Below are 64,120 nucleotides of genomic sequence, written 5' to 3'. Positions count from 1 at the left end.
ATCTCGATAATAAGCTAAGCATTGTGGGAGATGAACAGACCATACTTCTATTCGTGCTTTGGATGAAATAACATAATATCATACTGGGCATCTGTATAGGCATTATATACTGTAATAATTACATAGTGATGTTCAAATATCCCACCAAAAATCGACAAGGCTTAAGGTAGCTGATTATTATTTCCCGTTAAGTTCTGTTGAGGAAGAATCAAACTGCACTGATATGACACTAGCCTATAATGGTATAAATGCATTATACTATATTCATATTTTTTCTTCTTTTTTTTTACAAACTTTAAAGTGTGTTTATATGGTGAATGCAATACCGTTTGGTCTTGGCACCTCTTGATACTGGTAAAGCATACACAGTATTAGAATGTAGAAGAAAAAACTGTATGCAAAAAAAACCACAACTGAAGTGATTCTGTAACTTAATACTCGATGACTGCTGATGTACAATCCCCAAAAATCATCTTTATTTCTTGTTTGGTTCTGAGAAAATGGAAATATTGTTAGTGGTGACCTGTGACAATAAGAGAATGTTCATGCACTGTTATCTGCAGAGGGTTTAAGCTGCACCGTGTCAGAACTTAAGGCCTCTTTCATTGGAGTGCTCCTTTATTAAGTGCTTTCCAATCCCAAAACCATTGACGATCACATTACTTTATGTAGATGTTCATATATCTACCAAAGGTAGCTGGTTGATTGTGACAATGAAAACAAAGCATTCTCCCGAAGGTCTTTCTTAGCCACTCTCGCCGGGGAAAAATTGGTTGTGACAAAAAACATCCCTCAATTTCTGTCATCCAGATGTCAAAATGAACATGCATATTATTGCAGAGTTATAGATATAAAAACCACACAAATGGTATACCTGTGAATATAGGGGGACTCTCCCCAGGTGGGTGCAGGTTTCAAAGGCCTTGGTGTTAATAGCAGACATGAATGTATATGGTACCATTACTAAGGGTTTTTGGGAAGATACTGTTTTCTTTTTCTTTTAAGATGGAAAGAATGAAGACAGAAATGACAAAAAGCAGCTAATAGTTCTCCCTACCACTGAGAAAACCACTACATTGTATGTTTTAGAGTGACTGTGTACATAACTATATATATTATTATTACCACCATTGTTTTGATTTACAGTTAATATCCTTCATTTCTGTGGATTTCATAAATGTTACAATAATGGACTTTGGCATTTTCTGAGAAGATGGCTGTCTTTGGAATGTTCCACTATTCAACAGGGGTGAGGGGTGAGGGAGGAACATCGGGGGGGGTCTACAGAACTCCACAAAATGGACTCTCCCTCTCTCTCTTAACTCCTCTGTCGAACTTATCAATTTGCTGCGGCTAACAGGACGACTAACTCTCCACTGTGGCCACAGATGCCAAGAACGCAGATGCACTTGTAGCACAATAGTCATTTTCTTTCTTTTAGTATGGATTTTTTTTCTCCTCCTAGCCAATATTTACTACTTTTCCTCATATACTGTATGTGTCATAAGCGTAATATACAAGACAACATCATATACCTGTACTGCTACAACCCGTGGCTATTTTTTGAAGGTTGGAAATTGCCAAAGGTGAAAGTTTTGCTGCATTTTTTCCTCAAACTGCTTTGTTTTGTTCAAGACGTTTCAACAAATCCTGTATTTATCAGTATAGTTTGGGAAATCCCGCCCACGTGCCATCTAATCAAGCAATAAAAACAAACGAAGAAACAATGAGATAATGAGACACAACCTTATAAAAGGATTTTATTACCATAAAATGCTGCATTGATGTTATATCCCATACTGTATACTGGTGACGGCCAGTTGCTGTGACGCTATCACTGTTGGCATAGCAACACATCACCACTGAGTAAGAGGTGAGACCGTACTTGTTTGTTTTTGTATTTTCCTTTGGAAGCAATTTAAAAAAAGTTTATTTTTCATTCTGCTGGTGTTCTACTCTCGCATAGTTTTAACAGATGTTTTTGGGGGGTGAAAAACACAGTCCCTTCCAGCTGAGGAGAAAGATGGCAGTGTTTATGAAAGTGGTCTCTCTATTTCCAGTATAAGCTTAATTTATCAGTCCCTCTAACGGGTATTGTTTTGGATTCTGTAATGTCAGGAGTAGCATCGTAACTCAAATTACCGCACAGCAACTACAGTGATTCATCACTACTGGAAAAAACAACTAGCCTGTGTTACGGTTTAAACCCGCATGCTGCAAAAAGTTTTGGTTTATCGTTAACTATTTAATGAAGTTGTAGAGTGTATTTTACTGTACATAGCATCTGTAGGGAGTATTTTATGATTCTTTTGTAACATATATACAAAGTTTACAAAATCTCATGCACTTAAAAGTCAATGGCCAGGCCTGAGATTAAATAGTTAAGACTTTAAAAAGCAGTCTCTCACCACAGCCATGAAGCCAGAGACTGCTGGTTTATTTTCAACCGCTTTTAGAGACCACTGACATCTTTCCCAGGACGGTTGGGGCTGTGTGTTTCAAAGTCAGTATTCACAGCGAGGAAAGCCTACTGTTGTCCTGTTCTAGAGAGGGTGTTGCCTGTCAGGGGTTGGAGAGAACCCAACACTGCAGCACAGCAAGTCCAGAATGGCACACTATTCCCCACGTAAGGGCACTTCTTTGACAAGTGCTCACGCGTCTGCGGTGAAAAGTTGGGCACTGAATAGGGAATGTGGTGCCATTTCAGACTCGGCCAGGGATTACCAGCTAGTGCTAGCAGTGTGCAGCAGCAACAGATTCTCTCTCTGCTTTTGGATCTCTAGCAGTCATGGTCGTCTGTTGCTAGGAAACCGACCCACACAAAGCGCAGCAGGGGAATGATGTGCAGCCATACTGAGGGAGTGAAGAGGCAGGGAGGTCAGCTGGCCGGGGCCACCGCAGATCAGGGAGAGGGGGGTCGGGAGAGAATGGCAAGGCTAAGGCAATGGTTAAGAGGGGCAGGGGGACTTTGAATGAAAAAAGGAGGGGGTCTTGACTATTGAGTGAATGGGGAAGAGAGCGTTTTTATTTTTTTTTGCAGAGAGGTCAGTGTACGAGCGCAGGCAGTTTAGCGTCTAGACTGAAAAGCAACTGAGAATGGGGCAAGGTGAGGCTCAAGGCCTTAGCAAAAGGTCAACCAAGCAGAAGAGGAGAAATGGGATGCCCGCAGTGTTCCAATTCCAGACGAATTTGGTGGCGGTTAAAAAAAAGGCGGTTCAGTGATGGCTGGCTTGACCAGACTGTGTCGGACCTTACTTGAATATGATGTGGCTGCAGTGGCGACCTGGTTCCACCTTTCTGGACCCGTATTCGCAAAGCGTTTCCAAGTAGGAGTGCTGACCTAGGACCAGTTTGACCTTTTATATCGTGATAAATACGATTATATGGACAGAGTGGAACTTACAGGTCAGATCTCCTACTTTAAGATGCTAGGAATCCTCGTTCTGTTGTCCCTTGTTTTGACTGCTGTATTAGTATTACTGTTTCATCCTTTGTTTGTTCGTACCGATCAATGAGAACACTGTAAAGCTGTAAAGATAAAGATGTCCTGCATAGTGAAAGAAACATGGATGTACATATTGTATGAATTAAAAGGATGCATAAAGCTTTATATGTTCCTTGGATCAATTGATTTGAACTTTGATTTAATTTACTATGCAGTGTCATGTCGCTGGCCATATCAAGTTGACACTATTAGATTAACCTAAATCTATGAACAATATAGGCTGAAATCCAGACCTGTTTTACTCCTGTTTGTTTCATGACAATGAGTACAAAGACAGGAATGTTAACACAAACTGACTGGTACCCAGGCTAAAGGCAACAGAGAAGGTCTAGAGGTTTTAAACCAGTATATTATTCACCTTAAACTGCAATCAGTGTGGTTCCAACCTTAGGTCTCTCAACCAACACAAATCTATCCTGTCGCCATGGGGATGCTGGTGGGCTATCGGGAGATAACTCTGTTGCCCTTGACAACTGCAGGCTTTTAAGGTCCTCGTTGGATTTTGTTAGGCTGTTAACATAACATTCTAATAATTTTTATAATCATAAACTCCACGTACACAAAAATAAGTCAGTCAAACACAGGTTCACGTATCAACCATAAATGACATCCAGAACTGCCTGTCAAACAAAATAGGTTGCCAATGAAATTGGCCCTTATGAACCAGTGCAGACTCACACAATGACCGACTGCCCTCCATCCTTCCTATCATTGTTCCCTTCAGATCAGGAAGTGATTTACACCAGGGACCCCAGGTGGATGGAATTAATGATCAGGTAGAACAGAAAACATGCCTGCCCTTCGGGTCAGAGTTTAATACCTCTGCTCTAGCACTTCAAATTAGCACCCATTGATGTTGTGACATAAAAAAAAATTGATTATGAGTTTCAGGCATTATCATGTAAAATGTCCCAGGTTCCACCAGTCTCTATTCCAGACTTCTTTCATAAGAAATCTTATTTTAGGGAGAGTGCGTGTACAAGCATAACTCATTTACAGTATCTCATAAAAGTGAGTACACCCCTCACATTTTTGTAAATATTTGATTACACCTTTTCATGTGACAACACTGAAGAAATGACACTTTGCTACAATGTAAAGTAGTGAGTGTACAGCTTGTTTAACAGCATAACTTTGCTGTCCACTCAAAATAACACAACACACAGCCATTAATGTCTAAACCGCTGGCAACAAAAGTGAGTACACCCCTAAGTGAAAATGTCCAAATTGGGCCCAAAGTGTCAATATTTTGTGTGGCCACCATTATATTCCAGCACTGCCTTAACCCTCTTGGGCATGGAGTTCACCAGAGCTTCACAGGTTGCCACTGGAGTCCTCTTCCACTCCTCCATGATGACATCACAGGGCTGTTGGATGTTAGAGACCTTGCGCTCCTCCACCTTCTGTTTGAGGATGCACCACAGATGCTCAATAGGGTTTAGATCTGGAGACATGCTTGGCCAGTCCATCACCTTTACCCTCAGCTTTTTTAGCAAGGCAGTGGTCATCTTGGAGGTGTGTATGGGGTCATTATCATATTGGAATACTGCCCTGTGTCTCCGAAGGGAGGGGATCATGCTCTCTTTCAGTATGTCACAGTGCATGTTGGCATTCATGGTTCCCTCAATGAACAGTAGCTCCCCAGTGCCGGCAGCACTCATGCAGCCCCAGACCATGAAACTCCCACCACCATGCTTGACTGTAGGCAAGACACACTTGTCTTTGTACTCTTCACCTGGTTGCCGCCACACACTCATGACACCATCTGAACCAAATAAGTTTATCTTGGTCTCAACTGTTCGCAGGCTTTCTTGTGCATCATCTTCAGAAAGGTCTTCCTTCAGGGATGACAGCCATGCAGACCAATTTGATGCAGTGTGCGGCGTATGATCTGAGCACTGACAGGCTGACCCCCACGGCTTCAACCTCTGCAGCAATGCTGGCAGCACTCATACGTCTATTTCCCAAAGACAACCTCTGGATATGACGCTGAGCACAAGCACTCAACTTCTTTGGTCCACCATGGCAAGGCCTGTTCTGAGTGGAACCTGTCCTGTTAAACCACTGTATGGTCTTGGCCACTGTGCTGCAGCTCAGTTTCAGGGTCTTGTTAATCTTCTTATAGCCTAGGCCATCTTTATGTAGAGCAACAATTCTTTTTTTCAGATCCTCAGAGAGTTCTTTGCCATGAGGTGTCATGTTGAACATCCAGTGACCAGTATGAGGGAGTGTGAGAGCGATAACACCAAATTTAACACACCTGGCTCCCCATTCACACCTGAGACCTTATAACACTAATGAGTCACATTACACCGGGGAGGGAAAATGGCTAATTGGGACAATTTGGACATTTTCACTTAGGGGTGTACTCACTTTGCAGTTTAGACATTAAAGGCTGTGTGTTGAGTTATTTTGAGGGGACAGCAAATTCATACTGTTATACAAGCTGTACACTCACTACTTTATATTGTAGCCAAGTGTCATTTCTTCAGCGTTGTCACATGAAAAGATACAATCAAATATTTGTAAAAATGTGAGGGGTGTACTCACTTTTGTGAGATACTGTATTTCTGCACCCACAGTAAAGCAAGGAATGTTGGACATTGTGGAGACCTTTTGCTGCTCCTAAAGAGGTAATAGGCTATTTTAAAATGATCTCAGGCTAAACATGTACAATTGGGGTTAGGATTAGAAGGAGAGTTAGGTGTAAAGGTTAGGGTATAACATTTCACCATACAAACACAGAAAAATTGGGTATTGGGAAAAGATGTAAAATGAAATGGTCAGCGTACTCAACCTAAGTACCTTTGGCAACTTCCCGATGGTTTTTTATTGTTTATTTGGGCCCGTCGTTGTGTAGCAATGACAGTTTCAAAGTGAGTTGGGAATATAAGGGGTTACCTGAAAAGCAAGCTGCTGCCCAGGTAAGCATCCATCTATTAAGGTGCAAGCAAGCTACCTAGCGAATAAGCTATACATATATCATATCTTTGTCCGGTGAAAGTAGCCAAGGACATAATAATAATATTTTTGCTTAATTATTGTTGTACAGGCAGAATAGACAATAGAATAGTCAATAAAATTCGAAATTTCAAAACACACATTTAATGTTAGCTACAATGTAAAACTAGCTAACTAGCTGTTATCTAGTTTACTCCTAAGGCTGTAACAAAGTTCTGTCCAACCTCCACCAATAGACCAGGACACATACAAAAAGTGTTTGTTAGCTCATTTCCAGTTTAACCGCAGGATAGGCTATACAAATGTGACCTCCAAACTAAATGTTGTAGCGAGCCATTTGTTATCTAATTTTCTGCTAAGGCTATCTAGAGTTGTAAGACATTTTTGCTATACTCCTTGAAAACACTAGAGGGTGGAACTTAAGCATTTCTTCTTTAAGGTTAGGAAGTAGTCGAAAAATATTGATGGGGAATATTAGGTTAGCGGTTAGCTTTAGTTTAGGGTTAGGTTTTTGGGGTGACAATAAGGGTTTGGTTAAGTGGTATGTTTAATAGGTGGGGAAATTGTGTTTTCTTAAAGGCAATCATGTCTTACAATCCTCACAAGGAAAGCAAAACCTGATTTGTGTGTGACGGCAGGAAACGCAGCAGTCGGAGTCGGGACAGTTACGAAAGGTTCCTGATGGTATCTGTCCATCGGCTGTTAAGGAACGCAATTAACCCTAACTGCTTCAGAGTCGACGTCAACGATGGTAGATCGATGGCTGTGACCCCACACACGAGTTGGGATGTGTACAAATGTAAACATTTCCATTTTACAACAGACAAACATAATAAAGTGTGTGTGCGCGTGCATAGGGGACAGTGAGAGACCTCACCTTCTTTGCCAGCCACCATGAAACTGGGTCAGTGGGCCTGGCAGTGTGTGTGTTACAGAGGCAGAGAGACAAAAGAGCAATGCTCACCACCAGCCAAATTAGCTGATAAAGGACTAGTTCAGAATGAACAGTGAAGGGCTGACTGATCTGGACGAGAGGAATTAGATCATCCGTTTGGAATCAGCTAATCACTGCAATGTGATAAATTAGAGGTTAGGACTTTTATTGAAGAGAGACTCACTTTATTTTAGAAATACACTGACTAATCTCAATTCCATTAACAAATCTTAAACAATAACAGGAAATTCCAACAGGATATCAATAAACATTTAGAACCGTTATAAAAACATCTGTTACCCACATTATCAGAACTTTCAACTAGCTAATGAGGTACTTTTAACTGAATTCTAGAAAATTGCTTTTAAATGGCAAGAATGCCAACCAAATTTCTCAACCTGTAGTTTTGCCTTGGCAACGGAACACAGAAACCAAAAGTCAAAACCAGAAGAATATGAAGAGGACTACACTTCCACAAAATGGAGGGAGGATGAAAAAAAAGATGCGTTCCAGCTGGAAGCTCCGGCCGTTCCCCTGGATACAGACTCAGAAGGAGGGAGAGAGACCGAGAGAGAGAGAGAGAGAGAGAGAGAGAGAGAGAGGGAGGGAGGAGATAGAGGCAGCATTGTGAGCTTGGAAGAGCTGCACTTGTCTGGTTTCCATAGCAATATGGATGTAACACAATAAAAGGAGAGAAGAGTTGGAGAAAGGCGGAGGGTACGAATCGGAGAGAGGGATTCAGGAAGATAAGGAGAAAGACGTTTGGGGGAGGTGTAGTTCAGACATGGAGCCCCAGGATTTGCCACTTGACACCGCCACCTTCAGGGGGACCTGTGCAAAACACCCCGGGAGGGGAAGGGGATGGGGTCAAACTGAAGAGCATGTAAGTAGTGGCCACAGAGATAGAAAGAGGTCTCCCTGTTTCTCTGAGACATCATAACCTTGGTTCAACAGGGTCATCAGGAGGGATAAGCCAATTAAGTTGGAAGTGCTACCCAGTTGACTACATTGAAATGGCTGTTGCCTTCAATTGCAATGTCCATGCTAGAATACATTTTCTACAAGTAAAGTCCTATAACCTTTTCTATGGTAGCAACCTATGTTCTTCATCACTCACTTGGCGTTTTTTCCCAGAACCATCTGTTAACAGGGTTTTTCAAAAACGACCAAGTTGTCTCATTTAATCTTCACATTTCTTGTGATGTAACAACATGAAAGTTCCTCAGACAATCCCTTATAAAATAACCAGCTGTAGAAAAGAAAAACTGAGCAGCGAAACAGGTATTTTTTTACTGATTATCAGTTGGAGTCTATACTCTGTAGTAGTGTCAACAAATTGCATATCTGTTTTCAACATATGATTGTCAAAAATAAACACCACAACCCAGAAGTGCGAATTATACCTGCAACAGCAATGAAGGAGAAGATGGCAACATTTAGCCATTTTATCCAACCTGTCTATATACACTCACCTAAAGGATTATTAGGAACACCTGTTCAATTTCTCATTAATGCAATTATCTAATCAACCAATCACATGGCAGTTGCTTCAATGCATTTAGGGGTGTGGTCCTGGTCAAGACAATCTCCTGAACTCCAAACTGAATGTCAGAATGGGAAAGAAAGGTGATTTAAGCAATTTTGAGCGTGGCATGGTTGTTGGTGCCGGACGGGCCGGTCTGAGTATTTCACAATCTACTCAGTTACTGGGATTTTCACGCACAACCATTTCTAGGGTTTACAAAGAATGGTGTGAAAAGGGAAAAACATCCAGTATTTGGCAGTCCTGTTGGCGAAAATGCCTTGTTGATGCTAGAGGTCAGAGGAGAATGGGCCGACTGATTCAAGCTGAAAGAAGAGCAACTTTGACTGAAATATCCACTCGTTACAACCGAGGTATGCAGTAAAGCATTTGTGAAGCCACAACACGCACAACCTTGAGGCGGATGGGCTACAACAGTAGAAGACCCCACCGGGTACAACTCATCTCCACTACAAATAGGAAAAAGAAGCTACAATTTGCACAAGCTCACCAAAATTGGACAGTTGAAGACTGGAAGAATGTTGCCTGGTCTGATGAGTCTCGATTTCTGTTGAGACATTCAGATGGTAGAGTCAGAATTTGGCGTAAACAGAATGAGAACATGGATCCATCATGCCTTGTTACCACTTTGCAGGCTGCTGGTGATGGTGTAATGGTGTGGGGGATGTTTTCTTGGCACACTTTAGGCCCCTTAGTGCCAATTGGGCATCGTTTAAATGCCACAGCCTACCTGAGCATTGTTTCTGACCATGTCCATCCCTTTATGACCACCATGTACCCATCCTCTGATGGCTACTTCCAGCAGGATAATGCACCATGTCACAAAGCTCGAATCATTTCAAATTGCTTTCTTGAACATGACAATGAGTTCACTGTACTGAAATGGCCCCCACAGTCACCAGATCTCAACCCAATAGAGCATCTTTGGGATGTGGTGGGATGGGAGCTTCGTGCCCTGGATGTGCATCCCACAAATCTCCATCAACTGCAAGATGCTATCCTATCAATATGGGCCAACATTTCTAAAGAATGCTTTCAGCACCTTGTTGAATCAATGCCACATAGAATTAAGGCAGTTTTGAAGACGAAAGGGGGTCAAACACAATATTAGTATGGTGTTCCTAATAATCCTTTAGGTGAGTGTATAACTACTACTATCTCATGAAGGAAATACAGTGAGGCTATCCTTTGCTGGCTAGCTACTGGAACTACTACTCAAATAGCAATCCTACACTTGAGCTGATTTCAGTAGTCTCCATGATAGCTGCTTAAGATAATAAAACCCATACAGTGTAACTATTAGATTTCACTTTAGTTCCCCTCCTGTAATTACACACAACATTGCCTTGAGGCAGTCTCTGTGTGGGAATGGCTAACAAAATCAATGGGAGCCCTCAGGATGTTTGGGCCCCAAAGCGCATGCCCTGAACGCTCTGCCGGTAATTTGCAAACAATTAAGCCTAATACAAGGTTAGGATAACTGGCTAGACTGTTCCAATTCACTCACTTTGAGATGAACTCCCAGACAATCGACATGCTGGAGGGACTCCATAGTGTTCCTGACCAACACTAGGTCACACAGGGATACAGACACACACCAGTACAACAATAATTAATTATACAGTACCCAACGATCAGCAGGTGCTTTGATCCCTTGTGACTCAGTCGTGTGTGCATATGTTTGTACGGGCGGATCCAGCAGGAAATACACAGGAGACGCGGAAAGAGAGCGGGGTTGTGGGATGTCTCACCTGCAAACTCCTCCACCTGAGAGTCCTCCACCTCGTAGAGCAGCTCGTCGTGGAGCTGAGCTACGAGCCTGCGGAGGATGGAGAGAGACAAGACCAAGACCAAAAAGTAAGAGATAAAAAAAAAGCGGGGCTGTGTGAGCTGGAAAGACGAAGACTGAAAGAAGGCAACAATGCGGGGGGGAGTAAGGAAGACAGAGAGAAGCCGGTGTGTTGAGTCAGAGAGCACTCAGGGTGAAGAGAGATGGGGGTTCAGGTTGTAATCTACAGCAGGACAATGAAGAGGGAAGGAAATGAGATGGGTGATACAATGAGGGACTGGATGACTCAATGATAAGTAGTGATGGACAGTGGGAGAGAGGGAAAGGGAGTGCATGGACAGAGGGAGAGAGGGAAGACAAGGATGTAAAGAAAGGAGAGATAAAAGGCGAGAAAGATAATCTAGGCTATGGGGTAGAGAAATTACATTTAATTTTGAACAACAACACATTGAAAGTCAATTGCCAAAATGAAAACTGGCAACCATTGTTATAACAATAGAAGAGGGCAGGGCTGAGTGAGGAGGAAGAGGAGAGGGCTGAGTGAGGAGGAAGAGGAGAGGGGTGGGGCTGTCTAACCGAGTATGCGGACACGGTCCAAAGTAGTGGACCAACGGGGTAAAACGGTACTGTGGGCATGTGTCTGTGGCCTAACCTGGCGGACAGAGACCTAGAGGAGGACACCGTGGAGAAGATCCGGATCATGGCCATCTTACACAGGTCAGCAGCTGAACCTGCACCCAGGAGACAGACAGGCAGACAGGACAGAGGCAGTTAAAGGGACATGTTTACACATGTATTTTTAGGAAGGCAGACATAATTTTCCACTTACTTTTAGTGTTGAAGCATCATCCACACAGTTGATTTGGTCAAAGTTCCATTTTGGAAATTCATCCAGCTGCCTGGATGCGTGCCTAAGCCAAATACTGCTCTAAGCCATAAAATTAAACAAAATATCTCCAAATAAAATTCTAAAGATGCCTCTTAAAAAGTGGAATATAGTTTTTTCCATGCAAACACCACTAGTCGCGCATTTGAAAAAAAACTGATTAGCTACTTAAGCCTCAGTGCGTAGCCAGTGTTGCCCCTCTTACTGACTCAGCTGCTTGTCTACGGGCAGCCGGGCTCCACATTCTGGAATACTGATTCAACGGTGTGGCTCTAGAAAGTGGAGTCAACACTGTGTCGGCCTTGAGAACCAGTCTCCTCAGAGTGGCTACGTGAGACTAGCAGGGCGTGGATTTGGAAATGAGTTCTGAGACAAGGGCAAAGCAGGTAGTCAACTCAGTTTGAATGATGCACACTGATGATGGTAATGGTGGAAATAGTTGTAGTATTTATGCATTGACATCTTTATACACCTCCAAGAAATGGGATGGGTGTGTAGTTTATGTTGGGTATGTTTTGAAGTATATATTTTGCTGTGACAGGCAACTACGAAATGGTTTGTGAAGGTAACTAGACAAACAAATAAACTGTCTGGATTATGCTTCAACACTAATAGTGGAACATGTGTTGTATTTTGTGAAAAAAAATCCTCTACATTTCACTAACATATAATCGCAATCCAAAATCTTATTTACCCTTACACATTCTCCCACCAACAATCAAAATTAAGCTTGCAGGCCTTAAGATCTACCAGAAGGAGTCGCTGGAGTGCATCCAGAAAAAGCAGCCCTGGCGTCTACCGATAGACTGGGTGCAGCAGACAAGGATTGTAATGACACAGTCTTACTATTACTATAACTCTTAATTCCAACCTTAACATTTTTTTCAACCTGACCTCGGTTTTGAAAATTATGCAGTCAGCTAGGTCAGTTGTGTTACCATGCCTGCCGGGAAATGTGGTCACACAAACAGGCACAGACACCCTCCTCTCCTCTACAACCTACCTTGGACCACAAAGTTGACGGCCTGTCTCTCAGCCTGCATGCGGACGGCCCAGTCCACAGAGTGGACATGGGGAAAAGCCCGCCGCCGGCCCATAATCGACAGCACGTAACCTGGGAAACGACAGCACATGGTTACAGCACGGCACGTTGTTCACGCCATGTAACCTTGGCCCGGACAGATGGCACGACTGGATTTACTGAACTCCAGTGAGCACGGCCCGGCCATGACAACAAACACTAGTCAGATAGTGGGGTTACAAACACACAACTCCCACCCACACAAACACATAACCCACACGAACACACTCCCCACACAAACGCACACGTGCCCCACTCAGGCATCTCTGTCCCAATGCATTCCAGTGTTGGACAATGGACCTGGGCTTTACAGGCAAATCCCACAGTGAGGTAATCCCAGAGCCATACACACAGAACAACCCACTTCCTGGAACCGCCCCTGGAACCCGTGTACGCCCGTAGTATTTGTTTGCAGTGTGTGTTGTATTATTTAGCACCGTACGGCGGGTGGGAATGGGGGGGGGGGGCTTATACACGTGTGTGACCTGGCTGGCAGGAATGTGACCTGTTGGCCTAGGGCACAATGATACGCATGTAAAAGGACTAACCGGTTGTCAGACTTCATTCATAGAGTCACGGATGGACACACACAAACACACACAGACACATAGAAGGTTAACCGGTTGTCAGCATCCATTCAAAGAGTCACACATGGCTATTGCTGTGGTCCTACAGAGGAATGTGCACGGGTGTGAATGTTCATGGTTGACTGTTGGTGGTGGTTGGAAATATGTACGAGGAATGTCAGTGTGTAAGATGTCACATATCATCAGTGTCACTTAGGGCAACATAACAGGAGGTTGTTTTTATGAATTTCTGTGAAAAGAATGTTTTTATATATACTCCTTTGAGTTTGAAGTCGGTTGGCCTACAGGTATTTATCTAATTAACTCCACAAGACTGTGTGTGTGTGTGTGCTAACAGTAGAGCGCATTTGAATGTGGGTAAGAACTGATGATGCTGCTGAAAACCCCTTTTCACTGTGTCCTCTCAGTGACTTGTCCCATATTGTCTCTCCCAATCGCCTCCACTTCTCCCCCTCCCTCTCTTCAGGACCTGTCCTTTTCCCCTCCCTCCCTCCCTCCCTTCCTCCATCTCTTGAGGACCTCAGCTTCTCTCTTTCACTCCCTCTCTTGATTTCTTCCACTTCTCCCTCCCTCTTCAGGAACTCATTTTTCTTTCACCCTCTCTTCAGGACCACTAAATCTCCCTCCCTCACTCGCTTTCTTTCTTCTTCTCATTTTGTCTTTATAATTTCTACCTGAGTGTCCTGGGTATATAAAGCTTCCTGTCCTCCTCCATCCTTATCATGTCTTTAGTAGTGTCGGTATGGCAGACACCCCTTGGGGACGCCCCTGATAGCCTATGTGGCTGTGATGCTGTGGAAACTACATGAAATATAAAGGAGCCTCACAGCTGGAAATGGGGCCACTTATTTGAATATCAGTGTATGAATCCCCCATTGTGTTTTCATGAGAGAGATGCATGCACAGGCAGACAGACAGACAGCCCTATATCCTGTCAGAGAGATGCATGCACAGGCAGACAGACAGACAGACAGCCCTATATCCTGTCAGAGAGATGCATGAACAGACAGACAGACTGACAGCCCTATATCCTGTCAGAGAGATGCATGAACAGACAGACAGACTGACCAATATCCTGTCAGAGATGCATGCACAGACAGACAGACAGACAGACAGACCAATATCCTGTCAGAGAGATGCATGCACAGACAGACAGACAGCCCAATATCCTGTCAGAGAGATGCATACCCAGACATACAGCCCTATATCCAGTCTGAGAAACGCATGCACAGACAGACAGACAGACAGCCCTATATCCAGTCTGAGAGATGGATGCACAGACAGACAGACAGACAGCTCTATATCCTAAATTTACATACACAATTACATAGGTGCAAACAGACTGCAGTCTCTGGGCGCTAGCTGGATCAGATTGAAAGTTAAGTTACCTATTGATCAACGTTAATCGCTGCAGCGCTGTTAGAGGAATAGAGATTAAGACAGAGAGAGATGGAGGAAGAGAGAGAGAGAACAGAACTCCGGCTTGACAGGTGAGGATGATAAATCCCAGGAGGGTCGCGACAACAGTGACTGAAATTAAACCGGTCTGTTCCGGGCAACATCTCTCTGGTCTCTAGAGAGCATGCTCAGACCTGGCTAGCATCTCACCAGCAGGCCATTGTGCACGACTCGTTTAGAGGAGCACACGTAGGGCGTCATAACAGTGGGCGTCATAACAGTGGGCGTCATAACAGGGGGCGTCATTACAGTGGGCGTCATAACAGTGGGCGTCATAACAGTGGGCGTCATAACAGTGGGCGTCATAACAGTGGGCGTCATAACAGTGGGCGTCATAACAGTTGCCGCAGGTGACGGAATGCTTGCCGATGCGTCTTGGGTTAATGGTTATTCCATGGTGCCAGAGACCTCTCTGTTATATCCTTTCTAGAAGTTAAAATGGAAATCTTTTAGATTAGCCTGCTTTATTCTCAGTGATTTTTTTTGGTTTTCTATTATCGAGTGCAAGTGAGCTGAAGAGGAGACAGCGTGGTACTGAATCCTGGTCTCCGGCTGCCTCTTTTACACGGCTTGTTGCTATACTGTAACAGAATTTTCTAAGAAAATAATATCACAATGTTTTATCATAATATTCTCATGTTTTACAGTACAACAAAATCAATATATAAGACAGAGGTACAGTGCATGTGGATCAAGCTAACATAGAGCTTGTAATCAAGAGGCAGGTCAGTCTCATTGAGGCAAAGAAAAACAAAAGTGTTCTTTAATCATTCTTGAGAAACCTTAGCCAGGCCAACGAACAATATCTTTGACCTCTACATCAGCGTTTTAAGAGCTTAAACGGTGCATTTGGTGTTCAAAGACATTGATTGGCTTATTGACTGGATTCAATGTATGCAGTGAGAGTGCAGAGGCCAGAGTGTGTGTTTGTGTGTGATGACTCTAAGCCGCATTGCTACAGTCTTAGGTGTGCTGTGTTGGCGTATCATCCGGGAGATATCGAGTGTCCTGGTTGAACCATCATCCCTGTCGTCCAAATAAGACCGTGGGCATTTCATCTCAGTCCTGCCAATGCAAGCACATCCTTGTCTTCAAACACACACACCCACACCTGGTACCTTGTTTATGACACTGCTGGATGGTGGTGTGAATGAAGTTGTGAACCTCTCTGTAGTTGTGAAGGAAGCTATCCTGGAATTGGCTGGCCCTCTCAGCACTCACACCCAGGATGCCTGACAGCCGCTCCCGACCTGCGACATACATAAATACATAAAAACAGAGACCAAGTCGTGCAGTTTATTATGTTAAACTAGGACCACTGTGGGCCATAACCATGATGTTATGGGTTCACTGTCGGCCATGTCCATGATGTTTGGGGTTCACAGTCGGGCCATGTCCATGATGTTATGGGTTTACTGTCAGGCCATGTCCATGATGTTAGGGGTTCACTGTCGGCCATGTCCATGATGTTATGGGTTCACTGTCAGCCATGTCCATGATGTTATGGGTTCACTGTCGGGCCATGTCCAGGATGTTATGGGTTCACTATCGGGCCATGTCCATGAAGTTAGGGGTTCACTGTCAGCCATGTCCATGATGTTATGGATTCACAGTCGGCCATGTCCATGATGTTATGGGTTCACTGTCGGGGCATGTCCATGATGTTATGGGTTCACTGTCGGGCAACGTCCATGATGTTAGGGGTTCACAGTCGGGCCACGTCCATGATGTTATGGGTTCACTGTCAGCCATGTCCATGATGTTATGGGTTCACTGTCGGGCCATGTCCAGGATGTTATGGGTTCACTGTCAGCCATGTCCATGATGTTATGGGTTCACTGTCGGGCCATGTCCAGGATGTTATGGGTTCACTGTTGGGCCATGTCCAGGATGTTAAGGATTCACTATCCGGCCATGTCCATGAAGTTATGGGTTCACTGTCAGCCATGTCCATGATGTTATGGATTCACAGTCGGCCATGTCCATGATGTTATGGGTTCACTGTCGGGCCATGTCCATGATGTTATGGGTTCACTGTCGGGGCATGTCCATGATGTTATGGGTTCACTGTCGGGCCATGTCCATGATGTTATGGGTTCACTGTCGGGGCATGTCCATGATGTTGTGGGTTCACTGTCAGGCCATGTCCATGATGTTATGGGTTCACTGTCGGGGCATGTCCATGTTGTTATGGGTCCACTGTTTGCCATGTCCAGGATGCTAGGGGTTCACAGTCGGCTTTTCCACGCCAGCTCAAGTCCAAATGGGCCCGTAGCTCTGTGTGTGTGTGCGTCAGTGTGAGGGTTCACAGTGTGTGTGAATTCGCAGCGTGTGTTCCTTCGCGCAGTCTGTGGGGGTGGTGTTAACGCACCGCTGGTGATCTGTAATGTTTTGCCAGACAGAGGGAGCGCCAGGGGGGACAGTGTGCCCAGTGGAGACAGGAACTAAGCCCCGAATCTGTGCCAGTCTGGGGCTCCTGCCTGGGTGGATGTGCCCCCCGTGCTCTACACACACACTTGCATTAGTAGTGAGGGCCTTCTGGGGCATAACCATTCATGGACTTCACAAAACCCTTATCCTTAACCTAACAGCAACTCTGAAGTCCCAAACCCCAAATGTAACCCTAACCCCAATGTTAACGCTAAACCAAAACCTCAACAAATTAAGACTAAAGGCCTTCACCTATTTGTCTTGGTTTATTCTACTTGCAAAGACTTTAGAGTAATTCTAGTAATCTACTACAAGTGCAGACACAAAGACCACCCCCCCATGGTCTATCCCTCCATCTCCCTCTTCTCTCTCTCTTTCTCTTGCTCCATTTCTCTCCCTCAACTCCCTTTTTCTCTCTATCCCTCCATTTGCCTCTTGTCTCTCCCCTCCATCTCCCCTTTCTCTTTCTCTCTCCCTCTGGACTTTCTCACCTCCATCTCCTTACATAATTAGGTGGATAAGATGATGAGGGCCATCTTAGAAACGTACCCATGATAGTGGGGTGAACACCACTGTTCTTACCATAAACATTTTGATGTGGCTAGGATCTTTAGTCACTGCAGAGAGTCATGAAAACCATTTGAAGTCCCATGATGCTCCCTTTATTGGTACTTCGGCATCTGGTCTCCCACCCAGAACCTACCCTGTTCATACCTCACTCTCCTAGTTTTTCCTCGAAATCAGTTGGTTTTCCTTCCTCCTCTATCTGTGCCTCACCCAGTCAAGACTTAGCCTCCACCTCTCCTTCTGACCCAGTTGAGTGTGTGTCCGTGGCCAATTACCCCACTGCCCCCCCCCCCATATTCCTCTCTCTCTCTGCCTGATTGTCTCTGGGAGAAAACTTCCTTTTAGTATTCTGTAACCATGGAGACGAGGCTCTAGGAATGCCTAGCCTGTCTCCGCTGATCGTGAATACTCTCTATTTCTTTCACCCCCATCATCTTTCTTCTCGCCTGCTCTGCACCCCTCGCCCCTCTTAATGATTGATGTCAAAGACGACAGATGTACCGCGGATCATATCATGATAACATACGAATCATATCGTATTAAGAACATACCAATCTTCTCTGAAAAATCGTTCCCAAATATGCACAGGCACACACAGAGCGATATACTGAAGTAGGATAGTATGTGATACTCTAAGATAATGATACTGAAGTAGGATAGTGTATGATATTCTAAGATATTGATACTGCATCTAAAGTTTAAGTGGAGTGGCTTGTTGACCTGCACACACAGTTTACTATATGTTGAAGACATTTTACTCATGGTAAAATAACTTCACTTTCTGAATTTGACTTGGTCTGCTATTCTTTTTTGTACTTCTGGTCCTAATAAGTATAGGAAAATAAATTATACACACACCCAATGCCAGCTTTCTCAATATCTCTCCTCTTCTACTGGCTGACAGCACAGCCTGGAGGTCCCGCTGCTCTTGACTGTGCATTGTTGACTTAACAAAAATGTTCCCAAACTGTGCTTGAATTAGAAAAAGTTGACTAATGGGGATAAAGTTGACTAATGGGGATAAAGTTGACTAATGGGGATAAAGTTGACTAATGGGGATAAAGTTGACTAATGGGGATAAAGTTGACTAATGGGGATAAAGTTGACTAATGGGGATAAAGTTGACTAATGGGGATAAAGTTGACTAATGGGGATGGGTGAAAAGTCTTTATTTTTCACCTTTAGTTTGAGTTAGGGTGAGGTTTACAGTTAATGTTAGGATTAGTAAAAGTAGGATTTTTTTTAGCCAACAGAGACTAACTACAGTACCATAGTGTGTATCATATAACAAGCTGTTAATCAACCCGCTGGAAAAACAGAGCAAATACAAAGCAAACTAAAGCTCGTTAATTCCCACACACAAAACCCAGACACATTAGATTTTCATCATACACATTTCCTCCTTGTTAACAACTGTGACCAATTGGACCAGGAATTTCTAACAGGTTCCGTTGGTTACAGCAGGGAGAGGATAACTAGCTAGAGTTATGTGGCTAACCAACTGGATGTAGCTAACTAAGTGATATGGCTAACCAACTGGATGTAGCCAACTAAGTGATGTGGTTAACCAACTGAAAGTAGCTTACTACGTGATGTGGCTAACCAAATGGATGTAGCTAACTAAGTGATGTGGCTAACCAACTGGATGTAGCTTACTACGTGATGTGGCTAACCAAATGGATGTAGCTAACTAAGTGATGTGGCTAACCAACTGGATGTAGCTAACTAAGTGATATGGCTAACCAACTGGATGTAGCCAACTAAGTGATGTGGTTAACCAACTGGATGTAGCCAACTAAGTGATGTGGTTAACCAACTGAAAGTAGCTTACTACGTGATGTGGCTAACCAAATGGATGTAGCTAACTAAGTGATGTGGCTAACCAACTGGATGTAGCTTACTACGTGATGTGGCTAACCAAATGGATGTAGCTAACTAAGTGATGTGGCTAACCAAATGGATGTAGCTAACTACGTGATGTGGCTAACCAAATGGATGTAGCTAACTAAGTGATGTGGTTAACCAAGTGGATGTAGCTAACTAAGTGATGTGGCTAACCAAATGGATGTAGCTAACCAAATGGCTGTACAAAGTGATGTGGCTAACCAAATGGATGTATCTAAATATGTGATGTTGCTAACCAAATGGATGTAGCTAACTATGTGACTAACTGAATAGATGGGTGTGGATCTCACCTGCTCCATACACCACAGAGTAGACGATACGCTTGGCATGCTCTCTATCCTCAGAGCTCACGTCTCCCTCATTCACACCTTTCCTACAGGGACAAGTTGAATGGGAGGGTGGAGACAGGGGAAAGGAAAAAGATATTGAGAGGGGGGAGGAAAATGAGAGGGATAGAGATTGGGGAGATACATAATGAGGGTGAGATGGAGAAATGTGTGAAGACAGAGATAAATGGAGAGGGGTAAAATAGATAAAGAGGAAAGGCGATGGGGAGAGAGGGGAGACAGATAAAGGGTGGGGACAGAGAAACAGATGAAGATAGCAGGAAATAAAAAGATGGGGTGAAAGAAGGAGAGGTAAAAAGAGAGGGTGAGGTAAAGAGAGAGGGAGAGGTAAAGAGAGAGGGTGAAGTAAAGAGAGAGGGAGAGGTAAAGAGAGAGGGTGAGGTAAAGAGAGAGGGAGAGGTAAAGAGAGAGGGTGAGGTAAAGAGAGAGGGTGAGGTAAAGAGAGAGAGTGAGGTAAAGAGAGAGGGAGAGGTAAAGAGAGAGGGTGAGGTAAAGAGAGTGAGGTAAAGAGAGAGTGAGAGGTAAAGAGAGAGGGAGAGGTAAAGAGAGAGGGTGAGGTAAAGAGAGAGGGAGAGGTAAAGAGAGAGGGTGAGGTAAAGAGAGAGGGAGAGGTAAAGAGAGAGGGAGAGGTAAAGAGAGAGGGTGAGGTAAAGAGAGTGAGGTAAAGAGAGAGTGAGAGGTAAAGAGAGAGGGAGAGGTAAAGAGAGAGGGTGAGGTAAAGAGAGAGGGAGAGGTAAAGAGAGAGGGTGAGGTAAAGAGAGAGGGAGCGGTAAAGAGAGAGGGTGAGGTAAAGAGAGAGAGTGAGGTAAAGAGAGAGGGAGAGGTAAAGAGAGAGAGTGAGGTAAAGAGAGAGGGAGAGGTAAAGAGAGAGGGAGAGGTAAAGAGAGAGGGTGAGGTAAAGAGAGAGGGTGAGGTAAAGAGAGAGTGTGAGGTAAAGAGAGAGGGTGAGGTGTTATGCCGTATACTGCAAGGTTAGAGGACTGAGGAGTGGAAAGCAACTTGTCTGTTTTTAAAGTGGCACTCTGTCCCCAAAGGGCCAGACAAGTGACTGTAACATCACATCAGCGTTAGCCAGAGAACACAGCACACACACAGAGACACACACACACACACACACAGACAGACAGGCACACCCACACACACACAGACAGGCACACACACACACACACACAGACAGGCGCACACACACACACACACACACACACACACACACACACACACACACACACACACACACAGACAGGCGCACACACACACACACACAGACATACACACACACAGAGACACACACACACACACACAGAGACATACACACACACATACGCACAGACTGACTAGCATAGTCTCTCCACATCAAGTTACTCCACATCAGACATCCTGTCTGTTGTTGCTGGGGCACCAGGTGTCCTGAAACAACGGTGTCACACACGTGTGCACGTGTATAAGCACACACACACACAAACACACACACAAACACACACACAAACATCTGATGATACACTCTGGTTATCATGACAAGATTAAACACACATCTCTGTCTGTCGCTGTGTCCCGGTCTCATTGCCTGTCACACAGGGACAGACTTCACAGGTTTTGTCTGTAGTACAGTGACCTTCCTAAATGACTGGCACTCCTTAATAAAGATGTAAATAAAAAACAACACAGGTAAATGCGGAAGAGACTGTCCCTTCAGCATTCTCACTATCTTACACACAGACAAAGACACACACATATGCAATTTACTAGAAATCCATGTTCCCTATTCACTAACCCTAATCCTAACCGTAACCTAATATTAATGCCTCCACTCCAGACTAACAACGAACCTTAAACCTAACCTGTAATGCCTAAACCCAAAAGTAGTGTTAACATCGTAGCCTCATGCTGAATAAAGATGGCTCTCCCCTGACTTCCGGTTGCATTTATTTTGTTCATGGATAAAAACTGGACAGAATCTAACAGTAGCTCTAATTCTAACTCTGCCCAATTGTACTCTTTATCCTAAACCAAACCCCTAAGGCAAAAATATTTATTTTCATAATGGCGAATGACCAGAAAACCTTGTAGGGAAATTTTTTCCGGTTATACTATGTTTGTAGGGACCCCACAGACCCCACAACCAGACCTGGAATACACACACAGAAACATGCCATATACACACTGAGCTGTCAGATGGTCGGGGTTAAAAAAAACATTGGGAGTGCTCAGCACCACCTGGTGGACAGACCATTTTTCTATAGTAAACAGTTACATTATTTTTTTTTAATTCATTTCTAATAGTGTTCTAACAGTGTGCTAACATAGTTCCTAGAGTTCTAACAGTGTACTAACAGAGTTCCTAGAGTTCTAACAGTGTTATAACAGATGTCTAACAGTGTTCCAACAGAATCTTTAGAGTTTAAACAGTTCTGGCAGTGTGCTAAAAGAGTTCCTAGAGTTCTAACTGTGCTCTACAGGTGTTCTAGAGGTGTTCTTACAGAATTTACAAATAGTTCTAAAAGCATTTTAACAGTTCCAACAGTTTCTTCTTTCTCCGACCCAAGGCTCCCTTTTTAAAACACGTGGGGCACAGTGGAGGTCTGTGTGTGAGTGTGACTGACTGACCGAGCATGCGTTCCAGATGGAGCCCCATTCTCTAAATGAAGACCTCGAGAGATGCTCTAAAGCACTGCACTGTACATAAGGAATATGGTCCATTTGGAAGCAGTAGGGGACTGGTATGAAAATAAGAGTCACACACACACTTCAAACAGCGAACATGTAATCAACTCAGCCACCGGCCCGGGGATGGCCCTGACACAGAGGAAAGAGACTCATAAGCCGTTTTCTGCCGTAGTCATGGCAACAGGGCTTGGAGCGTTTCAAGTGATGCTGCAGTCTAGGGTGACGGATGGGCTGTGTGTGTGTGCTGGGTGTGTGTGTGAACTTGGGAATACGACATGAGACTCTGTATATGTGTGTGTCTAGGTTGATAGGGTCATTCCAAATGGGTTGGGTGTGAACCAAGCATGCCCCAAGCTTGCCTGATGAGTCAATCAAAAAATCTCATGTTGCACTAATGCTCAACTCAAATTTGAATCCAGACTTCATCCAATGCTGTCATCTAGGTGAAATTAATTTGAAAACAATCAACAGCCGTCAAATAATTTCATTCATGTTCAATGATGAAAAAAATTCTGTCAATTTGTCTTTTCTTTTGCAACATATCGAAATTCCTTTATACAACGTTAAATACTATTTTGATAGAAAACTAAGGTTAGCTTCTGAGGATGTTACAAGTTACACTGAGTTTGTCTTAACTCGCGTGTACATTTTTAGTTGAAGGCCTAGAGAAGCAGGAAACTAGCAACAGTAGTAGGAGAAGAACTGTAAGATGACTGAATATCATATTAGTAGCGTGTGTAATAATCGTAACAGTTAGACTGTGTGTATGAGATTATAAAATGTGCCAAAAGAGTACGAGAAAATATGTATGTCTCTGGTACCCAACACTGCAAGACTGTGTGTGTGTTAGAGACTATGGGTGTGTGCAGGAGTGTGTGGTACCAACCACTGTGAGGCCAGCATGGTGAAGACGTCTGCTTGTGGGTTGTGAAATATTCTCAGCAGCTCTGGGTCTGAGGAGAGGTGGGCCAACAAACGCAACTCCACTTGGCAGAAATCTGGCACACATAAAGAGAATAAAAACACACACATACATTGAGAATAAAAACACACACACGTATAGGGAATAAAAAAACACAGAGACATAACACCACCAAGACCGTCAGGTTCACCCCGATATTCTAGCATCCAACACATCTGTCACTGATAACAAAGCAGCTGTTCAGTCTCAATGACTCAGTGCTTCCCAAAGTAGGGGTCACGATCCCATATGGATTGACGGATTTGGAAAACTGGGGAAATTCCACATGGCACGTAGGACACAAGTAACCTCCATTAGCCGTGAAATGCAGTTGAAGTAAGCAGATGGTTTCCCAACAAATGTGGCCAAAAAAAGATGAGGAACCACTGAACATTACCCGGTGGTAATGTCAGTAAGGAATAAAGAATCACCTAGTCAGTGGTAATGTCATTAAGGGATAATGAAGCCGCTAGTCAGTGGTAACGTAATAAAGGAAAACAAAGAGAAAGACACTATAAAAAAAAACCTGGAGAGAGAAAGAGAGGGAATAAGGCAGAGAAGAAAGGGAGAGTGATGAAGGAGAGAGTGATGAAGAGGAGAGAGGAAGAGAGAGGGAGAGAGTGATGAGGAGGACAGAGGAAGAGAAAGAAAGGAGGAGAAGTGATATAGTAGGAAGAAGAGACTGACTGAAAGAGCAGAGAGAGAGGAAGATTATAGACACATACACTCCCCACAGATCACAGAAAATTTGAAAGCAAGCATTGATAAACTCCCACATCTGTTAGGTGAAATAAGGCAATGGGCAATGACAGCAGCAAGACTGGCAACCTACTGACAGGCAACCCACTCCCTGGCAACCCACTGATTGGCAACCCACTCACTGGCAACCCACTGACTGGCAACCCACTGACTGGCAACCCACTCACTGGCAACCCACCGCCATGAGAAAAAGACTAAAAGGGGAGTACAAACAAAAAACTAAACGCAAGAAATGCCTTGATCCTTTTGAAAGGTTTACATGTGTAATGTTTACTTTAATTTCCGATTTTCCACAACTTGCTTTCGCAAAGTAAACAAATGTGTCCTGTGCATCTAAACTGAAATTAAATTGAACGTAGAGAGGGGGAAGAGTTGAACATTCCTCACAGTCAGATGAGAGAAAATGCCTGATAAGCCAGCCAGCCGTTTGACTCATCCCCTCCCATTAACAACAACAACTCGCCTGAGCTCCCTTAAAATGCTCTACAGGTCTCATCATCCTCCACGCCCCTTTGCCACCCTGGGGTTGAACAATCTTCATATTCCACTACCCCTCGCCCATTCCAAATACACGCTCAGATAATGATGGCACTCTAGATATCGCGTTCCTCTTCAGAGACAGACAAACAGACAGGCAGCTACACAGTCAGACGTTCAACCAGCCAGACAGACTCCCTGTATCTGCATTGTGTGTGTCACACCCGGCTCTTCCCTATCATACTGCTGAGACCGGGACCTTAAGCCCAGGAGACTGGGGAGTGGGGGAGGAGGAAACACACACACACAGACTGTAACTCCATGTAATTCCATCAGTGGATTGAACATTGATTTCAGTGGCGGCACACCAAACAGGGCTTGATGAGATTGTCGATGGCTGGCCCCTCAGTCTCTCCTCACGGTAAAACAAACATGTACTCAGCTATTATGCTCAAGACCGGCTTAAAGGCACGGCCTCACACACACACACACACACACACACACACACACACACACACACACACACAGTCAGACACTCTCGAATGCTGACGTGTCACTCCCATTTCGCACACTTAAAAACACACACTCATAGTGACACTTTGTCTTTGCAGTCAGTGGCAGAGAGAGCGCAAATATTACCATGTTATTACTCACACACACACACACACGCACACCCACACACACAAAAACACACGCCCACAATGGATTTGTGACAGAGTGACGGATCGCGACGGGCTTGTGGCTCACTAGTCAGTCTGAGAAGTCGTTCCTGGATGGCGTCGTGTCACTCTCCCTGTCTGTGTCTGTCTCACCAGTGGCAGAGACAATTTGCTCCAGAACAATCTGCCGCCGGAACCCCATCAGCCCCTGCACTCGCCGAGACCTGCGCTCGACCGCCAGTGGCCCCACGTCAAATTAACGGCCAACTTAGAAAGAAAAACACGACAACAATCCCATTCCCCTCAAGCAACCGAAAAAGTATGGCTAGAAAACAATCAGAAGTGTCCTTCCTAATTTACACTGTTAACAATGTCTGGCGAATAGCTTATTTAATGCAGTGTGTTTCTGGTTTTGGGCTGATAGAAGGGTGTTTCTAAAGATATCGCCATCAATGTTTTATGAGTCAGATCACATTTCCCACTGAGATCATTTGTAGCCCAGAGGAAACTGTGTGTGGGATCTGGGGGGTGTCTGGCTGTGTGTTTATGTATGTTCAGGCATGTGTGTGTGAACAGAGTCTTCTCTGTTCCAGCAAGGTTTTATCAGTCCCAAAAACACAGGCGAGCATCCTCCTATCGATCCAAACAGTAATAAAACAAAGATAAAGATAGAGCATCCACAGTTGATAGCTCCTAAGGGCCATATCATCCAAGCCAACACACAGATACTGTACGAACATGCGCGCCACAATCCAAGCCTCTCAGGGGGATCAGTCTACAAAATAAATAAAGAGGAAACAATAGAGGACATCTCCTAAAAGGACACAAATCTCGTACAAACTACAAAAGGTTTTCTTCAAGAACATTTATTATTTTCTTTGTACAGAAGTATAAAAAAACAAGAGAATAAAATACCAGCATAAGGAATAACTTGCTAATAAAAACATGCATAATTAATGATATGAATGATGTGACCTTAGCCTACCTGCAGCCAGGAAACTGTAGCCATCCTGAGGAATGAACATGGATCGTGGGTGAACAGTCACCACCTCCGCTTCCTTTCCTAAAGGACCGAACACACAGCCCTGAGGAACGCCACACAACTAACTTACCGTATAAAGTAGCAAGCACGTAAAAGTGAAGGTAGCATGTAACTTAGCCACATAACATGCATTAGCGGTACCCTTAAAAAGCCAAAATGCAAACTTACACATCAATATTATATTTTATGAATTCTGAAAATGGATGTGGCCTCTGCCAGAAAAAGTTCTAAAGGAGTGTAATGGAATAAGTTAGACCGAAGCAGCCAGCCATTCCCTACAAATTAAATTCTGACAGAAATAGCTTCACAAATGTTTACATTCAAATGAAACCAAATTAAATTATAATTTTAATAGCATGAAACTTGGAAACAATTACTTTTTTTTTTTATAAACAGTTAGATTGCTTATTGAAAGAAACAGTTAACACATAAAATAAACTAGTCATTCAGTACTTTTCCATGCAGTTTATCCAAGCCAGCTACACACCCACCAATCAGAGGTCTTGTGCTCCCCGACCAAGGTAGCTACTTCCCCCATTGTAACGTTTATATAATACTTTTCACAGAGAAAGCATTGTTTCACATGTTTGCTAATCTTGGAACCACTGCTAACCAGAGGTAACTAATTTTGCTAACATTGTCTACTACCTAAGGCCTAGCTGGTATGTTTTGCTAGCTAGAGTTATGTTGAGCTCAACAGAACCTCCATATGACATTGACAATACTGCATTGTGGGCAGTTCCAAAGGAATTGGGAAATCAGTAAATACATTTGTCTAAAAACGGTTATACAGCATGTAACCATATAGTCAGTTATATGTAACCATATAACTGTATGTTCTTACATAACCATGTGTAACTGGTACTTTGAGTCATGTCATGCCACCTACCCTTTAACTCAAACAGTACAACAATAATAGATGGTTATTAAGTTATGTCAAACAGCGTTGTGTCGCCATCTTAAGGAACATTAAGTCCACTGAATAAAACTGGCTGAGGGATCAAATTATCCAAATCCAAAACAAGAAATCTGTAAATAATGCTTACATTCTTGGATAAGCAAGGCTTAGTTGGGACATGGTACAACTAGTTACGGTGCACCAATGATTAGCTAAGGTTCCCAGATATATAGCTATTACATATAAAATGAAAGTATGTTGCTAACCACTGCAGCACAATGTAAAATATCTTCTAGCGAAGCTAACTATGTGCTAGTTAATATTATGAGATTTCGTCAGCTGTCTGTTGTTGTTGTGAAGCCTTCCCTTATTATTTTTTAGACTTTCAAACTAATTTGACATTGTTTGTTACAACACTGTACAATAATAAAAAAAATTAAAATGCATTTTTCAGTTCTGAAACATTAGTGTGAAGTTTCTTGTCCACTTTTCTAATGTAGCAGAGTGACTGAATAAGTGAAATGACAGAGACAGAGAAATATAGGGAGAGAGAGAGACGAGATGAGACGCACACAGACGTAGTAGGCCAGTGAGAGAAAACATTAAGCAGAGGTGAATAACTAGTCTAGCCTCCACTATGTGGATAGTAGTAAAGTAGCAAGTGAAGTAGCTGGATTGTTGTAATCCTTTGGGGATGATCCAACAGCCATTCTTCAGCTGACCCCAGAGGAAGAGAATAACCACCCATACTGTAACCACCCACCCGCACACCCACACACCCACCCACACACACACATTCACCCCTTCCACCCCCACACACACACAGACCCCGCCACCCACCCCCACACAGACCCCCCACACACTATCCCCCCAAACCACCCCACCATCACCCACCCCACCCCCACACACCTGATTTAGCATGTTAGTCACCATGACGAAATATAAAGACAACCAAAAAACAGAGTGACTGATTAGTGCTTCACCTTCAAAGAGGGCGAGGTGATAGATGGAGAGAAAAAGAAGTGGATAAAGAGAAACCGAGGACAGAGAGCAAAAGGCGATAGGGAGGAGAGACAGGCAGTCAAGTGTTTGAAGGAGAGTGAGTGGAGAGGCAGGGGAAAGAGAGAGGAGAGGAAAAGAGTTGATGAGTAGAAGCACTAGGGACATGATGAGTGAGGAGCAGGGCAGGAGGTGCTGATGCTAGCCTCTACACATCACTCTGTATGCTGGGAGGGGGAGATCTGCGACTAATTCTGTGCTTTATTTACACTTTTCCACTAAAATCCTGCATTTAGGAAAGGGCATTCTATTAGCAAACAGCCTTCTGACTCAGGTGCACTTTTCTTCTGGGATGTGTTTTTCTGTTTGGCAGAATGTTAAAATGCAGTTTGCTTCAAGCGAAACATTGCTGGCTCCAATGTTTCATGACATAACATATTTCTATCTTAAACAGGAAATCTGATGGCCATGCATTCGTTTTTGGAAGAAATATATTGCTCTATCATTGTATGTGAAATTGCTCTGGATAACTGTCAGCTAAGTGATGACAATTCAAACCGGATGAAAATAAAGCTACGTTATGCCAACCGTTTTGTTATTGATTTGTGACAATAAACTACAGTTGCAGGCGAAATAGTTAAAAATGCCGATTTTCCAATGGTCTGCATTTAAAAAATGTCTGACTTTAGAAAGCTGACGCCACCACTGGTGTTTGTGTATAAGCGAGTTCATTAACTTCATAAACCATATTTATTCATCACAACGCTCATTAAGTCTGTGTGTGTGTGTGCCTGGGAGGGTTTCTGCTTCATTCCTCTGTCATCCATCACTTCCTCTGGATGTGTATGATTAACGGTACCTTGGACATCCTGTTTCTTGGTGATCTGCACCGGCTGCCTTGGGAGAGCCTGGAAATTCTACAATCAAAAAATGATTAGTCACAACTATTCCGCATAAGACAGACTGAGACAGAAAAGAAAGGAGATATGGAGAGTAGAGGAGTGCTACCATAGAAATGGATGATTATTTAGAACAAAAGAGAAAAAGAGCGCTTTTCAAAAACATCAGAAATGATGTTTCCATGGTAATAGATCCCAACACCCAGTAGGTGAGAGATAAAAGACACAGGAGGGGAGAGAGGCAGAGAGAGAGATAGACAGACGGACGGGATAGAGACAGAGGGGAGGGGGAGAGAGGCAGAGAGAGAGATAGACAGACGGACGGGATAGAGACAGAGGGGAGGGGGGAGTTCGAGGAGGGATGGGGAGGAAAGAAAGGGATGGACGGAGGAAGAGTAAGACTGAAGACTTGGTAAGACAAAGCTGTCATGCCGAGTCACAGGTGTGTCACTGGAGAAGTATCAGTGTTTGTCACACAAAGTGTGCTGGCTCACATCCCGTCAAAAATAATGATGGATAATGGCATGGAAATCCCCTCATGCCAACACTAATCCGATATTATCAAACGTGTTGGGCACGTCAGGGGGAAGGACAGATTATTGTCACGCGTACATCTGGTCTTGAAAACCTCGCTGTCAAGGTCAAATACAACCTTTTCATTGAGAGTCACATCCATGTCGCACAAGAGAAACATCTTGGCACAACTCAGGCGTCAGTACCGAGAGCAAACATTACTATCTAGAAAACAAAGCAAGACTTGGATTCATATGGTGGATATTGTGCAGGATCGAGCACCCAGTCAGAGGGTAGAGATCTGAGTCTACCGTAATCGCAGTGATGAAAGATTGTTTCCCCTTGGGCACTCCAAGTTAATATCATAGTAAAACAAATCCTTTGTCTCACAGCCTCTGCAGGTTCATCCAATTCCAGCCTTTTCTATCAGAGACAGTATTTCCAATGGTGGACAAAGTCACAAACCACTGACATATAAGAGGAGGAAATACAGCAGTAGAAGAGATTAAATAGTGAAATATAGGAGCTTGCCAGACAGTGATGTATAATTGTGTATTAGAAGGTCACTGCGACCCATGACATGGTGGAGGGTGAATCTGGGTGTGTGTGGCATGCTGGGAAAGAGTATGTAGGCATGCATGTCCATGGGCCCAGTGGGAATGTCACATCTCTTGATCACAGCCTCCGAGGAGCTCGCTGGGCAACTGCAGATTTACTGCTTCAAGGCTGACCTTTTACACATGGGTGCGTGTATACACACACACACACAACACACACACACAGATCTTCTTAGCCCATCATAACCAACATTGGACCTCAAAGTCAGTTAGACCTGGGACAGGTTAGTGCATTTACGGATCAGCTAGAAGAGATGAGCAGCAGTAGCCTGGACCTCTCATGGTTTGCGGATTTAAAAAAAATGCTAAATTGTCCTTTGTTGGTAAAAAACTAAAAACTAAAAAAAGAACATGGTGAGGCGAGGTTGAATGCCCTTGACTATTTCAGCCTTCTGATACGCGGAGTGGGACACAGAGTGTGCAGTCTGAGACCAGGCCAGTTCTGCATCCACCTGATACTGAGGAGATGTTCCATCATGGCTGACAGAGGCCTACGCCACCACCAGGAGGTCTGCCACAACCAAATCAGAGGCAGTCCCGGGTCCAGTCTGTGTCAGTCCCTCTCCATCTGAGCTCCAGTCTGTTTGAACAGATCACAGAGGGCCGGCCAGTCTGACCGGATTCCAGAGCCTGCGGCACACAACCACACCCCACCCGACATAACACACGCTGGATCAATGCAAGATCAGAGAGACCGGGCCGGGCCTGGGCTCAATGGGTTCCCCGTAAATCTCTGATAATCCAGACCTGTCCACAGACACACACAGTAGAATCTATAACACCTGCACTGGCACTGCTGTGGAGGATCTGTGTGTGTGAATGGTGAAATAGGGGTGAACCAGAATGGAACATCCACAATACAGAAGTTGGAAGCGGACACACAGTTGCAGTAGAGACAAAAGCACAGAGAGGGCTGCTCCAGGTGGGGTTGGAAGGGCATCTTCCTGACTGAGAGAACACTACTCTAAATTACAGCACCTAATCTATTATTTATCTACTGGAGAGACATAGAGGGTGTGAGAGAGGTGGAGAGATGGAGAGACAGAGATGGGGAGGGAGGGTTAGAGAAAGAGGGGAAGGGCGTGAGAGAGGCGGAGAGATGGAGAGACAGAGATGGGGAGGGAGGGTTAGAGAAAGAGGGGAAGGGTGTGAGAGAGGCGGAGAGATGGAGAGACAGAGATGGGGAGGGAGGGTTAGAGAAAGAGGGGAAGGGTGTGAGAGAGGCGGAGAGATGGAGAGACAGAGATGGGGAGGGAGGGTTAGAGAAAGAGGGGAAGGGTGTGAGAGAGGCGGAGAGATGGAGAGACAGAGATGGGGAGGGAGGGTTAGAGAAAGAGAGGGGGAGGCTGCAGAAGGAGGCTCAAACACATTCCCACATGGGCACCAGAAGACAGGGACAACTGGGTGATTCTCACCAGATCATCTTAAAGGGAACGTCTTTCTGAAAAGATGTTGACTTCAAAATTTTCATTTAGGTCTAACCTTCTTATAAATCTATATTTGAAAAAGGTTAAATGTTTATTATGTCTGTTACAAAAAGTTGAAAAGGAACGTTTTGAGTGAGGAACAGAAGCGTTCAATTTGCAGTGGTCTCTTAATTTTAACCCTTCTGTTCCTCACTCAAAACTCTTAATTTTTTCCGGAGCTGTAAATGGGGTGACTTAGAAATGTCCTTGTTTTTGAACACTAATATGACATTAAATTGATCAGAAATACAGTGTAGACATTGTTACTGTTGTAAATGACTAGTGTAGCCGGAAACAGCTGATTTGTAACAGAATATCTACATAGACGCAGAGAGGCCCATTATCAGCAACCATCAGTCCTGTGTTCCAACGGCACGTTGTGCTGATCCAAGTTTATAATTTTAAAAGGCTAGTTGATCATTACAAAAACCCTTTTGCAATTATGTTAACATGGTTGAAAACTGTTGTGCTGATTAAAGTAGCAATAAAACTGGCCTTCTTAAGACCAGTTGAATATCTAGAGAATCAGCAATTACTACAGGCCCAAAATGGCCAGAAACAAAGAACTTTCTTCTGAAACTTGTCAGCCTATTCTTGTTCTGAGAAATGAAGGCCATTCCATGCGAGAAACTGCCAAGAAACTGAAGATCTTGCACAACGCTGTGTACAACTCCCTTCACAGAAAAACTGTCTCTAACCAGATTAGAAAGAGGTGTGTGAGGCCAAGATGCCACCACCAAAGCACCATGCTTGACAGATGGTGTCAAGCACTCCTCCAGTATCTTTTCATTTGGTCTGCATCTCCCAAATGTTCTTTTTTGTGATCTGAACACCTCAAACTTAGATTGGTCTGTCCATTACTACCCGGGGGAGGCCCCGGACAGGGCCCAACAGGCAGGAAATCAATCCACCCACATTGCCAGGCATCAACCAAAGGGACACCCACCAACTGCAACCACCCTGAATGAGGGCAGAGTATTGCCAGCAGTGTACAGCCCAATTGCACAAGTGCGCATCAGAGAGACAACAACAAGCCAGTGACTCTTCCCCCGAAAGGCATTGGAGGGAGGGCATCCCAGTGGCGACGAGAGCCCACCTGGCAAGACAGCAAGGGTGGACAGTATCAAGCCTACTGGTCACCTTCACGCCCCCGGGCCAGGCTACACCTAATTATAAACCGTGCTTTAGAGATGAGTTTTTAGTAGACACTTGAAAGTTTGCACTGAGTTTGCATTTCTAACCTTAATTGGCAGATCATTCCACAGTAGTGGAGCTCTATGAGAAAAGGCCCTGCCTCCGGCTGTTTGTTTAGAAATTCTAGGTACAATTAAAAGGCCTGCATCTTGCGATCGTAGGTTACGTGTAGGTACGTATGGCTGGATCATTTCAGCAAGGTAAGTAAGAGCAAGTCCATGTACTGATTTATAGGTTAACAATAAAACCTTAAAATCAGCCCTAACCCTAACCGGCAGCCAGTGTAAGGACGCTAGGACTGGAGTAATGTGTTCAATTTTTTTTGTTCTAGTTAGGATTCTAGCAGCCGTGTGCAGCACTAATTGAAGTTTATTTATTGATTTGTCAGGGTATCCGGAAAGAAGAGCATTGTAGTAATCTAGTCTAGAAGTAACGAAAGCATGGATAAATTTTTCTGCATACGTTTCAGATTTTTGAAACTTTCGAAGCAGTTTCGAAGATGAAAATAAGCAACTCTTGAGACATATTTTATATGTTCTTCAAAGGAGAGGTCAGGGTCAAGGGTAATGCCGAGGTTTTTTACAGTTTTTTGGGATACGACCATGCAACCGTCGAGGTTCACAGTGAGATCTGCTAACAAAGCTCTTTGTTTCTTGGGTCCTAAAACAAGCATTTCTGTTTTTCAAGAATTTAAGAGCAAGAAGTTCTCTGTCATCCACTTCCTAACATCTGAAACGCATGCTTCCAAAGTAGCTAATTTAGGGGCTTCTCCATGCTTCATTGAAATATATAACTGTGTGTCATCAGCATAACAGTGAACATTTACATTGTGATTTCGGATTACATCGCCCAGAGGCAGCATATATAGTGAGAACAATAATGGGCCCAGAACCGAGCCTTGAGGAACACCAAAGCATACCTTTGACTTGTCAGAGGATATGCCTTCCACACTAACAAACTGATATCTTTCAGATAAATAAACCAGGCTAGAACATGTCCACGTAGCCCAATATGGGTTTCCAGTCTCTCTAAGAGAAGGGAGTGATCAATAGTGTCAAAAGCAGCACTAAGATCAAGAAGCAACAGGACGGATGCGGAACCTTTGTCTGAGGCCATTAGAAGGTCATTTGTTACCTTCACGAGTGCAGTCTCAGTACTATGATAGGATCTGAAAGCATTTCATAAATGTTATTTGTCTTCAGGAAGGCATTCAGTTGTTAGGAAACACATTTTTCTAAGATTTTTGAGAGGAAATGGGGGTTCGATATTGGCCTATAATTGTTTAATATGTCGGGATCCAGATAAATTTTTTTTAGAAGAGGCTTAATTTCCGCTATTTTTAGTGAGTTTGGTACCCACCCGGAGCAATTTATTATGTTCAGCATTGGCTGACCTAGCACAGGAAATAGCTCCTTAAGTAATTTTGTTGGAATCGGGTCTAGCTGACAGTTTGTGGGTTTAGAACTCATTACAAATTTAGTGAATGTGTCGAGTGATACAGTATCAAAAAATTCAAGTGTCCCCATTGACACCTGGTCAGGGAGGTTCAGGAAATGTTTAGGACAACTGAGATTTTGAGGACCATAACTATTTAAGTCAGTTATTTGTTTTCTAATGGTGATGATCTTTTCATCAAAGTAGTTCATGTACTCATTACAACTAATTTGAAGACCCACTTCACTTGTTGAGCTTTGTGTGCTTAAGTGCTCTAGTATTGTCTGTGTACCAGGAAGCAAGTTTCTTGTTGCGTATTTCTTTTGTTTTTAGTGGTGCAACTGTGTCTAATGTATTTCGCAGTATTGAGTATAGATCCTCGATTTGATCGTTTACAGATTTTTTTACTCTGTCGTTAATGAGCGAACTTGTAAGAATATCAAGGAATTTATTTGTAGTCGGAGAATTTATAGTACGACTTTTGACACTCATTGTTTGCGGAGCAAGTGGATTTCTTGTTTTAACGGTAAATGTAATAAGACATTGATCCGATAATCCAGGATTTTGGGGGGAAATTATTAGATCTACAATATCTATTTCTCGTGACAGGATTAAATCTAAGGTGTGCTGGGATGGTGGTTAATAAGAGTACAATCAACATCTTAGAATTTTTATTTTTAGTTCAAGTTGCCTAGTACTTCATACTGATACAGCGACATCAAATTAAAGTGCTCTTGATTTTAAGCTGTTTACTCAAGTCGTTTCAAAAGAAGAGATAGCTATAGAACCAGGGAGAAGTGCAAGGTCAAAAGAGATGAGGTGAGTTACAGTTACAGTGTAGGATTTGTACAACCATGGGTCAGGGCACAAGGCAGGCCTTTGGTATATTTCAGTGTGCCAAGTTACGATAATCCCTTTAGAATCAGTCAGGTAACTGTGTGGCGAATGAACATTGTCTTATAGACTGCAGCAAGAAAGCAAGTTGTGTAAAAGCAGGTTAGAGATTGAAGGATCAGATTAGAGGGCGGGGCGGGGTCATGAAGTTTCATTTATGAGGCATTCAGGATCACTTAAACAAAAGAAACATTCTCAAAGCATTTGATGCCGATGTAACGCAATCCTTCACGTTATTTATGTAATTTACCCCGCCCCAAAACTTTAATTTCTTTCTAACCGCTTTGCAGAAAAAAATAACCTAAGTGTGTCAGAGTTCTCGGTGTATATCCTACGTATATGTGCGTGAAAGAGAAAGACAGACACAGAGTGAAAGAACACAGAGAGGTTTCTCCCCGTGGCATGGCAGGTGATCCAGCATCAAATATGTCTGCTCAGCTTTCCATCGTCATCCTCTGAGCGCAGCAGATATCAGGATAACAAACAAACAGACACACGCACACACACACACACAGGCACACACATGCAGACAAATAAAGCAAACCGAGGGAGCGTGGCCAGGTTGACAGAAGGCTTGGCCCTGTCCCTGCAGGTCTTTCTCCCCCCTGCTCATACACAGCATACGCTAAAGCAGAGCACTGTAACCCCACACACAGACATACAGGCAGGCACACAGAACAGACACAGAGAACAGACACAGAACAAACAGACAGACAGACAGAACAGAAAGGCAGACAGAACAGAATAGACAAACAACACTGAACAGACACACAGACCCGACAGACAGCCCAGAACAGACAGACACACAGAAGAGACAGACACACAGGACAGAACAGACACACAGAACAGACAGTCACAGACACAATCCAACAGTGCAGAAAACCACCAGCCGGGCGTGACGGTTTAAAGGCGTTATTATGTTTGGGACCGATCGACACAACGCAACGGAGGACGCCGTCCGTCCCTCTCTCCCAACAGGAGGAAAACAGGAGATCAGGGGAGCGGGGATGAGAAGGGAGTGAAGAGAGAGAAGGGCAGGAGGAGGACCAGGAGGGCGTGTGTCGGTCCCTCCTGAACGATGGTTGTGGACGGTTACAGCCAACACCATGACTTCCATTAAAGCTCACGCAAGATATGGTTAGAGTGTGAGAGTTGAAATATATATATACTTAAAAATCATACCATGTGATTTTCTGGATTTTTGTTTTAGATTCCGTCTCTCGCAGTTGAAGTGTACCTATGATAAAAAATTACAGACCTCTACATGTTTTGTAAGTAGGAAAACCTGCATAATCGTCAGTGTATCAAATACTTGTTCTCCCCACTGTATGTCCCCAGAAGCTGATCTTGGCTGATTATCTTACATCCATTTACCAAAGGGTAATCAATGATGGTGGGTAAGTGAATATACTAAAGTAAGGGTTTTCAAAAATCCTGTAGATTTCTTCAAATCAATTTCAGTCTACTTAAGTGGGTATCGATCCCTTAGGCACCAACCTTGTTGTTAATTTTATGTTTTGATACATTGAGGGAGCAAGACTATCACAAAAATATATTACTGACTGTGGCCTGCATTGAATTTGGGATTGCTAGTTAGCTTTTGGTACCTGGCTTGCACCAATGCAACTAGCTAGAAAACTGTGACCAGAAACTGCAGCTCCACTTTCAAATATTCTTAGCAATGATGTTGTCATCAAGTTTCAGTGGAACATGTCAACATGTTCCACTGAAATCAAAACTGAAAAATAACTAGATAACAAAGTAAACCATCTAACAAACTACCTAGTCCTGTTGACCCAAGTGAAAGCTAACATTATACAGTGGCTCTCAGAAGTACTCACCCCTATTGGACTTTTCCACATTGTACTGTGTGAAATCAACATGGATTTCATTAGACATTTTTGCCAACGATCAACACAAAAAAGTCAGTAACGTCAAAGTGAACAATTACATCTGCAAATAGTCATAAATTAATTACAAATACAAAACAGTACTCACTCCCTTTAGTCTGTATTTGGTAGTGGCACCATTGGCAACATGAGTCTGTATGGATAAGACTCAGACATCTGGACCCATGCTTCTTTGCAAAAGTTCTCATGCAGTGGTAGGTCATATAAATGTCCTGATTGGCCAGTTAGCATTATTTGACAGATATCGTTTTTGATAGGCAGACACAATTTCATAGGATTTAATAGCCCCTTCTTTATCGTATTTAGCCATCTATTCACAGTGACCCCTACTGGACTGGTGGAGGCAGTGCAGCTGCCCCATTCATCCCGGTACTAACTAATCTACAATAAGGCCAGATGTCTGAGACCCAAAACTATGAGCTCCCCTTCCACACTTAAGGTGCCACCAGCCGCCTCTGGTATAGATGGGGTCCAGGGGGGTAGAAAATGGAGGCAGAGAAACACAATACATGGAGGCATTACAACTCAATACAAGAGAACAGAGAGATAGACAGGTGCAACACTCACTCATCACACAGAGGCAGAGGCTGTGACTTGACAACCACTACCATCCAGCCATGCTGTTCTTCCAGAGACACCCTGCAGCTCCGCGGAAGGGCTGACAGCCAGACACACGTCACTACTAACGGGCAGAAAATGTCTAACCTTGATTGGTTGGAAGACTAAGCCAACGTCTGTCGCGCCGGGCATTTCTCAAAACATACATTTTCGGCTAACAAAGGCAGAGTTCGACAGACCGTTCCACCAGACTTGCGAATTCGGGTCGGAAGTGTCTGTGAACAAGATTAATATTAGTCAGACAAAAAATCTGTCAGAAAGACAGACAGACAGTATCAGTCAGACAGACAGACCGACAATCAGTCAAACAGACATACAGACACAGTCAGTATCAGTCAGACAGACAGACACGGTCAGTATCAGTCAGACAGACAGACATACACGGTCAGTATCAGACAGTCAGACAGACAGAAAGACAAGGTCAGTATCGGTCAGACAGACAGATAGGGTCAGCATCAGTAAGACAGACAGACAGACAGACAGAAAGAGTCAGTATCAGACAGACAGTCAGTATCAGACAGACAGACAGACACAGTCAGGAAAACCCCAAGTCAAAACCATCTAACCAGGATCCAGCAAAATGTATTCCCTAATTATTATAAGTGAAATGCCTGCATAGTAAGATATAGTCGATTGTATGTTATACTATGCTCATACCAAATCCTGTCAGGAAGCTGTAGACCACCTCTGCTTCCTCTCTCCTTGACATATGGAGGAAAACAGCACTGGCAGCAAAACTACAAAAACAGGCATGAGAATGCCCATGTTAAGCCAACCCAAGGTTAAGGATAATAAGCATGGGTTTTGGTGTTCATACGCTGACATGGGAAGACAGACTTCCAAGTCCAAGAGCAGGAGATACAACTTAAAGACACAAACACTACCAGTTGTATAAGAGACCTCTTCAGAATGAATGAGCCAGAGAAAGGGAGCGCACGGGTTTGCATGTGGGCTGATGAAAAAAGTGCTTGTTTGTATAAACAGTGTGTGTTGTTCTGTGCAACACAACTGCATGTGTCGGCTGTGTTTAATTCTAATTGGATTCTTAATCAGCTTAGTAAAAACAACAAGCCTTCCTTAATTGGTTTGCTTTAGCTGTGTCTGACTGGAAACACTTAAGTAAATGAAGGAAACATTATATTTATCAACTGATTTTAAACAGGTGTGGAATTAACATCCCATCATGCTTAGGGTCATGCTTAAAAATGCTGTGCAGGCCCAGTTGCAGATTAGTTCGGCAAGAAGATAGTGACAAGCCACATATTTGCATATTGACTGACAGTTTACATGTGATTTGGGTAGTTGGTAAACTCCCCGATGAGCTTTCTCCATGTCCTGTCTTCAATGGTGTAGGGGTGTCCTGATCTTTGCACTGTCCTGGTGGTGACAACTTGCCTCCACTTCTTAAATATGGTACAGTATCTGTTAGCTCCTTATAGACCTTACCTATCTTGGCAGAAGGCACCCAAGAAACCTTCACGAATACAGGAACAGCTTCATTTAGGGCTATAAGAATCACTCTAACTGATGGCATATTACTTTCATGCATTGTTTGAAGAGTGATTGGTTAACTTAATTTTGTCACCAGATACATTGATGACATGCTGGTCAAATAGCTAAATCAAATGTTAACCAACTCTACAAATGTAGGGACTGCTGCTGGCAAATTTGACTTAGAAAACATCGCTGTGTCTCTTTAATTACTTTAAATGTATTATTCGTTTTTATGTACTGGATCCTTTCAGATGTTCTCTACTCTGAGGATGAATTCACGGATGAAAGGGGAAACCAATATCTTCCGAAGTAAATATTTTTCAATAATCTCTCATGTTCATCTTTCAGAGACCCGAACGGGGTAGAATATTTTCATGTCAAGCAATGAGAGTGGGACTTTGCAGAGAGTCAAAGGTCTTAAAGAGAACCAGGTTTTATTTCAGCGCCTTGCAAAGCAGATGCTCTTTGAGGTGCACAAGCAGGTACAATACTTGAATAACGTAGGAATTTATAGGAATTTATTTTGCAACACTCGCTTACTTGGGGTAGCCAGTATAGTTTGCATGTTACACAACCAACGCATAAACATTTCTGAAAAAGTATCCATTTGTTATTTTACAATGCTGATAACACTAAGGTGAAAAAACATCCGTTATGACCTGTTCTGGTTTAGGCTTTTAAACAAAAGCAGCATTTTCAATAAGTGTGCGCCGTAGCTGGCTAATGTCGAACTTCTGGACACGACAAACTCTTTGGAGAACTTTAACTGAGGAGGTTCCTAAAGCGCAAGATTTATAGGAGAAAAATTCTAAGTGCTGAGGTACAGTACTCATGAGAAAAACTGGCAACTATTATTAACTTTGTGTGGTGGCCTTTCTAGCGCCCGAAACTGCTGAGGCGTCAACCAAGTGGGTACCACACAGAAAGGAAGAGAAGTCCAGCAGCTTTCAGATCAGGCCGTTTCCTAGACTGGCTCACGATTACACCGTCAGCCGGCTCCAAAACCATTACCCATCGTCCTCTCATCACCTCTCTCACAAGCCGTGACCTGAGCCGCCCCGTTTCGGCAAGGATGCAGCATTTAATGCAGCGCTTGGCCGCAGTTGAATTCAGTTGGTACTAATACAGGAGCTTGGTGATGCACAGGGTTGTGTTACCGAGGGACGGCCTGTTGCTAGGCGGGTCAACAGGCTGAAGTGACTCTGAGATACACACCACATGACTTTCCACTGTCCGTGTGTGTGTTCAATGTGCACAGTGTTTTTGTGCTATAAAGAGACTGAGAATGTGTGTGTGTACGTTTATGTGTGTGACGGAGAAGCACAGAGGGAGAGTGGGTGTATGGGTGGATGAAATTGCAGTAAATCTAAGAAACTCAACCCAAATGAGCCTGCGTGTTGACAAAGCATTATCCACACACACACACTCGTAGGTCTTTCCAATTGAGGACCGGCAATTTGGTACCATTAAAATTAACTTTTACCTATCCCCTAACCTCACCCTAACCCCAACCTAATCATGAAGTCCTACACTAAACCCTTAATACCTACCCTTAGTTCTTACCCTAACCTTAACCCCAAAATGCGATACCTTTGTTAAAGTGAGGACCAGTCAAATGTCCACACTGTGATCTCCCCTTTTTTCCTCCATTCGTCGTGTGGAACTTCGGTACTAACTCAGAGACAGACAGTCAGAGACCGACAGACAGACAGACAGGATGTCTTCTCCCCTGGACCACTTGTAAAGAAAGAAAAGAGGGTTCTGTCATTTGAATCCAATCACCGCTTGACAGCAGCCCTTCTGATTTGAACCTTTCATTCCTTTTTGTACATTACAGAACTACTTTAAAATCTGACATTTTTGACCTGAAAGCCAAAACACACAAGATATAAAGCTGCTTAAAGGGAGAGCTATTTTGTATACCCTACCATAGACAGAAGATACTCGGTTGAGATGTAACATTTTTAAGCTTACAGTTCTTATGATATCTTGAAAAAAAGTTTTTTTTTATAATACCAACGTGATTCATATAATGGACACGTCCTTTAAAACTACTGACATTTACAGTGGATATAAAAAGTCTACAAACCCATGTTAAAATGCCAGGTTCTTGTGATGTAAAAGAATGAGACAAAGAGAAATCATGTCAGAACTTTTTCCACCTTTAATGTGACCTATAACGTGAACAATTGAAAAATAAACTGAAATCTTTGAGGGGGGAAAATAAAAAATAAAAACTCACAATAACCTGGTTGCATAAGTGTGCACACCCTTAAACTAATACTTTGTTGAAGTACCTTTTGATTTTATTACAGCACTCAGTCTTTTTGGGTAGGAGTCTAATAGCATGGCACATCTTGATGTGGCAATATTTGCCCACCCTTCTTTGCAATGGCGCTCCAAATCGATCAGATTGCGAGGACATCTCCTGTGCACAGCCCTCTTCAGATCACACCACAGATGTTCAATTGGATTCAGGTCTGGGCTCTGGCGGGGCCATTCCAAAATGTTAATCTTCTTCTAGGGAAGCCATGCTTTTGGATTTGGATGGGTGCTTTGGGTCATTGTCGTGCTGAAAAGTGAACTTCATCTTCAGCTTTCTAACGGATGCCTGAAGGTTTTGTGCCAAAATTACCTGGTATTTGGAACTGTTCAAAATTCCCTCCACCCTGACTAAGGCCCCGGTTCCAGCTGAAGAAAAACAACCCAAACGCATGATGCTGCCACCACCATGCTTCACTGTGGGTATGGTGTTCTTTGGGTGATGTGCAGTGTTGTTTTTGTGCCAAATATACCTTTTGGAATTATGGCCAAAAAGTTCAATTTTTGTTTCATCAGACCATAACACATTTTCCCACATGCTTTTGGGAGACTTGATGTTTGTTTTTGCAAACTTCAGCCAAGCTTGGATGTTTTTCTTTGTAAGAAAAGGCTTCCGTCTTGCCACCCTACCCCATAGCCCATTCGTATGAAGAATACGGGAGATTGTTGTCACATGTAGCACACAGCCAGTACTTGCCAGAAATTCCTGCAGTTCCTTTATTGTTGCTGTAGGCAAACCAGTTTTCTTCTTGGACGTCCAGTTCTTGGTAATGTCTCTGTTGTGCCATATTTTCTCCACTTGATGATGACTTCACTGTGTTCCATGGTATATCCAATGCTTTAGAAATTCTTTTGTACCCTTCTCCTGACTGATATCTTTCAACAATGAGATCCATCTGATGCTTTGGAAGCTCTCTGCAGGCCATGGCTTTTGCTCTGAGGTGCAACTAAGAAAATGTCAGGAAAATCCTACTAGAACAGCTGAACTTTATTTGTGATTAATCAGAGTCACTTTAAATGATGGCATGTGTGTAAGGACTGCTATTTAACATGAGTTTGAATGTGATTGGTTAATTCTGAACACAGCCACATCCCCAGTTATATGAGGGTGTGCACACTTATGCAACCAGGTTATTGTAAGGTTTTTATTTTTCATTTTTCCGCCTCAAAGATTTAGGTTTCTGACATGATTTATCTTGGTCTCATTCTTTCACATCACAAAAACCTGACATTTTAACAGGGGTGTGTAGACTTTTTATATATCCACTGTATATTAAATGTATATTATCATTCCTATTTCCTACCACAAAGAAGGCAGCCTTTCTGCTCAATGTTAATTGTTGCTCATGTCTACTCTCTACATTGATTTGATTTCAAAAGGTTACCACAGATATTCTGAATTTCAGTCAAAATGATCTGGTGTGGATCTCCAGCCAAGGAAAAGTAATGCACAATGTTACTCATTAAAAGACTCTAAAGACTTTAAAGATACATTATGAAAGAGACAAAATGAGTTGGGTTATGTAATATGAGTCGGTATGGGATGGTTTGGAAGAGCTGTATGAAGTTTTAGAAACATTTCCACAAAGCATTGAAGTCAATGGCGAGTGATGACTCAGCAAAATAAGTTTTCTTCAACTACAAGCCCTGACAGAGTTAAAGTAAGGCCACATACACTCACCTAAAGGATTATTAGGAACACCTGTTCAATTTCTCATTAATGCAATTATCTAATCAACCAATCACATGGCAGTTGCTTCAATGCATTTAGGGGTGTGGTCCTGGTCAAGACAATCTCCTGAACTCCAAACTGAATGTCAGAATGGGAAAGAAAGGTGATTTAAGCAATTTAGAGCGTGGCATGGTTGTTGGTGCCAGACGGGCCGGTCTGAGTATTTCACAATCTGCTCAGTTCCTGGGATTTTCACGCACAACCATTTCTAGGGTTTACAAAGAATGGTGTGAAAAGGGAAAAACATCCAGTATGCGGCAGTCCTGTGGGCGAAAATGCCTTGTTGATGCTAGAGGTCAGAGGAGAATGGGCCGACTGATTCAAGCTGATAGAAGAGCAACTTTGACTGAAATAACCACTCGTTACAACCGAGGTATGCAGCAAAGCATTTGTGAAGCCACAACACGCACAACCTTGAGGCAGATGGGCTACAACAGCAGAAGACCCCACCGGGTACCACTCATCTCCACTACAAATAGGAAAAAGAGGCTCACCAAAATTGGACAGTTGAAGACTGGAAGAATGTTGCCTGGTCTGATGAGTCTCGATTTCTGTTGAGTCATTCAGATGGTAGAGTCAGAATTTGGCGTAAACAGAATGAGAACATGGATCCATCATGCCTTGTTACCACTGTGCAGGCTGCTGGTGGTGGTGTAATGGTGTGGGGGATGTTTTCTTGGCACACTTTAGGCCCCTTAGTGCCAATTGTGCATCATTTAAATGCCATGGCCTACCTGAGCATTGTTTCTGACCATGTCCATCCCTTTATGACCACCATGTACCCATCCTCTGATGGCTACTTCCAGCAGGATAATGCACCATGTCACAAAGCTCAAATCATTTCAAATTGGTTTCTTGAACATGACAATGAGTTCACTGTACTGAAATGGCCCCCACAGTCACCAGATCTCAACCCAATAGAGCATCTTTGGGATGTGGTGGAATGGGAGCTTCGTGCCCTGGATGTGCATCCCACAAATCTCCATCAACTGCAAGATGCTATCCTATCAATATGGGCCAACATTTCTAAAGAATGCTTTCAGCACCTTGTTGAATCAATGCCACGTAGAATTAAGGCAGTTCTGAAGGCGAAAGAGGGTCAAACACAGTATAAGTATGGTGTTCCAAATAATCCTTTAGGTGAGTGTATAAAGGATAGTGGGTAGATAGAGGAAAAGAAGGGAGAGAATGGGACAGGGAGAGAGACTAGTCCGAGGGGACCCCTGTGTTCAACAGATGGGGACCTGCGGTGCTGGTGTTCAGTAATTTAACCACACTGCACCAACGTAATGACTGATGACAAGAAAACACACAGTCCAAACCCAACATCAGACTGTACTGAATAACTTGTTGATGGACTCCCATAATAACTCACCAAGGTCATCAGTAGTCCATGTCTCTGACCCCTGCGCCTCACTAGATCATCAGTAGTCCATGTCCCTGACCCCTGCCCCTCACTAGGTCATCAGTAGTCCATGTCCCTGACCCCTGCCCCTCACTAGGTCATCAGTAGTCCATGTCCCTGACCCCTGCCCCTCACTAGGTCATCAGTAGTCCATGTCCCTGACCCCTGCCCCTCACTAGGTCATCAGTAGTCCATGTCCCTGACCCCTGCCCCTCTCTAGATCATCAGTAGTCCATGTCCATGACCCCTGCCCCTCTCTAGATCATCCGTAGTCCATGTCCCTGACCCCTGCCCCTCTCTAGGTCATCAGTAGTCCATGTCCCTGACCCCTGCCCCTCTCTCCTAACCCAAGAACAAGCTGTGTCACAAATGGCAGCCTGTTCTCAACAGTGTAGATTCACAAGGTCAAAGGTCATGCACTATTAGAGGGGATAGAGTGCCATGTGAGACCCCCTCCCAACAGAGGTAGTAACACCTACTCAGTTTGGTAGTGATCTATACTTAGGTAGTGATCTTTAATTAGATAGTGATCTTTAATTAGGTAGTGATCTTTAGTTAGCTAGTGATCTATACTTAGGTAGTGATCTTTAGTTAGGTAGTGATCTATACTTAGGTAGTGATCTTTAATTAGATAGTGATCAATGAGGTACCTGTGCTGCTCTCATCAAAAAGCCCACCCTTATTCACACACTGTCTGAAATATTAAAGGTTCACTGAACACAGTGCAGGGCTGTAGCTCGTACTCCAACCAGTGACTGTTCCAAATCACATTACTGTGTGAAAATAATATACATTAAGGGGCTGGAAGTGCAGCCTGAATCAACACTTTGTTAGAGAGAGAGAGACAGAGACACCGAAAGAGGCAGGGGGAGAGAAAGAAAAGGAAAGAGGAATTGAAAGAGAGTCAGTAGGATGTAGAGTGAAAGAGAGCGGAGGATGAAGAAAAAGAGCAAGAAAGAGGGGGAGAGTAGGATGGAGAGGGGGAGAGTAGGACGGCGAGGGGGAGAGTAGGATGGAGAGGGGGAGAGTAGAACGGAGAGGGGGAGAGTAGGACGGAGAGGGGGAGAGTAGGACGGAGAGGGGGAGAGTAGGACGGAGAGGGGGAGAGTAGGACGGAGAGGGGGAGAGTAGGACGGAGAGGGGGAGAGTAGGATGGAGAGGGGGAGAGTAGGATGGAGAGGGGGAGAGTAGGACGGAGAGGGGGGGAGCAGGATGGAGAGGGGGAGAGTAGGATGGAGAGGAGGAGAGTAGGACGGAGAGGGGGGGAGCAGGAAAAAAAAGAGGTAGAGGGATGGAGAGTGAAAGGGATGTTTGGGAGGAAAATGCTGCAATGAAAAGAGGCCCCGAAATCTGAATGCTTTTTCTGCCTTGCAGTTTCAAACCAGCCGAATCAAGGGAGAAACGAAAGAGAGGAAGTTTGATCTTATTTGGCTTCTTTGGTTTCACTGTCAAGGGCAGCTGTCTGTGCCAGCCAACTGCTTCTGGGTTTTGCATTTATTTGTGTGCCAACGGCTTCTGGGTGTGTTTTTTTATGTGTGTGTGTGTCTTAAAGTGTGTAAGGGAAGACAGAGCGGGAAGAAGACAGAGAGTGTGAGTCTCTGTTCTGTCTGCTTGTGTCTGAGAAACGAGCGAGAAAGAGAGGTAGGAGAGGCATTGACAGGTTACAATTTATTTTTTAGCAAGATAGAGCAGGCAGAAATGTAACAAACCCTTTGAATGTCTCCTTGCAGACAGACTTCCTTTCTGACTGTGCCTTCATAATATGTCTGAAAGTTGCCAGGGATCCACTGTCACATGATCAGCAAAGTTAGGTTCTGATGGATTCTGATTCTCGAGGTTTGAGAGTGGAGGTGTTGCAAGTCAATCCTGTGATTTTACTGCGATTCGACGTTCCCAAAATATTGCTCACCACGTCTGCGGCAGAGGGGCAAGACAGAGCCACGACAAGGGGAGTCTTGGAAAAGAAAGCGCCCCAGACACCATTAAAAAACGGTTAGCTCACCATTTACAAAAGACAGAGGGGGAAAACATAGCTCATGTTTGGCGCGGGTCCAACAAACAAAACAAAAATAACATGGTGACTTTGTTAGCAGCCACGCAGTCCACAGCCATATCCCAGGGTGCATCTGGTGTTTCTCTATCATAAGTTCATATTCAGCTTTACCTCAGGCTTTTGTTAGTGGAGAATGCAGTTACCCTACATGAACCCGTCTCAGGGGGAGGCATATAGCGCTGCAGTATTCCTCATTTGAATGTGTGTATGTACCCGCACTGTTACTGTGTGTGTGTGTGTGTGTGTAGATCCCAGTGCTTCACGTACAGTACAAAAGGAGAAGAGAGAGAGAAAGACGCATCTCCCACTCCTGCTCTATCCAAAACACACGGGAACAGAAACACAACAATAGTCTGCACTGAATCCATTCTCCCACACTCCTCCGTCGTGTCGGGATGAAGCACCGGTTTGCTCAGAAATCGTTCCCGCTTTCAACGACCAGGCAGTCCTCAGTTTGAGAGCCAGATCCGGGAGCACCACCGTAGTGTGTTAATAGAGCGCTGGAGCGCGGCGACAGGCCACAACAGCCTACAGTCCTACAGCTCCTAACACCTCCATCCACCAGACGTGCCCTGATAAATGGAAGGTTGGGCTGAAAAGGGGGACTGAGACGTTTACTTGAGATTAGAAAAGTTCAGTGAGTGTGGGTATGTATGTGAGAGACCGGCAGTGTTTGCGACGTATATGCTGTGTGTGTGTGTGTGTGTGTGTGTGTGTGTGTGTGTGTGGGTGTGTGTGTGTGGGTGTGTGCCTCCGGGAGCTCGGTGACAGGGTTGGTCGACCCTAACGGTCGGAATGAGCTATTGACTCGGGGAAAGAGAGAGACAGAGGGAGAGTGGAAGAGAGACAGAGAGCGAGAGGGCGGGGCAGAGCAGGACAGATATGTACGTAAACAGACAAAAACAGAGAACATGAGCACTATCAGTTTGGGAAACAGTACTTCTGGCCCTACCTTGGCAGCCTCTTCCCATGAATGTCAAAATTCTATTAAGCAACAGTTGGACCTCAGAAGATTGCCTGAATAACTCAACATATTAACGTATTAGTAATATATGGATTATGCAAACGCAAAGGCGGTTTCCAACGTTTCAAACAGGTACATTCACGTTAAGCGCGAGCCCGGGGCGCTTTACCTGTACACGAAATGAAAGTAAAGCCCCACCAGCTACAACACTAAGACAGTGTTCCTTTAGAAAGCTAGCAATAGACTGTCGCAGCATGATCTCACCACACTGAACAAGACCTATAGAAGGATCATCTGACCTGTAGAAGGATCATCTGACCTACAGAAGGATCATCTGACCTGTAGAAGGATCATCTGACCTGTAGAAGGATCATCTGACCTGTAGAAGGATTATCTGACCTATAGAAGGATCATCTGACCTATAGAAGGATCATCTGACCTATAGAAGGATCATTTGACCTATAGAAGGATCATCTGACCTATAGAAGGATCATCTGACCTATAGAAGTGTTGTCTGCCTGTTCCTGTCAGTGCAGCAGAGTCTGCTGCTGTTGAACAATACAAGAGGTGCCCAAAACCCCCGGAGACGAGGCTCTGGGACATGATTGGTTGTTACATAACACGATTAAGAGAAATGCACTGGAGGGGACTCTCAATGTGTTCCAGTGAAGTTCGACTTAGTGTTCAGCCAGAACCGCACATGCGTTTGGGACGTGTTGTCTGGGAACAAGATTAGTGTTTGTGTCTACACATTTGTTATTGCTTTCCACTTACTGGTTAATCTTTATTTTGTATGCCTGTGACACTTCATTCCAGAACTCTTATTATGTAGTTTTTAGCAGTGAAAAAGACGTGGCCCCCGATCCTCAATTCTGCAAGCATTTGAGTGAGGGAACTTTTAATGAGTGAGCAGCGGCAAAGCAATGTGAAGGTATTTAGAAACATGCGACATTGAGGATTTCAAACGATAAACACCACCCATGGACAACGCAGACAGCTAAAAAAAACGTATAGTGGAAGACTTGGAGTCATAAAAGCTAATTGAAATGACTGTCTTCATTTTGAGGAGCTCTGAATGTTTCTCAGTTCAACGTTTGGATTCAGTATTGTGCCAAGGGAACGACTGGGTTTAAATAGATCATTTCTTCATAATCTCCAAAGTATTCCCTTACAAACGCTACAGTGGTTATACTAATGCCTTTCTTCTGCAAGAAACCTCTTAATTGAGCCCTATCCATATAGGGCAAATCCCAGGAGAACAGAGGGTTAAGTAATCCTCTCTAACCCCGTCTGTGATAGTCTCTCAGGCATTTCCCGTATCCCTGTTGGCCCAGTTAAACAATGCCACCTCTGGAAATCTCTGCGAGCGTGTCTGTGTGACGGAAAGAAGAAGGCAGAGGAAGGGACCGCAAGGGACAAAGAACGAAAGAAACAGAGGGAAAGCTGACACGAAACCAACGACATCGCTGAGGGGCAGAGGAAGGAGAGAGGGATGTGTCGAAGGAGGAGAAGCCCGGAGCAGGATGAGGGGGGAAGAGGTACTCACTGGGTGCTTGGCAGAGATTCTCCCAGTCACCGCACTGGTCTGGTACCATGTGGAGGAGATGGAATTCTGAGAGACGGGGGGAGAGTGAGAGATACGAAAGAAAGATGCAGAGAAGGAGTAGCAAGAGGATGGGGGAAAGTGAGCAGTTCAGCATGACAAACATATTTCAGTCATGAATTAGACATTTCTTTATATACAACCAACAACTCCCAGGCGACTTACTCAAAGCTACATTTCCTTACAGATTGTGTAGATTTAAACAATATTAACAGCTACAAAATAACTTAGACAGGGCAGGTTCTCTATCTTGGGAGTCCAGCCAACCTAGAGAAAGTGATTGCTTTTTACACATTCAGATTGTAGTTATTCATTCAGTGGATATGGCTGAAATATATCATTACCCCAAACATGTTAACTTCGATTGTATTTCAGTCACATCAATGCCAATATCCCTGCCGAAGAATGCCTTATTTTTACAACATTGTTCATTCCATAATGGAAGTACTGATGTTTGATAAAAATAGTTGTTTATTGATTTGCTTACTCAATCTGGTCTGAAGATATTGTGATATCTTCCCCAAATCGATCACAATTTAAATTATTCCCATTTTCACCAGATACAACCTTTAACCCATTCAAAACTGCCTTAAACACTACATTTCCCATGACATCCAGCGATGACATGACATCTAGCCAAACTCCTTATATCACCCCATCATCATTAAATCTAGCATGGATGTCAGCCTCGAACAAGCAACAACCAAAAAGCAAGCACTTTTTCTATAGCAGGTTGGCTGCTTCAATTGGCTGACACAGTTCTGTGAGATTTTACTTCTGTATTTCAGAAATAACGAAACCTAGCAAAGCCAACCACAAAACATCTACCTTTCCGGTGCCTTCTGGTGTTTTATAAAAAGAATAAGAGGAAGACAGAAATCTGCGTCTATTCAAATGTTGTTGATATTTCTTCTGGGACGCTTTTAACCCCTTTGTTTCAGAGTAGTAGTCCTTAACGATGTTTTAGTAATTCAGCATATGGTCTCATTAAGTGACTTACAGCCCAAAAGACTGACTAGTGGCCAAAGCCCTGGACTGGACCGCCTGTGTAAACAACCTGTGTGTTATCACCTTGCTCATCATGCAGGACAGAATCCCATCAACGAAGGTGGACTTGATCTTGTGAACCTGGGGTTGAAACACACACAGGGTTGTCAGGCTTGTAGTCCTGTTGTTAAGCTGCGTGTTCATCCGTGTTCTTCACCTGTCTGTATTCCAGAATGATCCTGGGCAGAGGATGGAGGTCCTGGAGCTGCAACAACTACACACACAGATGAGATACATCACTGGTTAATACCACTTAAGGGCAATGTGTGTGTGTGTATGTGTGTGTCTCACGGTGGCCTCGGATGTGGAGTGCTGCTGTTTGTTCAGTGTCTTGGGGAGCTTCTTGTTTTCACAGCGCTCCTGCAGACGCAGCTTCTCAAACAGAACCTGTGGAGAGGTAGGATTAGAATGGCACACACACACCTATCTACAAAACACACACAAACAAACACACACCTACACACACACACACCTATCTACACACACACACACACACACACACACAGACCGTTCTGAGCTGGGTGCTGCTGGACACTAGAAACTTCTGGCCTGCAGCCTGGTGGGCATCCTGCTCTAACTGCTTCATCCTAGTCTGACAGAGAGACAGACAGAGAGAGGGAGACAGAGACAGAGTCAGACAGACAGAGAGAGACAGACAGACAGAGAAATGGTCAGGCAGAGAAAGAGTGACAGACTGACAACACTGGGAACACAACAGTACATTGCTACCAGCAATAAAATATGGGGCCAGACATGTCAACCAAGGTCATTTATATTGTTATATAAGTTTGTTTTTTCTTCACTCGATTATTGTTCTACTCACTGTCCTGCTGACATTAATATCACTTCAATGATGATGCAGTCAATTCAATGAATCATTCCCACAGAACGCTTTGCCAATAAAGCCTCAGAATTGCCAGAAAGCCAGTCATAGAAACAGACAGAGGGAGCGAGACAGAAGAAGATAGAGTGAACGACAGAGAGAGACAGAGAGCGGGGGAGAAATTCAGAGAGGTTGCCGTGGGGTCGCCTTGGGGTCACCACGGTGCCACAACCGCTGCTTTATCCTGAGCCTCAGGCAGAGCTGAGCTTCTCCGACTGTTACACACACCCTCCCCTGTGCGAGCGTGCATTCGCGCGTGTTTTCCTATGTTTTGATGTAGTTCATCTACGGCCTGGAAATCAAAGAACAAAACAACAACATGCACCAAAGGATTTCCCTATGGCTTTCAGACAACGTAACAGCGCACGCGCGCGTCTTCTCCGTTCTCCCGGTCCAAGCTTATGGAAATTACAGTTATTTCATCTCAGCGAGATTCACCATGTTCCGTGATGAAAGTGAGGTCCTATCATGACGGGCGGGACAAATCCGTGAAGAAAAAAGGGCTAATTGGTTATCAATCTACTTTCAGGTGTTTGTAGGGGAGTTTGTCATGTCAGTCCTGCGGTGGGGAACGTTCATATTAAACATGTCCCTCGCACAACGTTCTCTTGCTTCGCTATGTTTTCTGTATCTACCTTTTGACCCCCCTCTCCCCCGTTTCAGTCCGCCTTGTCCCTGTGTTTTCCCTTTCATTCTCTCAGAGTCTTTGGTGTCTCTCTCCCTCCACTTGCATGGCTGTCGGTTATGTAAAAGCGCTGTCTGCTTTAGTTAGGTGGTTCAATGTGGTTATGCTGTGTAGGTGTCTCACACAGAACCAGAGAAACTCTCAGGCTTCAAGTAGGATTACGTTAGGACTCCTCCTCCCTCTCCCTTTCAACTGGTGATCCCTCCCACCCCCTCCTTCTCTCCCTCCTCGCTCACTTCTCTTTTCTTCTCCCTTCCTTTCAACATATCCCTCCCTCCCACAGTTCCTCCCTCCTCCACCTCTGACTCTTCCCCTTCCTCTCCCTTTTCCACCCTTTCAACACGTTATCCCTCCCTCGTTGGTAGCATGTCTCTGCTCTCGCTCCCGCGCTCCTTCCTCCCCTCTCCCACCTCCTCTGCATCCTCATCATGTATTCTGTGTGGGTCGTCGTGACAAAGCCAAGAAAAGTTGTTATTCCACTGGATTATCACAGCAGCCATTAATCCCTTTGTGTGTGTGTGTGTGTGTGTGTGAGAGACAGATCAATGCTCATTCCTACTGCAACCCTCCGCCCAAAAGGATATATTATATTTATAGAGCTAGAGGCATCGTTGTGTGTGTGTGTCTGTGTGTGTGTGTGCTAAGCCCTCTCTGTGTCATCACTTTTCCAGTATAGTATTGTAACCTTTACCCCCAGCATCTCTGACGTCCTCTTCAAGGCCTCCTTGTCCACATGGATCCTATGGCTCTCCATGGCTGAACCCAACACAGTGAGTAGAGTTACACCAACATACAGGCTGAACCCAACACAGTGAGTAGAGTTACACCAACATACAGGCTGAACCCAACACAGTGAGTAGAGTTACACCAACATACAGGCTGAACCCAACACAGTGAGTAGAGTTACACCAACATACAGGCTGAACCCGACACAGTGAGTAGAGTTACACCAACATACAGGCTGAACCCGACACAGTGAGTAGAGTTACACCAACATACAGGCTGAACCCAACACAGTGAGTAGAGTTACACCAACATACAGGCTGAACCCAACACAGTGAGTAGAGTTACACCAACATACAGGCTGAACCCAACACAGTGAGTAGAGTTACACCAACATACAGGCTGAACCCAACACAGTGAGTAGAGTTACACCAACATACAGGCTGAACCCGACACAGTGAGTAGAGTTACACCAACATACAGGCTGAACCCAACACAGTGAGTAGAGTTACACCAACATACAGGCTGAACCCAACACAGTGAGTAGAGTTACACCAACATACAGGCTGAACCCGACACAGTGAGTAGAGTTACACCAACATACAGGCTGAACCCGACACAGTGAGTAGAGTTACACCAACATACAGGCTGAACCCAACACAGTGAGTAGAGTTACACCAACATACAGGCTGAACCCAACACAGTGAGTAGAGTTACACCAACATACAGGCTGAACCCGACACAGTGAGTAGAGTTACACCAACATACAGACTGAACCCAACACAGTGAGTAGAGTTACACCAACATACAGGCTGAACCCGACACAGTGAGTAGCGTTACACCAACATACAGGCTGAACCCAACACAGTGAGTAGAGTTACACCAACATACAGGCTGAACCCAACACAGTGAGTAGAGTTACACCAACATACAGGCTGAACCCAACACAGTGAGTAGAGTTACACCAACATACAGGCTGAACCCGACACAGTGAGTAGAGTTACACCAACATACAGGCTGAACCCGACACAGTGAGTAGAGTTACACCAACATACAGGCTGAACCCAACACAGTGAGTAGAGTTACACCAACATACAGGCTGAACCCAACACAGTGAGTAGAGTTACACCAACATACAGGCTGAACCCGACACAGTGAGTAGAGTTACACCAACATACAGGCTGAACCCAACACAGTGAGTAGAGTTACACCAACATACAGGCTGAACCCGACACAGTGAGTAGAGTTACACCAACATACAGGCTGAACCCGACACAGTGAGTAGAGTTACACCAACATACAGGCTGAACCCAACACAGTGAGTAGAGTTACACCAACATACAGGCTGAACCCAACACAGTGAGTAGAGTTACACCAACATACAGGCTGAACCCGACACAGTGAGTAGAGTTACACCAACATACAGGCTGAACCCAACACAGTGAGTAGAGTTACACCAACATACAGGCTGAACCCGACACAGTGAGTAGAGTTACACCAACATACAGGCTGAACCCGACACAGTGAGTAGAGTTACACCAACATACAGGTCATTACATACTGCTGATTTCTGTTTGCAGGATGTACAGTTTGGTCCAGAAATATTTGGACAATATTTGCTCTATACGCCACCACTGGACCAATGGATTAGAAATGAAACAACCGACATATAATTGAAGTGCAGACTTTCACCTTTAAGTCAAGGGGTTGAACAAAATGAAATGTTTAGGAATGGCAACCATTTTTAAACACAGTCCCCTTATTTTAGGGCTCAAATGTTATTGGAGACATTAACACAATCATAAATAAAATTCAAATTTTTAGAATCCTTTGCAGGTAATGACTGCTTGAAGTCTGGAATCCATGGACAACACCAAACGCTGGGTTACCTCCTTTATGATGCTTTTCCAGGCCTTAACTGCAGATGTCTTCAGTTGTTGTTTGTTCGTGGGTCTTTCTGCCTTATGTTTTGTCTTCAGCAAGTGAAATGCATGCTCGTTTGGGTTGAGATCAGGTGATTGACTCTGCCATTGCAGAATATTTCACTTCTTTGCCTTAAGAAACTCTGGTTTGCTCACGCAGTATGTTTTTGGTCATTTTCCATCTGTAAAGTGAAGCAACGTCCAATCAACTTCGCTGAATTTGGCTGAATCTGAACAGACAATATATTCCTATATACTTTAGAATTCCTCCAGCAGCTTCAGGCTTCCGTTACTTCATGAAAAAACACTAGTGACCCAGTGCTATTGGAAGCCATGCATGCCCATACCATCACACTGCCTCTACCGTGTTTTACAGATGATGTGGTATGCTTCGGATCATGAGCCGTTCCAAGCCTTCTCCATACTTATTTCTTCCCATCATTCTGGTACAGGTTGACCTTAGTTTCATCTGCTCAAAGAAGGATGTTCCAGAACTGAGCTGGCTTTTTTAGATATTTTTTTGCAAAGTCTAATCTGGCCTTTCTATTCTTGAGGCTTATAATGGTTTGCACCTTGTGGTGAACCCTCTCGTGAAGTCTTCTCTTTATGGTAGACTTGGATAATGTTATGCCTACCTCCTGGAGAGTGTTCTTCACTTGGCTGGATGTTGTGAAGGGTTTTTTCTTTACCATGGAAAGGATCCTACGATCATCCACCTCTGTTTTCTTCCGTGGACCTCCAGGCCTTTTTGTGTTGCAGAGCTCTTCATTTTTTCTCAGAATGAACCAAACTGTTGATTTGGCCACTCCTAATGTTCCTGCTGAATTTTATTTTTGTAGCCTAAAGATAGCCTGTTTCACTTACATTGAGAGCTCCTTTGTCCGCATGTTGTGGGTTCACAGCAACAGCTTCCAAATGCGAATGCCATACCTAGAATCAACTCCAGACCTTTTATATGCTTAATTGATGAAGAAATAACGAAGGAATAGTCCACACCTATCCATGAAACAGCTTTTGAGTCAATTGTCCAATACTTTTGGACCCTTTAAAGAAGGGGTTACATATTAAAGAGCTAAACCCTTTCTCCAATTTGGATGTGAATAAGCTCAAATTCAAGCTGAGAGACTGTACTTTAAGCCCATATTCATTATTTAACTGAAACTTGAATACAATTTGGTAAACAGACAAAATAACAAAACTTGTGTCAGTGTTCAATTATTTCCGGACCTAACTGCATCTGTAACGGTCATTATGCCCTCTCACCCCAGATGAGGTCAACATTTGACCTGGCGTTCTTACCTGCTAGTACAGGGATCATAGTCAGCTCCATGTTGGAGTACAGCTCCCACAGACCCTGGCTCTGGTCAGAGACACACAGCTCGTCAGGTCGTCAGGTGGGGGTTCCTTCACATGAGTTGACGTGGGGAGAAACGCACCTGTAGTTTAGACTGAAGCTCCATGTTCAGCTTGTAGAGCAGCGAAAGACTGGAGAGGACCTGAGATACCTGACAGTAAGACAAACGCATAGGTCAGCGTAAGAGAGCAAGAAGGAATTAAAAAGGGAAGAGAAGACACCTAAGAGGACCCAAGTAAACCAGTGCCCTGTGAAGGTTCCCAGACTGACCCTCCTGGCCCCCAGCACCGGTGTGGGGGGTCTGGGGGGCCTCCTGCTGTGTTTGGTGAGCAGATCAGTGAAGCAGGAGGACGGGTCCGCTGGGTCCAACAGCCAGGCAGCCACCTGGGGGTCCTGGACACGGCAGGATGACACTGTGGGGGGGGGGGGGGGGGGGCACTGATGCAGGACTACATAACATGTATTCGAATATCCGTCACAAAGTAGGACAATATAACCCGGACTGATTTCCAGAGGCAGTCAGCGGTAAGTGCCTTGCTCACAGGCACTTAACACATGTATTTTTTGTTAGTTCTGGGATTCGAACCAGAGATCTTCCAGTTACTGGCTCAACACTCTGGCTCAATCACTAGGCTACCCGTGTGTCCTGCACCAGAACAGTGTTCCCGGAAACATCTTTAAAATAGCCACATTATTGTAGTTAACATGTACTAGACCAATCAATAACAGAGCATCAGACAAGTCGAGAGGGGAAAGAAACCCCAAGACTATCGCATTAGCCAGCCGGCCGCCACCCAGCACCCCAAGACATGTACCAGGGGGTCCTTAACTGCCTTGCTATCAGTGACCTTGTTTCCAGTGCAGGCTGGGTTGGTACAGCTGGAGGGCTGTGCGGAGCAGGTCTTTGGCCTTGTAGCACACCACCAGCCGGGAGCCGGACAACACCCGCAGAAGCATCTCTCTACGGGACGGACGTACACACCGCCATCATCATTGGTCAGGTTTCAGAGACGTTCTACACAGACTGAGCGTGCCCCCCCCCCCCCCCCCCCGGTTGGGCCGTACCTGGTGAAGAGGTCTAGGTTTTGATCTAGGGCGCTCTGGGCCCAGGCGGGTTTCCGCTCCAGCCTGAGGTAGACCACACTGTCTCCGGGTGCCACTCCCTCCTCCGGTACCGGATCCGTCTTCAACAGCACCAGCACCCCGCACGCCGATGGACTGGGCTTCTATGGGACGCACGGAGTGGGAAGTAACAAAGGACACATGGAGAATTAGGATGCCATTTACTGTGGCACCAGTCCAGGGCATCAGCGCCAACGACACAAACAACTCAGTCAATATTTATGACAGAGGGTCCAGTAACAGGACACCGAGGATCGAAACAGGGTCGTGTCTGCGACTGGACCGAATCACTGCTTTGACTAGAAAACCCCACCTGTTCCGGGTCCATCTGAGTGGTTCCGTCCTGGTATACCATTGTCAGAACCAGAGCCCCGGCCTCTCCGGCCTCCTCCAACGCCCTGCCCCTCTCCTCGATACTCAATTTCCCAGCATCCCTCACTCTGGGGTCAGACGTAATGGCCGTCGTCAGACAGGCTTTGGATTGGCTGAACTGGTCCTTGGGGTCACCTTTGCCACTCACCCCGTTTGGTGCTGTTTCGGTAGCGAGTCGACCAGGGTTAAGCCCAGATTTGGCCCGGTTCCTATCGGAGGGTTTGGGGGTTTTAGTGGGCTGTTTCTTTTCGGTTTGTGAACTGGAAAGGTCCCTCTCCCCCGTTGCGACCCCCTGTCTTGGCCTTACTGGGCTGGCTGGGGGGCGGGGTGGGGGGATGGGGAGGGATCTGGCACAGGGGTCCCAGGTGAGGGCAGGGGAAGGGTCTGGGTGTTTGGGGCTTGACGTTTTGCACTCCTCCTGCGCTCCTGGCCAGGGCCTCGCTTTCTCCTGGGAGGGTCGAGGTGGTTCCCATTTCAACGGCCGCCTTGGGAGGGTGGCCTTGGACGGAGAGGCGTGCTTCCTTTTGAGGGGAAAATTTAGGGATAGTGGTGGCAGTTGGGCAAAGGGGAGAAGGAGAGGAATGCTCCCCTCCTCTCCCCCTCTGGGATGTATGGAGGTCTGGCTAGGTCCCGGCCCTACGGCCCTGCCATAACCAGAAGGAGAGGGGTTGGTCGGGGCAGGCTTCGAATCTAGCCCCCTGTCTCTGGAGGCTCCATCACCAATCTTCTAATGAGAGAGAACACTAGATGAGTTTTAATATACTTTTTATGAATCCTCATCCATGTAATTAGACATTTCACTGAACGTGATAGGATAAATTGATAATGGCAGTCAAACGACTTTGCAAGTAAAAAAAAGACAGACATCCCAGTCCAGATAGAATCAGTTAACCTCCAGCTAACCTTCCCAGTCTCTCTGTTCTACTCTATTCTGGAACAAGTGCATTATTCATAGGATCACGCTCCACTTTTTTTATGCAAAGTGAGTTCAATTTGAGTGAGTGCGTCTGTGCATAAGGTGTATAGTGCTCTGAGGAGTACAGGACTATGTAAATAGGTAAATAGACGGAGGTGTGTGTGTCCTGGTTTAGTATTCATGTGGGGACCATCATACAAGGTTTTAAGACGGTCCCCACTAGGAAAAAGGCTACGTCCGGCTTGGGGTAAAAGTTACAACTGGTGTTAGAATTGGGTTTAGTTTAGACAGTAGTGGTTAAAGTAGGGTTAAAATAGGGTTACGGCTAAGTTTAGGGTTACGTTTAGGCACTTATCGAGATTAAGTTTAAGGTCAGGTGACAGGTACAAAAGAGAATAAGTCTAAACCCCACAACGATATAAAAACAAATGTATGGGTATCCATTTAAAAGAACACCACAAAACAATTTGTCTCTTCAGCTCCTCTCATTTCCTCGTAAACATAAACGCTTGCTTGCTGACAGTCTCCCACAGACCCACAGTTCCTGCTGACTCCATCTACCTGCACGGTTCTATATCACCCCAGATAATCATTCAGTTAGCCACCAAAGCCCTAAGGACGGCCCACAGCCCGGCATAAAGAGTCAGATCCTCCATTTGGACACGCTGCACATTCGCGTGACCAAACAGAGAAGCTGACTGAAGCACTCCGGCCCACACTGAACCTCCCTCTTGCCCGGTGAATCAACTTGCCAGGCTTAACTTGAGCACCCAACAGGGAGCCGTCAGCATCCACACGGACGGGTGCAGTGTTGCAAAACCTCTGAACCCTTCCCATTGAGCGTGAGCGCTGGGGGGAAATCAATGCCCCTCCCTCAACCCTCCTGGTTTAATCCCATATGGCTGTGCCGTATTCCCTAACTACTGCAATACCTTGGTCAAAAGCACTATTGTCCTGGTAGAAGCAGCAAATTACCTGAGCGTTAATGGGATGGTTAGAGGCAAGTGGGTTGTGAGCCGGGGGGGTCCCGCGGAGAGAGGGGGCTCGGAACGCACTGACGCGCGCCTGAGACGATCTCAGAGTCAAGTGTCCTGACGCGGAGTGTTCTGGAACAAGAAGAACCCTTTAGTGTGTGTTCACGTGGTTGGGAAAGACCTGAGTGAAGCCTGCCAAGCACCCAGGAGCATAGGGGTCAGACATCCTGTCACGTCATGCTGTTCTAGACTCAGGCATGACAACCACTCTTTCTGAGTACCGAAACCTGAGCAGTGTTGGGACACGTCCATTATTATCACTGTGTCCTGATCCACTCTTTCTGGCCCTATACGCCAGGCGTCTTACGTCAAGCCCGGCTTGTTTGTCTGGGAAACAAGGTCGACGCCGCCATGGACTTGGACAACACAGATGAATGATGAACTAAGTGCTGTGGCACCATCTATTGGCTCATTACTGAAGTGCCAATTTCCCAGCATACACCGCAAAATGCCCAACATCCATCTATCACAAAATGTCCTAAAAGTGTAGATAGATATCTACAGTGGATTGATTATTTTACTTACCAAGCATTTTCACGTGGATGTTTACAATCCAGAATAAAAAATGGAGACATTTAGGGTTCGGTCCTTATAATTTACAATACATGCAATACTCAAAATACTGCCTTATGGCTAAACAAGTGATTAATTATGTGGGTATGTCCCCACAGAGATAGTAAAACCATAAATATTGGCCCCTACAATTTGGTCTGGCCCCATTAGGAAAACTGCGACCTGACCTAACCTAGCCTAACACTAACCTGTGATTCCAGTGGTCCTCTGTGCAGCTGTCCCTGATGTCCCATCCACATTTCTTCCCCGGTCTTCTGGATTTAGGCCGTTACCCGTCCCGCCCTGACGGTCCGTCTCTCCATTCCCCTCCACTCTATCCTCCCTTTCCATCTCTCCATCCCCCACGATCTCTTCATCACTGTCCGACTCACCCTCCATCTCTCTCTGGTTGTCGGTAGCCATTTCACCGAAGACGGGTTTCCTCTTGATGGGGTCTCTCGCTCTGCCGTTGTCCCCTGGTCCTCCTGTCACCATCTTCCTCTCAGACTTGGTTGTGTCTCCCAGCGGCGCCACCTGCTGCTCAAGTAAAGCAACTACATCCTGGCTCTCTGTGCTGTCCCCAAGGTCCTCAGTGGCTTTGCCCTCATTGCAGAAACCTTTTTCTCCAAAGCCGTCCCTCTGTAAAGCACGTCTCACTCCTAACCCATCATTCTCTAGTATGTGACATTCTCCAAACTCAACCTTTTCCCAACTTGCTGGAATGTCATCCTCCATTTTTAGTTCAAAGGTCGGCCAACTGTCCCTCACAGTGACTTCCTCTCTCCCTGCAGTATGAAGTAAAGGCCCTCTCCCTGGACTCTCTTGGTCTGCCTCCCCTTTGGCCTTGTGAACTCTCTGAAGTGGAGGCAGCAGCAAACTTCCAAGCTGCCATTTAGTAACAGGCACCGGGCTCCACCGGTCAGGCCCAACTATGGGCTTGGCCTTAGCCAGCCTCTCCCTCTGGTCCACCGAGGCTATGGAGCTGTCTTCTTGGCTATGTTCATGGCATTGCCAACCCCCATCTCCACTGACTAAGTGTTCACTACCTAGGGGTGTTACATGGTTCTTTGGTGTTTGGCTAGCGTTATTTCTTGCAAATGATGGTCCACAGGCCCTGGTGGGCATCTCTCTATGGGGCCGAGGGTGCTCAGTTCTGGGCAAGGGTGATCTGGAAGAGCCACGGTCCCCTAAAGTGTAGTGGAGTGAGAAGGTGGGCTCAACTTCCAGAGAGCTATGGGAGAAGATCAAAAGTGGTCGAATTAAAAATACTCTGATGCATTGCTTTACATTTAGCAGACGCTCTTACAATAAGTGCAATTAAAGTTATGATTTCAAATGTTTTTGGGAGAATTTGGGAAGGGACTCGTCTGTTTGGTCTTCAAGAAGCAGTTGTTTTATAGAGGGGTTTTGACTTAACCAAGCAAAAGAGCAATGTTTATAAAAACCTGCTGCCCTCTGCAGGAAAACTGGAATAACTGAAGCCTACCTTACAATATTACAAGAACCTAAAACATACAGCCAAAGCCACAGTGGAAAGCAAGGGAAAGGAATACAAAAAAAGTAAATGTTCTTGAGTTGCTAAGTCAGAGCAACAGAGTTCGTGAGGATGGGAGCAGGTTGTCGGAAAATCACTAGTTGTTCTGTGATTTAATCTGGAGAAAATGCTTGGGCAAGTTCAGTGTTTGAGGGAGCCATGGACAGAAGACGAGGGTGTAGGGGGTGAGACAGCGAGGACAGTGCATGGCCATTTGGGTCCAGGCTGACTAGGCTGAAGGACAGAGGACTACAGGAGACATAGTGGCAATTGCAGCCAGATTAGTCAATGTACCTGCTTAGTATTAGTGAGGTTCCCCATGGCCTAGTCCGGTAATATTGAAATATTTTTTTAAAAGGTGCTTTGATACTCACTCCCTCCAGTTAGACTCCTGCGAGGGAATGTGGAGGGCCAAAAAGCACCTCTCACTAGGGTTTGAGGGAGCAGAGTTCGGGGAAGGAGCTGGGATCTGGCAGTAGTCCCTTCGGAAAACAGGATCAGAGGAAGAGGAAAACTGAGAGGAAGAGACACGTCTGGACCAGGTCCGGACAGAGGAGGAGCATTTATTTATGTGAATGTTTAATCACATTTCAAAATGAATGCATAGTAACAAAAAAACACTAAAATACATTCATTGAAAATTTTTTATTAGAATTGATTTGATTGATGACAAATTTAATAATGTATTAGCATGGCCTGTATTTGAATGTGTGTAAAATGACTTCAGAATATTTTCAGACCCCATCACTTTATCCATGTTTAGTCGCGTTAGTCTTCATTTATAATTGATTAAACAAATAGCCCCCAATCTACACACAATATCCCATAATAGAAAGTGAAAACATGTTTCGAAATCTGCACCAAGTTATTAACAATAAAAATCTAAAATGTCTCATGTACATCAGTATTCAGACCTTTATTCAGTACTTGGTTGAAGTGCCCTTGGCAGCGATAACAGCTTTGAGTCTTCTTGGTTGTCTCCACCAGCTTTGCACACCCGGATCTGGGCAGTTTCGCCCATTCTGCCTGGTAGATCGTCTCAGGCTCTTCGTGGTGCATATACGGCAAGCCACTATACCGGAGTGTGAGGCCCGTGACAGCTTCGCTAGTTTAAATCCTTCCCATTAATCCCATCTCTCTAAGAAACTTAAACAGTGCCCCTGTCCAGCACATCCTGGCCCTTTCCTCCCCCCACTACACCCCATTCCCTGTCCCCCCCACCCTGACACTGTCATACAGCAATACTCCACAGCCGGCAAAACATTTTCCTTATGGGGAATTGTTTGTAGATTGACGGCAACAAATACAGTGGGGAGAACAAGTATTTGATACACTGCCGATTTTGCAGGTTTTCCCACTTTTTATTTGTCATGACACAGGTTTAAGTGAGGAACAGAAGCATTCAATTTGCAGTGGTCTCTTAATTTTGACCCTTCTGTTCCTCACTCAAAACATTCCTATTCAACTTTTTGGGAAAGTAAAGAAAAAGGTGCAGTGGTCACTTAATTTTTTCAAGAGCTGTAAATTATAAAGTTTATAACACAACAAAATGTGAGGCGGTCAGAATGCTTTCGGCAGGCACCGTATATGCGATACAGAAAACAAAACACCAGATGCAGCCTCAAGGGAGCCATAAAACTGAACTTCAACTCGTACTCCATTTTCATAGAGCAAGGACTCAAGCTGTCCTTCACCTATAAGGAACGTTTAATAGACATGCATTGAGACTTACTGCATCGTATTGTTGTCAATGGCAAATAGCCTGTCATTAAGTGTATAACACATACAATGTCCTCAAAAATGATTGGCATGAATACATATGAACAAAAAAAAGGTGGTAAAAAAAACAATATGTTCATCAGCCTTATCTTAAACACATTTTTTTTTTATATGAATCTAACATTTTCTGCATGACAGTGGCCTTTTTACTCCAAACCTACCTCTGGTATTTAACCATTGCACCTAGTTCCAGTCAGTTCTAATGACATTTAGCCAACTCCAGGCACTTGTGATCAGAGGCTTTCTTCTGGCAACCCTACCATAACTCTCTTCTGGCAACCCTACCATAACTCTCTTCTGGCAACCCTACCATAACTCTCTTCTGGCAACCCTACCATAACTCTCTTCTGGCAACCCTACCATAACTCTCTTCTGGCAACCCTACCATAACTCTCTTCTGGCAACCCTACCATAACTTGTTGGCATGAAGTTGGGGTCTTATCGTTGTTTCGGAGTCTTAATGACCACCGAGACGTAACCAACCTAGCCACGGAAATTCAACACTACTGTTGTTTAAGGCCGGGTGTTTTGTAAAAGCACTTTGTGACACCTGCTGATGTAAAAAGGGCTTTATAAATACATTTGATTGATTGAACATCAGCAACGCCCCATCCGTGATCGTTGGCG

The 64,120-nt window shown here is 44.5% G+C and overlaps 1 protein-coding gene across 1 annotated transcript; it reads right to left on the bottom strand.

Moving 5' to 3' along the window:
* Positions 1 to 7,853: 7,853 nt before the first annotated feature.
* On the bottom strand, positions 7,854 to 60,915 carry poln (polymerase (DNA directed) nu). The gene is made up of 23 exons (XM_034290814.1): positions 60,390 to 60,915; positions 59,570 to 59,700; positions 57,250 to 57,410; positions 57,033 to 57,145; positions 56,455 to 56,597; positions 56,267 to 56,335; positions 56,130 to 56,190; positions 52,877 to 52,941; positions 51,126 to 51,209; positions 50,909 to 51,004; positions 50,775 to 50,831; positions 50,642 to 50,698; positions 49,514 to 49,579; positions 29,312 to 29,369; positions 26,499 to 26,576; positions 23,544 to 23,655; positions 19,937 to 20,019; positions 15,863 to 15,994; positions 12,622 to 12,732; positions 11,385 to 11,463; positions 10,695 to 10,762; positions 10,451 to 10,512; positions 7,854 to 8,231 (listed from the first exon to the last, which is right to left on the bottom strand). Exons 1-23 carry the CDS (start codon positions 60,913 to 60,915, stop codon positions 8,139 to 8,141), a joined length of 2,505 nt encoding a protein of 834 aa, XP_034146705.1. The 3' UTR covers positions 7,854 to 8,138.
* Positions 60,916 to 64,120: the final 3,205 nt, after the last annotated feature.

The sequence above is a fragment of the Esox lucius genome, chromosome 24, assembly GCF_011004845.1.
Source record: "Esox lucius isolate fEsoLuc1 chromosome 24, fEsoLuc1.pri, whole genome shotgun sequence".
Classification (NCBI taxonomy): domain Eukaryota; kingdom Metazoa; phylum Chordata; class Actinopteri; order Esociformes; family Esocidae; genus Esox; species Esox lucius.
This window is presented reverse-complemented; position numbering and strand designations above follow the sequence as displayed.

Bases quoted from the DNA above. Each gene is read 5' to 3' on its own strand.
- poln (XM_034290814.1), bottom strand. From the start codon at position 60,915: ATGGAGGATGACATTCCAGCAAGTTGGGAAAAGGTTGAGTTTGGAGAA. The intron at 57,146-57,249 runs GTACGGCCCAAC...TCCGTCCCGTAG, and splicing joins AACCTAGACCTCTTCACCAG to AGAGATGCTTCTGCGGGTGT. The intron at 49,580-50,641 runs GTGATAACACAC...CCCGTCTCTCAG, and splicing joins TGTCCTGCATGATGAGCAAG to AATTCCATCTCCTCCACATG.